The following is a 72089-nucleotide window of genomic DNA, read 5'->3' on the forward strand; positions in this document are numbered from 1 at the left end:
TTTTTTAAATAAAGTGTGGAGGGGGTGGGGGGCATAAAATGTACCATTAGTACACGCTGACATGCAGCTTGGTTGTGGTCTACAAACATTTCCCACAACCAGCTGCCTTTCTAGCTTCAAGAACTTTTTGATGGCCCTTTAATACGCATTTTTTTTTTTCTACACACCCCTTTGGCCGAGGCGTTTTTTTTCCCCCGTTTCTTGCGGAAACCATTGCAGCTAAAAATGTATAGTCTCTAAGTGCAAGATAAATGGTAATTGGCGCAACCAGAAAACATTCGAGATCTGTGTCTGAAATGCCTGGTTAAACACAAAAAAAAAAAAAAAAACAGCAAAAAAATGTAAACATAAAAACAAAAAACAAACCCTGAATGTACAAGAGAGAAGGTGGCAAAGAGAAAGGGATACAGTCCGTTCTCCCATCTCGTTTTCCTATATCACATGGGGCGAGTCACTGACCCCATTTGTACGTTAAGCTCCTCACATTCCATTCTTTGGTCCCAATGTCCCACCCACACCAGCTTCCCAAAGCTCCGTCTGTACTACCAGTGTTTGGCTTCAGTTACCCTCCACCCCCCGACAGGCTGCGTTTTTTTTTTTTTGTTCCCCGGTCCCTCCCACCTTAAAGGCTGTGTCTGTTCCCCCCCTTTTTTTTTTTTTTCCTGCGCACACAGCCTGCGTTTGGCCCCAAGACCCCCCCCCCCCCATTTGCTTAGGCCACTGGTGGGCCCCCCCCCCCCATCCAACCCAAACGCTATTTGGCCCATATGGTGTTTGGCTCCTTAATTTCCCATCCAGGAGAAAAACTCTGGTGTGGCTCCAATCTCCCGTCCAGTACAGGCTTGTTTGGTGTACGTCCTTTGTTCCATCCCAAGCGTTGTTTGGTTCCCCCACCCCCGTCCAACCGTGCGAGTTTAGGAGGTTCCACTTCTGCTTGGCAGCCTTGGCGGAGGTCACTGCACTGGGTTAACCACCAGAACTTTGCACTGGCGCTTGGCTATTTTATCCAGCGATAGGGTGGCCCGCTCGGGTGGCAGGTAGAGGGGGCGGCCCAAGGGGGATCCTACGGGTGGAGTGATTGCGCGACGCTCCATAACGCTGCCGGTTCTATACAAAAGAGAGAGAGGTGTGTTACTGGCCAGATCACCAGGTGCAAACAGAGGGGGGAAAAAAAGGCAAAAGAAAAGAAAACGAATGCAGCCAGCACATCTAATGTAAGCTGCCGTATATGATTTTTTTTTTTTGGGGGTTTCATACTGCTTTAAGCATTTATACATACAACAAATGATTGTTTAAGGGAGTACCCATCCCTATAACTGTCCTGCACATGTTGAAGTCATAAAAAATAGCAGCCTAATGATTTTTGCTAAAGCTTTAATATCTATAGCCATCCTAATATAGATAGGATCACAAGATGAAGCTGCTGACAAATAGACATCTTGTGGAGCCTCAGTCAGGTACACACTTAAAATGACTGTGAAGGCAGAAGGTTTTTTATCTTAATGCATTCTATACATTAAAAAGCCTTCTGTGTGCAGCAGCCCCCCTAATACTTACCTGAGGGGTCCAGTGATGTCCACGAGTTTCTCAGCCGTCCGAGATTCTCCCTCCCTAATTGGCTGAGACACAGCAGCGGCAGCCAATGGCAGTCAAAGTCAACTAGCCAATCAGGAGAGAGAGGGGGCGGGGCCAGGGCTCCTGTAAATGGACACGGGGAGCTGTGACTCCCATTTGGGAGGGGCCAGGAGCAACGAAGAGGGACCCGAGGAGGAGGCGGCTCAGGGCTGCTCTGTGCAAATCCACTACACAGAGGAGGAAAGTATAACATTTTATTTTTATTTTTTCTATAAAAATAATAAAGGAGACTTTACAATCACTTGCTGACCGGCTCACGCCGATATACGTCGGCAGAATGGCACTGCTGCGGAAAGTGCCTTACCCCTACGGCGGCACCTTTAAGAGCCCTAGCAGGCATACACACCTGCTGCACAGTGGGGGATCCGATACGTGTGGCCGGCGGGAGCGATCACCATAACGGGGATTTGTGTGTGTAAACACACAAATCCCTGTTCTGACAGGGGAGTAGAGACAGCTTGTCTGTTCCTAAGTAGGAACAAAGATCTGGCTCCTTCTCCAGTCAGTCACACCCCCCCCAGTTAGAAAAGTCTCCCTAGGGAACACATTTAACCCCTTGATCGCCCCCTAGTGTTGACCCCTTCTCCGCCAGTGACATTTACACAGTAATCAGTGCATTTGGGTCCTTGCATTACAAACTTGGTAGATCTAAGCGAGGTGGCACAATCAGATTGCAACATTTGAGCTTGAGAGAGGTTCTGTCCTCACTTTGGAGAGATTGCATCTCACTTCCTGTGGTGTCTAGGAGCAGGGATGTGCTCCGGCGTGTTCGCACACTCCACCTGCAGAGCCTGGCAGGAAGTCAGCACTGCGCTGCACTAATCACAGGCAGAGACATTTTCCCGATGTGCGGCTGCAGAGATCGGGAAACGTCTCACTGCCTGTGATTAGCGCAGCGCCAACTTCCTGGCAGGCTCTGCACGTGGAGTGTGCGAACATGCCGGAGCTCATCCCTATCTAGGAGACAGAAAAGAAAATCTACCCAAAGGAAGGACAGCAATAACCCTGATAGAGATTTTAAAGGTAAGTTCACCTATTCAGAATTTTTTTTAAAATGGTGAACACTATACACCCTCCCCTGATCTCCCCTGTACTTACCTCAATGGGTGAAAAACGGTCAGTCCCATGCAACTGAAATCCCCTCTCCTCTTCTTTCTGTAGGACTTTTGGGACAGACCAGAGCAATTTCCGATTGGTCAGAGCTGCCACGTGACCCATTTGACCAACCGGAATCGCTCTCATTTATCTGGAAAACTTTACAGAGGAGGAAGTACAGTGGGGATTTCAAATCCCCTGACTGCTGCACCGGCTGTGTGGGCACTAACACCTCATCACCCACAGAGGTAAAGTACAGTGTGGACCAGAGGGGGTAGGGGAAGGTCTACTGTGTAACCCCTTTTCATTTTTCTGAAAAGGTGAAGTAAACCTTTAAGCATTCCGCACTCTATCCAAAGATGCACTTAAATTTGCAAACCAACATCGATGTATCCTAGGCCGTCTGATACACAGGTCTGTAATGCCTACCTATGGCGAACCCCAAGCCCAACCCTCCCCCCCAAACCATAAAGCAGTTGGATTCCTCACCGGATCAGCTGACCGCGAGGAGGCTGCTGGTGAGAGAAAGACTGGGATCTCCCAAGAGCACCCCCTGCCTGCTGTCTCTCCAGATCCCTAAGTGCCGGACTGCTGGGACTACTTCTTCTTGAAACAGGACGAGCGTCTGGAGGAGCCTGTGATACACTGGCTGTGAACTGTAGCTTCAGCTTCATATGTTGGCTCAACTAGAAGGGGAAAACAGAAGAGAAATCAAGTCTAGTTGAAGTGGTCATGGTAAATTGTATTAAAGCATATTTCCACCATTGCAGTCAAATTTGAGAAAACCCCACTATACAGGATGTGATATGTTCCCACTCACACAGTATACCTATTTTTTTTTTTTGTAATATTTGTTACCTTTTAGATTTTTCTTAGGAGAAAGTGTCATGGCTGACTTAAAGATTTTTTTTTAAACAATGTTGTGGCGAGCCTATCCCAAGTCTGTCCTCATTAAAGCAGAACTTCACCAAAAGGGCAAGTTCTTCTTGTTTTCCTCCCCCCTATTTAACAACTGCCACTGATCAGGTGACCAATGTGTCGGGTTATTGGTCATGTGATGGGCCCTGTGTTCAGCAGGGACCAAATTTCAATCCATGTATTGCAGTCACTGGACAGTGGAAGTTGGTGGTTAGATCATCTTCTGTCGAAAGGACAAGCTGGAAAACATTTGTCGTTCAGTGGCTGCAGCCATTGATCAGTGTACTTTGATAGTGGAGAGTCCCGCTGTCAGAATACACAACCATCTATGGCCAGCTTAACAGCGCTGCTGGTCTGTGCCACCGATGCATGTCAGTGAACAGAGCGGCTTCCTGTTCCTCTATAGTTCTGTGCAAGAGAGCACAGGTCCGTATAGCTATGCCCTCCTTCCTCCTAAAGCACTTTAGCCACCTAAAAATCCAATGCTAAAATCACTCAGCTTGAACTTTGACTGCACAGAAGAGACTGAAGAAAAGACAATGCACTTCCAGTGGAATGGATTCCAGCAAAAGTGGGATGATGGTGTCAAATGACGATGAGGCAGGGCGGTGTGGCTCTCGTTCTGGGGCGCCTCCATATGACGGCGTCCCAGAACGGCCATGCCGCGTTGCTAGGACACGGCGCAACCCCAATCTCTGTAAAGGGGCGCTTCCGTGGGTCTCTTTAACCATGTGATCGGCTGTGTCCAATCACAGCCGGTCACATGTAAAACAAGGAAGTGCCGGTAATCATCTCTCTTCGCCTCACACTGACAGAGCGGCATCTCCATGCGGGGGAACATCTAGGTCACAAATCTGTGCCCACCAATGCCAGCTATCAATGCCCACCAGTGGCAGCAGTGTCCACCACTGCCCACAAGTGCCACCAATCAGTGCCCATTAGCGATGCCAGTCAGTGCCAGGGTTCTGACGAGAAGTGTTCCCCCACCCCCCCAATCGGATAGTGTCCGCCCCGTACTGTGCAGGCGCAGCTCTTGCTCAGTATGGGAGGACAAAGGAGACACCAAAAGTCTCCGAAGATGAACGGCACCTGCCCCCTAATAGTACCTTCCTTTCACATGCTCCTGATGTTGAAAAACAGCACTTTGTAACAGGGCCCCTTGCGGGCTCGCTTCGTTCGCTACGCTTCCGGCACAGCCTCACTTCACTCGCCACGCTTCCGGCACGGCCTCGCTACACTCTGCATATTTTTATTCTAACTCTCCACTAAATGTTCACTTGGTTGGTGGGGCTTGAACCTGGACTGAGGGCAGCAGGTACTATTAAATGTGCAGGCACCGTTCATCTTCGGAGACTTTCGGCGTCTTTGTCCTTGGTACTGTGTAAGCGCAGTATAGGGTGGACACTATCCGATGGAGGACAGTATTCGACAAGACACCGGTAATGAGTGCCACCTATCAGTACTGGCCATCAATACCCATCACTGCTGTCAAACAATTCCCATCAGTGTCGCCTATTCGTGCCCACCAGAGCTGCCCATCAGTGCCACCTCATCAATGCCCACCAGTTCAGCCTATCAGTGCTACCTCATCAGTGCACATCATTGGAGGCGAAAAATTACCTTTTTTTTTTGTTTACAAAAAAAACAACAGTGATTAAATACCACCAAAAGAAAGATCTATGTGTGAAGAAAATGATAAAAAATGTGTTTGGGTACAATGTAGCACAACTGCACATAATGTGGATAATGCCAGAACTCTGAACGGCCACACTCCAATGCTAAAATGATGCTTTATTAAAATAATATTTAGGACACGGCAAATTACATTACATCGAAAGATGCTAACAGCTGACGCGTTTAGCACTATGGCTAGTGCTTACCCATAGCTGGTAGCACAACGGCACAATTGTCATTCAAAGTGTGACAGTGCTGAAAGCTGAAAAATGGCCTGGGTAGGAAAGGTAGTGCCCAGTAGGCAAATGGTTAAAATGCATGTTAAAGCAAACTTGTGCTTCACCTACTCATTGCACAGAATAAAAATTAACTTTCACGGAACTGAGCAAGCATGTTTATGCATAAAACTGGCCAGCCATCTATCATCCAGTTCCATGGCCACCTTCAACCATTACTATAAAAGAATTTGTGCTGCTGAAGTCATGATAGTCCGGGCTAGCGTTGGTTAATTCCCATCTGCCCACAGAAGTCAGATGCCCTTCCTCCGTAGACAAAGAGTGAGTCATGAGATAATTGCAGACAATCTCTGGAATAATGAATCGTCTGGGAATATTAACAGTATGTCTTATGTTTTCATCAAAGCGGAGGAGAGGGTCAGGTCATACACTGTACTATTCAAGCACTTATCTCTTCACCACACACACACACCGTCTCCGATAATGACAGGGTAGGCGCAGTGCTGGAGGACGGCAGGCTGAAGGTCAGACAAAGATTTTTTTTATTATTTTATTTTTCCCCCCCCCCATCAGCAACAGATAACCTGTCTTCAATCACAGGGGAATTGTGGGGTTTGGCACAGCTATGCAAGATAAAATAACAGCAGGGCAGGCGAAGAGCTCTGCGTTGGAGAAAAAATGCTCCTCACTGGATCAGCTTCAGTTCAAAGTGAATACCACAGCAAAGAAGAAGGCGCATCCAAGTGCAGTAATAAAACACTTTAATGACAAGGAACAGTGAAAAACACTTACAGGTATAAGATGGAAGTGAGCAAACAGGCATATCAATGAATCCATAACGTCCAACGGGATGCCTCCTGGGAGTAATGCCGCGTACACACAACCGGACTTTCCGGCAGACTAGGTCCGACGGTCTTCCCGACAGACTTTCGGCGGAGTTCCGAAAGAACACACACGAACGGACTAAGTCTGTTCGAAAGTCAGTTCAATTTGAACGTAATGGCGTAAAACGGACTAAACAAGGAAGTTCAATAGCCAGCAGCCAATAGCTTCCCTTGCGTCGTATTTGGTCCGTCAGACCAGCACACAGACGAACGGTTTTCCCGATTTTTAGTCCATCAGAATTAAGTCCGTCGGATAGATTTGAAGCATGTTCTATTTCTAGATCCGTCTGATTTTTTTTTTCCTGAAAAACGATCGGACTATCCCACACAAATGATCGGATTGTCCAACGGACTGATTCCGTTGGACCTAGTCTGCCTGGAAAGTTCGGTCTGTGCTGTTGGGACCAGCATGGAATCCAAGCAACTGGAAACTAAGAGTGACCGGTACATGTTTCGGAGCATGCCCAGTCGCTCCTCCTTCAAACTAGTCCAACCAACGATTGATTTGAAGAAGGAGTGACTGGGCATGGTCCGAAATATGTACCGGCCCACTCTGACATCACTTCCGGTTGCCTGGATTCCATGCTGGTCCTGACAGCCCAGCCCTCCATCTTGGATCAGAAAGACAGACTTTACCACCGCTGGTCGGCTGGAACTTCCACCTGCAGTTGTCTAATGCCGCGTACACACGACTGAACTTTCCAGGCAGACTAGGTCTGACGGGATCAGTCCATCGGACAATCCGATCATATGTGTGGGCTAGTCTAATTGTTTTTCAGGGAAAAAAAAAAAAAAAAAAAAAAAAAAGGACAGACCTAGAAATAGAACACGCTTCAAATCTATCCGACGGACTAAAAATCGGGAAAACCGTTCGTCTGTGTGCTGGTCCGATAGACCAAATACGACGCAAGGGCAGCTATTGGCTGCTGGCTATTGAACTTCCTTGTTTAGTCCCGTTTACGTCATCACGTTCAAAACGAACGGACTTTCGAAGGGACTTAGTCCGTTTGTGTGTGTTATTTCGGAAATTCCGTCGGAAAAACCCGCCCGAAAGTCAGTCGGGAAGACTGTCAGACCTAGTCTGCTGGAAAGTCCGGTCGTGTGTACGCGGTATTACTCCCAGGAGGCATCCTGTTGGACATTATGGATTCATTGATATGCCTGTTTGTTCACTTCCATCCTATAAGTGTTTTTCACTGTTCCTTGTCATTAAAGTGTTTTATTACTGCACTTGGATGCGCCTTCTTCTTCGCTTTGGTATTCACTTTGAACTGAAGCTGATCCAGTGAGGAGCAATTTTTCTCCAACACCCTGCAAATGTCTTACTCCCAGGAGGCATCCCATTGGCCATTATGGATTCATTGATATGCCCGTTTCTCACTTCCATCTTGTCTTTTTTTTTTTTTAACCCTTCCTTGTCATTAAAGTGTTTTATTACTGCACTTAAAAGCACCTTCTCTGCTTTACCTATAAAGTGTGCTTTCCTCTTCTGAAGTGCTGCTGTGGAGCATTAATCACATCTCAAGAGCCAGTCATGTACTGTTTGTTAAAGTCTTCTTGTTATCCAGAGCCCCCCTATTCTCCACACTCCAAGTTCAAAGCGAATGTAACCTCAAAAAATAAAAATTTTACATGCATGTTCTGTTTTTGTTTTTTTTATATATATTTTTTTGCAATCTGTTTGGTATTTAGCATCTCAATTATTCAGAAATACCTAGTGACCCTGTCAGTTTCCCTTTATCAGATGCCGATCTATGCTGGTGTGGTCAAGTTTGTGTCTCTGCGCTTCCTCTTTGGAAATACAGGATGTTGTAGTGATGCACGGTGTGCCTATATCTCCCTTAGTCATTTTATCCGCCTAGCCCTGCTGTGTTAACTGGCAGCAGCTCCCAACACTGCAGCATACACAGTAGAGCAGCCTTTCTCAAACTTTTAACCCTAGAGGAACCCCAAAAATTATTTTCAGGTCTCGAGGAACCCTTACTAAAACCAATTTATTAGGGGTAAATATGAACAATGCCCATTATACTGGTGGTCAATAGGAAGAATGCCCCCCCCCTTAAAGTGGGGCTTAGAATGTCACCCTTAAAAGACAGCTAAAGATATTTGGTGTCATGCTGCTAGCTTTTCTAAGTGATGCTGAACCTTCAACTCTGTAGGCATTATCAAAAAGGTGGTTCATCAGCCACAGCTCAAGGAACCCCTAGCAACCTGTGGAGGAACCCCAGGGTTCCACAGAACCCTGGTTGAGACTGGCTGCAGTAGAGGAACATACTTACTGCTGTATGTGACATCACTCAGAGTCCTACTTTAGCTCATCATTGTCACTGCAAATGGAAGTGGAGGGCCACACTTCTTGCAGCATCATCATCATGCAGGCCCTGTCCCTCCTTCCAATGACTGATCGCAATATCAGAAGTGGCCCTTATGCACTTTCTAGGGAGAGCTTGGAAAAAAAAAAAAAAAGTTCCTTCTTGCAACCACACCTGAAATGCCCCAGAGAAAGAAAACACACCGCTCCAGGTGAGGCTGCAATCCATGTCTCTGTAGTGGGTGCTCGCCCAGGATCGCCACCTCACATCATAGGATAAAAAGAGCTGGCCGCACACCACTTAAATAAAGATATTCCAACTTTATTCCATAGAACACATGGGGACAACACAAGTGACACCAAATCTGCAAGTGTTTCACACGTCTATTACTCATAACGAGAAATGCCCGCTACACCTGATACGTCGCTGCAAGCCCCCCCGATGTGGAGGAACTACCCGAAAGAAGGCCGGAACAGTAACATTTTTTGGCAGCAGAGGTCGGAATCGCATATCTTCTGATGACTCACATCTTTTACATTGCAGGCCCCCCACATTTATATCACAGTCCCCTTCTTACATCATTGTCCTCTGCCCCCCCTCCTCACATCACAGTTACTCCCCCTTTACGTCAGAGTTCCCCTACGCATCATAGTCCCCACTCTATGTTACAGTTCCTCCTTTATGTCAATGTGACCACCTCCCTTAGCCCCCCTTCAAAGCACTGTTCTTACCCCCTCTTTATGGCAGAGTCCTGAGCCCCCCTTTTTAGCTGTATCCTGAGCCCCCCTAGCAATGTCCTTGAACCCTTTCATAACAGTGATCTCACCCCTCCCCCCTTTTCCTTTCACAGCAGAATTTGAGCCCTACCATATAAAAATCATGTCTGAAAGGAAAGCGAGAACTATACAACTTTTCTGGTTAGTATGCTGATGATTAACCCGCTCGCAGCTCCTACTTTCCGTCCCGATACGCCACCTCGCCTGTCCTCTGCACTACTACAAGGAGGATAGCGCAGCAGCCCTGGGGAAAGCAGGAGAGCGATGTACACTGCAGCCATGACAGAAAGGAAGAGCAACCTTTCTATTGGAACAAGCATTGACCTTTTCAGCAATTTGAGCCACAGTAGCTCTTCTATTAGATCAGACTACATGGGCCAGCCTTTGCTCTCCATGTGCATCAATAAGCCTTGGCCACTCATGACCCCGTCACAAATTTTCCTTCCTTGGACCACTTTTGGTTGGTTCTGACCACTGCAGATCACGAACATCCCACAAGAGCTGCAGTGTTGGAGTTGCTCTGACCCAGCTCTCTAGCCATTAAAATTTGCCCCCTATCAAAGTCAGTCAAATCCTTAGGCTTGCCCATTTTTTCTGCTTTCAACACATCAACATCAGGGGTAACATGTTCATATATCCCACCCACTTTCAGATGCCATTGTAAAAAGTTAATCAATGTTATTCACTTCACCTGTCAGCGATCATAATGCTATGGCTGATCAGTGTATGCTTGTACTCCGGGGTCTAACAGTCTGAAGTTTTCAGAAACTTCCCCAAAAGTGGTACTAATATTCTATCACATCCAGGGGTAGGCAATACTAAAGAGGTGGAGATCTACCTGAACAACATGGGAGAAGTCAAAGATCACCGGTCACAGTGTCACCTCCTCACACTTGATCTAAACCTCTAATTGCCGTAATACCGTGTCGCAATGGCACAGCAATCATGGGTTCAAATCAGTCTGTCAAACACACTCAGATCCCTTTTCAGGGGAAGAGCAGTGCCGGCTGCACTTGTGAATGAGCCCTTAGTTGCATTCAGCAGCGGCACCCTTAATGCTTGATCACATGTAAAGTGGAGGGTAGGGGGTGTAAACCCTGCGGTTGAGTCACCGTTTTACCGCCCCCAATTCTTACCCTGTTTAGCTGCTGAGGCAGCAGCCAAAAGTGTACACAGCAGGAATTAAGCCCCGTGTTTCCTTTGATGGGGCTGTCACCTGCCAAATCACGACTCATTCAAGTAAACGGGGCCACTCTGTAAAAGCCCCGCAACTACATGCTTCTGTGGGGTCCAAGGGGCTAAAGAAGGTGGTGAAAAGGCAACACAATGCTGCCTGCTTTAACCCCTTGTTTTCTGTAGTGCACAAGATTGCAGAGTACTTGCAGAGCAGCCTCATTCACTCGAATGGGTCATGCTTGACACAGCACTGCTGTGTGGTTAAACCGCAGCACATCAGTGTGAAAGCAGCCTTATACTATTATGTCCAGTGTATTGCTTCACACTGACTCAAAGATCTCTTCTTTCCTGCTGCTGGCACCACTCTGGAGACCGCTAGCCGGGATAAGAGATGGAGTGTAGTTGGTATCACTCCGCATAGGACAGGAGCCGACACCACAGAGGAGGCATTGGCTTATGTGGCTCCTGCTCCCTACTACAGCTCCAACTTTACAAGTAGTCCCTCTGCATTGCACTCTGTTTGATGGTCTGGAATGGCAGGTCAGCAAACCCAGACCGAGAGCTACCAGTCACCTGTCTGCATTCTACTGGTTGCTGGCCTCCAGACATAAACCTTCCTTTAGAACCTCTATCATTATAACAACAATACCCATCAAACAACTGGAGCTTCACTGTCCCTCTCCACCTCTGTGGTAGCCTATAAAGCTGGTCTGCCATTCAAGTAATGGTCTGCACCACGAAGATGTTCAAGGGTTCAACACACTGCTCAACTATGGAGATGGAGGGGATCGGTTCCTCTATATGCTGCCTTTTCTATCCAGCTTCCTCTTCTTTCTGCTGCCCCCAGGCTCTTGCGTGGTCCTATGTCCCACCAAAGCTGTGCCGGTTTCCCCCTACCCTCTCCCGCCAGCTGCTGTGGGGGGGGAATCTGTCAGGATGGAGTGCAGGTAGAGGAGCAGTAAATATGTAATTTACCGGTCCGTTCCTCTTCTGAATGGACACAGTGAGTGATCAGAACCGATCGCTCATGTGCCCATTCATCACTGAAGCATAACAAACTGTTTACTATGCTTCCGTTTGTGAATGAACAGGAAGCTCTGTACAGAGCGCCTTCTGTCCATTCATTCAGTGCAGCTGAGGCTGCAGAGATGCAGATTGAGTACTCAATCTCTTTTCTCTGTCTCAAAAGTGAAAAATTAGGAGGTCTGCTTAGACCCCTGATATTTCACCAAAGGCCAAACAGGGCTCCTAAAAAAATAAATAAAAAAAAGTGTAAAAAAATAAATAAAAATTATATAAAATAAAATGGTAAAAAAAGAAATATAAAAATAAAAACTACCGACACCAGTGGCGGAACTACCAGGGTCACAAGGGTACTTGTGACCGGACCCTAGCATTCCGCCACCGCGCTTGGAGGGAAGGACCCCAGCTGGGGGTTAGGGGTGCCCTTCATGGTTTCTTGCACCAGGGCCCTGAAGGATCTAGTTATGCCTCTGGACCATCCTATATAGTCACTGTCTGCTGAGCTAGGACTGTGTATATGGTCAACTGCAGCAGAGAGACAGTAAGTATGCTCTTATGGTTACACCTCCAAGACAACCTATCCCCCCTTTCGCAGGGTGCTTGTAAGAGATCAAAGGATCATATTAACAGAGATGCAGAATCTATTTAATTACACAACATTAGGCTATAAGAAAAAGCTTGGAATATGCTTCATGTTACAGATCTACATACTTTGCACATCAGCCTGCTTCTACAAGCTTTGGGCTTGTGTCGATGGCATCCGTGTAACTTCAGTTTCAGACATTTCTGAGATCATTAAAAATTTACTGACAGGTGAAGCTGACCTGCAGATGAGCTCCTTCTAGTGGGTTTTGCAATCCAGGGACTCGTATGGGGATGCAAAACCTGCTTGAAGTGAACAAAAGCCCAATGACTCTTAGATAAACAAACTCACAAGATTACCACAGTTTCCTGCTGCTCACCTCAAACAAGCCGGCTTTTAAAGCCATGAAGGTGACACCGATCGTCACTGAGCTTCCTTTCCGACAGAATCCCAGACTATTAATTGGAGTGTAACACACCATGGCCTCCTGGGCGCCCTGGGTCATACGTCGCTCCTCTTCAGACAAGCACCGACCTGTGGAAGGCCAGACATTTAGCAAATCCTTATGTACTACACGACAGCGTGTCTCCTCTTACTGGCTCCTCTCTACTCACCACCTGCTGCTGTGTTGACGTCCGGCGACCACACTAGTCGAACAGCTAGGAAATCCTGCAGGTCGTTCAGCAGAGTGTAGGTGACACGAAACGTAGAGTGCGCCTGAACTGGAGAGTCACAGCGAGCGGTCATGACAAACCGCGGCCTCTCCAGCCGAATACTTGGGAGCCTGGAAGAAAAAGGTAACAATGATTGCATATTGTAGTTACCACCCAGAACAACCTACCTGGTGGTTTGATAACTTACTTGTAGTGGGTGTAAATCCCAGATGAATGTGGCAGTTTTGAGGTTGACCAGTGAACTATAGCAACTAATGGAACCTCCAAACCCTAACAAAACAATAGAAAAAAAAAAGAGAAAAATTACCAAACTGAGGTGACATAGGGGCAGAGACTGCAAGAGAGACTAAAAAACATACAGGCAGGGGCATACGTACAGGGGGTTGCTATTGTGACCCAGACCCCCTGTACATCTGGATAGGAGGGAAGCTGCATGTAGGAGATACCGATCCCTCCATGCAGCCACTGAAACATCTTCTCCCTCCTGCAGACATTTAGCGGCTACAGGAGGGAAATGGAGAGCATCGGCTCCGCCACATGCCGATCCCAATGCCTCCCTATACCTGTCCTTCTACCCTGGGACTCCTTTGCCATTACCCTGCCGCCCCCTGCCTTTACACCCCCCAAAGCGCTGACAGATTTCCTGCTCTCACGTCAGGCTGGCTGCTGCGGGGAAGGAGCTGGTAAATGTGCCATTTACCAGCTTCTTCCTTATTTTAATGAATAGAGTCAGTGATCCAGACTGATATACTATGTTTACTATGCCTCAGTTTATGAATGAACTGGAAGCTCTGTACAGAGCTATTCCTGTTCATTCATTCTGTGTAGCTGAGGCTGCAGGGAAAGGGACTTATAAATCAGAGCTGAAGGAATTATTTTTTCTGTTGGATTATTTTTATTTTATTTTTTAAAAAGAACCCATCATCCTAAAAAAAATCTCTCTCTCTATACACACGATCAATAGATCCAGATACTGCCATCATGTCAGAACTTAATAAAAATTGAGTTTCTGAAAAAAAAAAAAAGACAAATTTGAAAGGAGAGCTAATGCCGCATACACACGATCAGAATTATGGTCGGAAAAAGGTCTGATGGTTTTCCCGACGGAATTCCACTCAAGCTGTCTTGCCTACACACGATCACTCCAAATTCCAACAGCCAAGAAAGCGGTGACATACAATATGTACGACGGGACTAGAAAAAAGGAAGTTCAATAGCCAGCAGCCAATAGCTTCCGTCTTGTAATTGAATCTGAGCATGCGTGAGTTTTTGCGTGTCGGAATTGAATTTCCGTCGGGAAAATTGAGAACATGCTCAAAATTTTTGCTGGCGGGAATTCGCCCAGCTAAATCCCGATGGAGCATACACACAGTCACATTTTCTGATGAAAAGCTATTATCAGTCTTTTGCTGGCCGAAATTCCAAACGCGTGTACGCGGCATAACACTCTACAACCTCTGCACCCTGTTTCCCACTGTATTTTCTTCTGTAGGTGATGAGCCGTCAGTTCCCACACAGCCAGGGCAGTGGTCCAGGGATTTGAAATCCCAGCTCTTCTCCCTCATCTTTATGCAGGGCTTCAGGAACAGATCAGAGTGATTCTCTTTGCTCACATTGACCAATCAGAATCGCTGTGATCCATCCCGGATGCCCTGCAAAAAGAGAAGGGATTTCAAATGCCTTGACTGCTACACACGCAGTGTGGGCACTGACAGCTCATCACCCAGGGAGGTAAATACTGCAGGGATGAGTAGCGAGGGTGTAGGACGTTAGCTCCCCTTGTCATTTTTTTTTCTGAAAAGGTGAACTTGCACTTTAACTTCCTCCTACTCGTGTTTTATGTTATGTCAATGGGTCGGAATATGACTCCCTAATGGCTTTGAATGCTGTACAAAATACACAGAGATTATACTGTACTAAAAATCTGTAATAAAAATCATTGAAACATAACTTCCTCCTACTCCATCAAAATTAACAAATGAATAAATGCATTTAAATGCCTGTTGTATTTTCCATCTCACCTCTTTGGCATCCTCAGGGGGGCGCTCTCTTGCCTGCAGCTGGAACAGGAAGTTGTGCTCCTCCAGGGAGCAGAGCATACTGGGTAACTGGGAAGAGCAGCTGTGCAGTCGCAGGAATGAGGCCATACTGACGTCTCCTGACTGGTGACTGTGGACAGAGGACAGTCATGTAAAGTGTATGTTACCCACCCAAAAAATACCAATTCTGTATAGATTTGTGTGTATATTCATAAAGCTGTCAATCTTCTGTAGCTGATCCTGCCAGTTCTTGGTTTTGGTTTTAATATGACCACGCCAAGCACGGAAACAGACCTGTGAAGGCGTGGTCAGTTTGCTTCCCTGGGATTGCTAGTAGAAGTTACAGGAAGGTGTGCCGGATTCTCCCGTTGTCAGTTTGCCATCACGCTGCTGCGCCCTGTATTATCAGTCTACTGGACGCCATACCGGAGTCCTGTATACACTAAGGCTGCAATCACACCTGAGATCATCACCTGAGAGTTTTTTTTTTCAAGCATTTGCATGCAAGTTTTTGAGCATTTTTTTATTATTAGCCAATACAGAAAAATATAATCCGTTTCATCATTTGTTGCTATGTTTTTTAGCCTTCTCATTCAGTTCTATTTTTTTACATTTTATATAAGGTGTAAAGGTTATTATTAGGGGTTCCTTTAATATTATTTATGTATTCACTTATTTAGTTAGCTTGGTTAGGATTAGGTTTAGAGTGATTATTCGTGTTTAGGGTGTAACTTTTACCTGCAAACGAAGCCCACGCTGTCCCCGCTACAGGCCGCATCCATGTTTACCCACCTTCCTTCTGGGGCTGCGGACCCCAGCTCTGACTGGCCGGAGTCGCATGACGTCACTCCCACGCATGCACACAGGAGCCGCCAGTCACAACATTTACTTGTTAAAAAATGGCACGGGGGCGTTTCATCATCGGCACAGTATACAGTAAATTTCTCCTAAATGCGCACGTTTAGGAGATATTTATAGTACCTATAGGTAAGCCCTTTTCTAGGCTTACCTATAGGTACAACTTGCAATGGGAGTTTAAAAAACGTCTTTAAGAAAAAAAAATAAATAAAAATTATGCCTTTACAACCACTTTAACCAATGAGAACATGAAGCTTGAAAAAAAAAAAAAAAAAAAAAAAGGAACTTATACATATATGTTAGATGTTCAGATAAACAGCATGCTTAAAGCGGAACTACGCTGCATCTGAGCACCACAAACTATAAACACTATTTATTTACTTTTAGTATTCAAAGCAAACTCCACCGTCCATCCATGTCTCCGTGCTTTATTTTGCTGAGAAATCACTTTGAAAAACACCCCCCTAGCATTTCTGGCCATGGCCATCTCGAGTAAGGGCAAATGATTCATGTAGCAGAGGGGTCTCCAAACTATGGCCCTCCAGTTGTTCAGGAACTACAATTCCCATCATGCCTACTCATGTCAGTTTTACAATGCCTCATAGGATGTGAAGTTCCGCAACAGCCGCAGTTTGGAAATCCCCGATAGCATTTACTCCCTGGAATCCACTTGTCCTTAGTTTAGGCATGCAGGTGTGGGGGGGTGGGGCTGGGATAGGGGGTTGGGGAGCTTAGCTGAAAAAACACCTCCTCCTCTCCTCCTGAGGACTCCAGACATGTATGACATCATTTGCTTAGGCCTGGAAACCAGGAAGTAAATAAAAAAAAAAAGAAGGAAGAAGTTTAAAAAAAAGTATACGTTTAACTTTTTTTTTTTAACCACTTAACATCCGTGCTATAGCCAAATGACATCCACAGTGCGGATCTGAATTCCCGGGAGGCCGTCATAGGATGGCCTCCCCTGTGCATGCTCCCTGCGCGTGTGCTACAGAGCGTGCTGCATTCACCGAGTCACTGATCCGAGTAAAGGGCCGGTCCCGGCCCCTTACCATGTGATCAGCTGTCAGCCAATGACAGATGTTCACATGATCAAAACAAAAGCTTGTGATGGTTTTATTTTTCTCCTTATGCTGGCAGCAGAGGAGAAAAAAAAATCCGATCACCGGCTTATCTGAAAGGGACATCGGTCCCGAAGAGGAAGAGGCAATTATGCCTCATTTATGCCATCTGACAGTGCCCACAAGTGGCACCTATCAATGCCCACCAGTGGTGGCAATCAGTGCCGCCTAGAAGTACTGCCTATCAGTGTAACCGATCAGTGCCCATCACTGCCACCCATCAGTGCCCATCACTGCCACCCATCAGTGCCCATCACTGCCACCCATCAGTGCCCATCACTGCCACCCATTAGTACCCATCAATGACTGACTAAAATGACCAGTTTTAAAATTTTATAACAAAAAAAAATTCAGTCTTTAAAATTTTTTAACAAAAAAATAAAAAGATCGCACAGGTGATTAAATACCACCAAAAGAAAGCTCTATTTGTGGGAAAAAAATGATAAAAATTTCATATGGGTACAGCGTAGCATGACCGCGCAATTGTCATTCAAAGTGCATCAGCACTGAAAGCTGAAAATTGGTCTGGATAGGAGGGGGTTTAAGTGCCCAGTAAGCAAGTGGTTAAATAAATGCACATCTTTTTGCAGGTAAAAGATGCATTTTTTTTTTTTAATTGTTAGGAGCCTGAAAAGCTTAGCACCCAATGATCAGCAGATTGCAGGTGCCATGCAGGACTCCTGCGGACTTGTCAGTGTGTCTGTCTGTTTATACCTCATACAGACAGATGCACACTGACAGGAAGAGCCTATGAACTACCAGAGCGCTCTACAGCATCATGGTAGTTCTTTGTGAACTACAAGACGACAGCCGCAAACTCTGTGAATGAGTGGAACGGCTGGGCTGAGCCCCGCATGGCTGCGTTTTCTTAAAAATAGTGACAGCGAGTGACGTTCCTCTATAAGTGCCGGTTCACATTTGTGTGATGCGAGAACCCTGCGAATCCACTCTGGGTTCCCGCATCGCACGGCTGTTCACACTGCCATATGCAAACTGCTGGGGAGTGTCATATGTTAACGACACCCCCATTTCAGCTCGCGTATCGCACTGCGAACTGACAGTTCGGACATGAATCGGATCGCATATGTGTGAACAAACATTCGATCCGATTCTGGCCCGGAAAGAAAAAGGTGTCCTGTGCGTGTTTGGACCGAATGCGGTGCGATATCAGCCATACTATCTGTATGGCTGACATTGCATGTAATGTGAACAGCAGTGCGCTGCGAATTACATGCAACGTGTGGCATCGCACAAGTGTGAACCGGCACTAACCAGTGGCTGAGCATTGTTATGATGTGCATAGTATGTGTTTGGTTTACAGATACTTTGGATCTTCTGTTTACATTCTTTCTCAAGTAGTCATGTACAACCCACTGAATTCTTCATGCATTCCCATGCACCAAACTGGGGATGGCTTGTATTTCAAAGAGCCTTACCTAACAAAGTGCCTGAAAGAAAAACAACCAACAGCCCACATTGCACTGAATCACCCTGCACTGGAAGGAGGACAGGGAGTGAAAGAACAAAGAGAATTCCTTTTAGTTGTGGAGTAGCACAGACAGTTCTTAGCTCCGTCACTGTGGAAAATAAACTGCTCGCTGCTGGGTGACCGCACATTTCTGAAATAGAGATTTTTAACATTTTTCTTTATAATGCCGCGTACACACGAGCGGAATGTCCGACAGAAAAAGTCGGACGGAATCTTTTCAACGTATATTCCGGTCATGTGTGGGCCTTATCTGATCTTTTTTTTTTTTCAAAAATTCTGACGGACCTAGAAATACAACATGTTTTAAATCTTTCTGACAACCAATTCCTATCGGGAAAACCGCACGTCTGTATGCTGTTCTGACGGATCAAAAACGATGCATGCTCTGAAGCAAGTACAAGACGGAAGATATTGGCTAATGGACTTCCTTTTTCTAGTCCCGTCGTACGTGTTGTACGTCATCGCGTTATAAACAATCAGAATTTGGGGTGACCGTGTGTACGCAAGACAGTTTCAGCGGAATTCCGTCCAAACTCAATCGGAGTTTATTCCGACGGGAAAACCGGTCGTGTGTACAGGGCATAAGAGTTATTTCATCCAAAACCAACCAGAGATGCTGGGTGTAAGTAATGGTTCAGGACAGTTGGGAGGAAAACTTGTCACATATATATATACACACACACACATACACACACACACACAGGGATTTTTATTTTATTTTTTATCAAAAATATGCAGTAGGACTTTACTTTTTTCATGTTTTTTTTTATTTTATTTTATATATATATATATATATATATATATATATATATATATATATATATATATATATATATATATATATATATATATATATATATATATATATATATATATATATATATATATATATATATATATATATATATATATATATATATTTGTAATAAAAAAAAAAAAAAAAAAAAAAAAAAACATGAAAAAAGTAAAGTCCCGCTGCATATTTTTGATAAAAAAAATCCCAATAGGCATATATTGATTGGTTTATGCAGAAGTTGTAGCATCTACAAAATAGTGGATATATTTATGCCATTTTTTATTGATTATAATTATATTATAATTTTTTTTCCCCAGACACCCTAGAGACTAAAAAATGGTGGTCATTGTTTTTTAATTAAAAATAAAAAAACAACATTAAAATTAGCTCAATTTCTTTTAAATATTGTGAAAGATAATGTTACACCGAGCAAATTGATACCCAATATTGTCTTGCCTCAAAATAGCACCCGGTCATGGAATGGTGACAAACTGACACTTATAAATCTCCATAGGTGAAGTTTAAACATTTCTACAGGTTACCAATTTTGAGTTATTTTTTTTATTTTTTACAAAAAAATAAAAAATTTGGATAACTTTTATTGCCATTACAAGGGATGTAAACATCCCTTGTAATAGAAAAAAAAAAAAAAAAAAAAAGCATGACAGGACCTCTTAAATATGAGATCTGGGGTCAAAAAGACCTTCCATACCAAAAAGATCTTGCATTTACACTGAAATGCAATAAAAGGCCATCATCCAATGGTATGGAGTCGAGTGGGGGCCATCATTCCCTCACCCGACTCCATGCCTCACAGGGGAAAGGACCCAATCGTCTCCCAGAATGCAGCGGGCAGGGGGTTGGGCACCTCTTCCACCACCGATAAAAGTGATCTCACGGCGAATCCACTGCAGAGACCACTTTTATCTGAAAGCGTACCTCCTGCCGCTTTTAAAAATATCAGGGTTATGGCACCTATCTGCTGCCATAACGGTATTCAACGTCTATGTACCAACACATAAGAACGGTGGGCCATCCGGAAGTGGTTAATCTGCATCTGCCATATATTAGCCACCCAGGACCCAGCCTTTTTCTGACGCTTGTTGTTTACAAGTAAAAATCACTTAGAACCACTAAACATATACAGCAAAACCTTGGTTTGAGAGCGTTTTGCAAGGCAAGCAAAATTTTTTAATAAATGCTGACTTGATATACAAGCGATGTCTTGATGTACAAGTAACGCCACTTCACAACAGAGTATAAAAGAGAAGAGAGGCACCTCGAAGTGTAGCAATATGGTTATATATAATGAAGGTAAAACATTTAGCAACTCTCATGGTTGAGGATTAAAACAGGCACATCTAAGTATGCGGGCATCCGGGGTAAAGCAGTCCACATAGACCATCCCCCGCACCGCCATCAACATCATCCCTTCCACGCTGTGCTCCACGAGCGGTTCAAGCCTCGCTTTCAGATCGCTCTACTGCAGGGTAGTCTTCCCAGTCATGATTACAGACTGACAGCGCTGAGAGACGGTGGTGGGGAGGACGTTCTATGTGGAAAGCTTTACCCCGGATGCCTGCATACTTAAATGTGCCTCTTTTAATCATCAACCATGTGAGTTGCTAAATGTTTTACCTTCATTAAATGTAAGTATATTGCTACACTTGGAGGCGCCTCTCTTCTCTTTTATACTCTGGAGCTCCTGACGGATTTTGCTTCTAATCCCCTTGTAGAGGCTTCCATTTGTGGATGGACATTTTATGGTTACACAACCTCACGTTTCTATAATCTTTTTATATGGACTATAAACCAAAGGACCTGTGAATAACTGGTTGTGGAACAAATCATTTGAGTTCCCATTATTTCTTATATATATATATCTCAGTAGAGACCCTAGAGAAAAAAATGGCGGTCATTGCAATTTTTTATATCTCACTTTAGTTGCGCAACGGGACTTAACTTTTTTCATGTTTTTTTTAAATTGTTATTTGATTGATTTTTTTTATTTTTTTTTCCACTATTGCTCTAAAAGATTTTTATTTTTTTTAGCACTTTTATTGCTGTCACACGGAATGTAAATATAGGGATGTACCCTTTATGGGGGGATCTGGGGTCAATAAGACCCCAAATCCCTCCGTTGCACTTGAAAAGCATTCCAAAACACCAAGATCTGCGTTTTTGAATACTCTCAATTTTAAAAATAAAAATGCCGCCGATGACAGCCAGGTAAACCAAGCGCTGTCATATCATGGCTTCTGGGTTACCGTAGCAGAGACCCGATCAAAGCAGGTTCCTGGCTTTTTATGGGTCTTCAGCCTAGTTGGCAGATGTGTTGGCTGGTAGCTCGGGATTGGAGAGTGCGGGAGGGCCGCGTATAGAGAGGGGGGTGGGGCACGCTATGATTACAAGAGAACCAACCGTCATCTCTTGTCATTGCCTTGAAGTCAAGGTATGGAGTTTGGTGGCAAGTGGTTAAGGCAGTGGTGGACAAAATTAATATGAAATCAAGCAGCTGGGGGGAGCATGCACATCACAGCTCAAACATCTGGTTTACCCCCCCCCCCCCCCAACCATTAGCGTGAATGAACCCAATAAGATCAGTTCTTGGCAGTCTGTCAGCCCTATAATGTAAAACACAAATCAAGTTTTTCTAGCTGAAAATTACAGAAAGCCAATTTTGCTTTGTTCTTTGTGGCTCATGCACACACAAACCACCTGGCAACAGAAGGATGATAAACAACTTCCTTGAAAAGCCGCCTGCATCCTAGCAACGAAGGGCTCTAGGTAACAGTAGTTACCTTCTTCCTAATAAGAGGTCGATAATAGTGGGTTCTAGCAATGGAGGATGGTAGGTAGCTTCCGTAAGAAGCTGTCAGCATCCTAGCAATGGAGGTCTCTAAGTAACAGTAGCTACCTGTTTCCTAACAACAGAGGGCGATAGTGGGTCTTAGCAACGGAGCATGGAATGTAGCTTCCGTGACAAGCCACCTGCATCCTAGCAACAGGGCCACTTACGTTGCTCAAATGTTACATGTGTGCGGAGCCCTTTTATGCAGGATCTTACCGCCATTCTATATTTTCATATGGCTAGAAAGGTCAGCAATTGTTTATTTGTTTATTTATTTATTTTTTTAAAGTGGTAGTAAACATACATTTTTAAAAAACTGTTGACAGGCCGGGTACTTATGATAGACGAGACCCTATCAGTCTCTTCTAGCATAAATGCTTCCTCCTGCCTGTCAGCCATAATGTACATGGTTCCGTGCATGCGCAGCTCAGTGAACATTTACATCCCCAGATCTGTGCTGCGGCCCAGCCATTCAAACGGCTGAAGGAACGGAACCTGGAAGGAAGAACGGGCGAAGATAGAGGCCCTATAGAGTCACACATGTGGCTGTAAACACAGTGGTCAAGAACAGCCCACTCCCTCCCCCCTCCTCCATGCCCACTAACCAGCTAAACACAATGGGGGTGGAATATTACATGTAGATTGACTGAGGCCTCACCTCCCTCTTTATTCTAAGACACAGCAGGCTGGAGGGGTGTGACACAGCCTGTGACTGGCAGAAATCCACCCGCACCATGTTATTTGTATAAAATCATAAACATTTTATATTTATACACACATATATCATAACATTTTTATGATTTTATACAAATAACATGAGAATATGTGTGTATATATATATATATATATATATATATATATATATATATATATATATATATATATATATATATATATATATATATATATACATATACATATACACACACACACATACACACACACACAAATATGTATTTGTATAACAATTGATATTTATTTTTAATCTGTATCCCAAAGGCTATTTTTTTTTATTTTTTCTGAACATGTGACAAGCATCGGGGGACTAGAAGCTCCTCCTGCTTATGTTTCCCTGCAGACAAGCTGGGAGAGAGCTGGGTCATGTGACTGCTGTATATAAAATTAGGAAAGAGGTACTTAGATTTTTTTTGTTATTAAAATAATTACAGTTCCATCTTCCATATACAGAAATAGAAGAGACAATTTCAATTAACCACTTCCCACCCGGCCAATGTACATATATGGCCGGGTGGGAGCTCTCTACTTCTCATAGGACGTGAACATCCTTCAGAAGGAGTGGGATCGCGCACGCGTGCCCGCGCAGCGGCGCGATCCCGCGCAGCGGCGCGATCCCGATGTGCTCGTGTCACCCGGACACGGCGCATCTCGGATCGGCAGGAGGGCTCTGTGATTGGCCCTCCTGATCACATTACGGCCGTGTCCAATCACGGCCGTCATGTGATGTAAACAAACAGCCGGTTGCGAGGCAATCGGCTCTCCTCTCCTCACACGGAAGTCATCGCTGAGGAGAGGAGAGCAGATCGCTGCAGCCGGCTGGTGATCAGCGAGTATGAGCTGTTTTTACAGCTTTTTACTCACTGATCACCAGTCTAGTATAATACACACATGTCCCCACACGTGTCCCCAAAACACACATATCCCCAAATAAAAAAACACATGTCCCCCACATATGTCCCACTAAAAATCACATGTTCCAATGATTATCTGCACACATATGTACGTGATCACCTGCACACATATGTACATGATCATTTGCGTACATATGTCCGTGATCACACAAACCAATTATTATACACGTAACGGATTTTTTTTTTACCAAAAACATGTAGCAGAATACATTTTGGCTTAAATTTATGACAAAATTTGATTTTATTGGATTTCTTTTCAAATAGAACAAAGAAAATATTGTTTTTTTTTTTTTCCAATTTCCGCTTTTTTTGCGCTTATATCGCAAAAAAAAAAAAACTGAGTCGTAAATAAATACCACCAAAATAAAGCTCTATTTGTGCGAACAAAATGATAACAATTTCATTTGGGTACAGTGTAGCATGACCGCGCAATTGTCACTGAAAGCACTAGAGCGCTGAAAGCTGAAAATTGGGCTGGGAAGGAAGGTGTTTAAGTGCCCAGTATTGTAGTGGTTAAACAAACAGTGTGTGTTTATTATTACTTTGAGGGTTCTATAAATGCTTAAAAAATAAAATGCTCAAAGATTTGCAGATTATTCCTGTACATTCTAATTGTACAATGTCCTCTAAGAAAAGGGAATCCTGTTTTTTTTTTTTTTTTCCTGGCATAAAACTATTTGTTTTATTTTTTCACAATGTGGATTGTCAACTAATTTCACTAAAATAAGTGAACATTCAATTTAAAGCTGGCCATAGCTGGATCGAACTTCATCCAGTTCAGCAGGGGCAGGCTGAATTTCGAGCCATATGTGGTTACTCCTGATCAGCAGAAACTGATTTAATGAATGACTTATGTTGAATGGGCTTGTTGGAAATTATTGTCTTGATCAGCGTCTTAGGCTGCTGATCAGTGTACTTTCACAACGGAGAGTCCCAGCTGCCAGAATACAATGTCTTAGTGGGGAGGATTCCTCTATCCACCTCGATTGTGTGGATGGGGGGGAATCTTTTATTTTTATTTTTGTCACTTGATCCATCTATGCCCAGCTTAAAAGCCAACACACTCTTCCCCTCCTCTAGTAAATCAGGGTCAGGATTCAGATTCTTGTGCAAGTCCATTCTTTACCGATTCCCCTTTAACATACTGCAGTGTGGATTGTACGGTGTGCAAACATGAACTTCTCACTTACCAGACATTGTCCACCAGCAGTACGGAACCGTCCGGCATGACAGGAAGGTAACTGGCGTTGAAATTGGGGAGTATCCGTACATCCCGAATACAGAGGTCGTCCTGAGAGGAAGTGTTGAGCACTGAGAGGGGGAAGAAAGATGGAGGGAGGGTGAGGGCAGCTGTATCCCCCCTACTTCTTTGTTCACTGTGCCCTCTTCTTCCCAGATCTCACCTTTCAGAGCTGTAAGATGTTTCCCGGACACGTTGAACTGTCGGCACCTGAGGGTGGGAGGTGGGAGCACGGTGAGGAGGGTACTCACTGCCAGAGAGAAGAGAAGTCACTCAGAGAGGGGACAGAGCAACTACTGGTTATCAAAGGGAAAGATTAGTGGCAGAGTGAAAAGGAAAACACCTTAGGTATACCGATAAACGTTATCCATATGAAGTAGTGGGGAAAATAATGATATGATCCTCCGCAGATTTTGTAAGTTTGCCCACTTACAAAGAAATGAAGGGGCTATAATTTTTATCATAGGTGTATTTTAAATGATAGAGACAGAATATCAACCAAAAGTCTAGAAAAAAAAAAAACAAAAAAAAAAAAAAACACACGATACAAATGGAGTTGCAGTTCAGTAATAAGTATTTGATCCCCAAACAAAACATGACTTAATATTCGGTGGAGAAAGCCTTGTTGGCAAGCACCGAGGTCAGACGCTCCTTGTAGTTGGTGACCAGGTTTGCTCACATCTCAGGAGGGATTTTGATCCACTCTTCTTTGCAGATCTCTAAACCCTTAAGGTTTCTTGGCAACTCGAAGTTTCAGCTCCCTCCATAAATGTTCTATAGGATTAAGGTCTGGAGACTGGCTAGGCTACTCCATGACCTTAATGTGCTTCTTAAGCCACTGCTTTGTTGCCTTGATGGTACGTTTTGGATCATTGTCATGCTGGAATACCCATCCATGACCCATCTTCAGTGTTCTGGGTGGAGGAATAAGGTTCTCATCCAAGATTTTACAACACATTGCCCCGTCAGTTGGCCCTTCACAGTAGGGGTGCAACGGATCGTCACCGATCCGTGATCTGCACGGGTCAACCTGTTCGGATCAGCATACCCCGCGATCCGCTCCCTTGGCCTTAGGAAAGGCCGCGGCTTCAGCCTAGCTCCGGAGCGGCAGCCATCTTGGTACACCCAGCGGCCGTTTACAATGTGATCGCTCCATCAAATGATGGAGCGATCACTTGTATAGTTCCTCTCTCCGCTCTGTATACTGATCTGTATAGTGGAGGGGAGAGAAATCGGATGGAAGCAGCGCTGCAGTCTGGATCTGTAGTGCCCACAGCGCTGCTCTGTGACAACTGCAGTCACATCCATCCATCCCCTGTCAATACCCAGCCATGCTCTGCCGTACCCAGCCATGCCAATATTACAGTGGAAGAGATGTCCATTACAGTGGGGGAGATTGTAGATATTACAGTGGGAACTATATGGTGGTGGAATTTTCATAGGTTTTTGCAAACTCTATTATTTGCTGATCTGAAAAATGATTTGATCCGTGACTGATCCGAGAAACGATCCGATGGTTTTTTGATCCATTGCACCCCTACCCCTCAGTGTGGCAAAGCCGCCCAGTACCTTTAGCAAAGAAACAGTCCCAAAGCATCATGTTTCTACCTCCGTTCTTGACTGTAGGGATTGTGTTCTTAGGGTCATAGTTAGCATTTTTCTTCCTCCAAACACAGTGAGTCCAGTTAATGTCAAAGAGTTTAATTTTGGACTCTAACCACAGCACTTTCTCCCAATCCTTTAGATGTTCATTGGCAAACTTCAGACGGACCTGTACATTTGCCTTTTTGAGGGGGACCTTGCGGGGGCTGCAGGATTTCAATCCATGACGGCGCATTGTGTTACCAATTGCTTGCTTGGCGACTGTGGTCCCAACTGCCTTGAGATCATTCACAAGCACCTCCCATGCAGTTCTGCGCTGATCCCTCACTTTTCTCATGATCATCCTCACCCCATGATGCAAATTCTTGCATGGAGCTCCAGACCGAGGACGATTGATGGTTATTTTGTATTTCTTCAATTTGTGAATAATCGCTCCAACAGTTGTCTCCTTCTCACCAAGCTTCTTGCTGATGGTCTTGTAGTCCATTCCAGCCTTGTGCAGGTCTACAATTTTGTCTCCGATGTCCTTTGACAGCTCTTTGGTCTTGCCCATGATGGTGAGGTTTGAATGGAAGAAAGATTCTGTGGACAGGTATCTTTTATACACATAACGAGTTGTCGCTAGGAACACCAACTCAAACTGACAGGACATGAGCATATACTGTAGCCAGTCTGTGGAGCTAGAATTATTGTTGGTTGCTAGGGGATCAAATACTTATTTTACTCACTGAACTGCAACTCAAAGTATAACATTTGTATTGTGCGTTTTTTTCAGAATATTTGGCTGATATTCTGTCTCCATCATTTAAAATACACCCATGATAAAAATGATAGAACCTTCATTTCTTTGTAAGTGGGCACACTTACAAAATCTGCAGGGGTTTAAATAATGAATTTTCCCCATTGTATAAAGATGATGGATCAACTTCAGTACAACCAGCTTGTTGACATACAGATTAAAATGATTCCAGTTCCCGCTGAACCAGCTGAACTTCAATACATTTATGGCCGGCCTAAAGAAAACCACTTTGGGAGATGTAGTTCTGGGGGCATGCCTACATCAACAGGAACAAAGCTTCCAGTCATTGCCTCTGCCAGGATTTTACAAGCCTTGCAACAGGAATAATATAAAAAGGAAAAAATAAAATTTGTGGAGTGGAGAGGGAGTTTTGGGAGTGCATTTGAGTAATGCCTGGATTTACACTTCAAGCATTCTGTTTAAAGCCACTTGACCCCCCAGGATTTTTCTGGCACTTTGGGGCTTCTAAGTAAATTTTTCTAGCAAAAAAATGCAGATGGTTACATGTAAACAAACATTATATATTTTTTTCAAGCTGAGGCCCTAGTGGCCTCCAGTTGTTGCAAAACTACAAGTCCCATCATGCCTCTGCCTCCCAGAGTCTTGCTATGCCTCATGAGACTTGTATTTCTGCAACGGCTGGAGGTCCACTAATTGCATATTCCTGCCCTAGAGAATAAACTGGGGAGTTTTGCAATTTTTTATGTCGCATGGTATTTGCACAGCAGTTTTTCAAATGCAATTTGTTTGGAAACCATACACGCTTTCATTTTAATGCAAAAAAAATAAAAAATGCATAAAGCAATTTTTTGTAAATTGTATAAAAAAAAAAAAAAAAAAAAAAAAAAAAGGATGTTACACCGAGTAAATAGATACCAAACATGTTACACTTTAAAACTGCGTACGCCCCATGCAACGGTGGTAAATTACATACATTTTACTATCCATAGGTGGCGCTTTAAAAGCCACTTTAGATTTACTCAGGTGGTCTGGTGCTAGAATTACTGCCCTCAATCTGGCGTTTGCAGCGATACTTCACATGTGTGGGACGATGTGTGTGGGACGATGTGTGTGTGTGCGGATCGATGTGTAGATTCAGCTTTGCACACGGGACAGGGGGCACTTAAAACTTTTTTTTTTTTTTTTTTTAATTATTCATTTATTTTATTTTTATACTGTTGCTTTAATTTTTTTGTATCACTTTTACAAGGAATGTAAAACATCCTTGGGACAGCAATTGGCATTTGACAGGTACTCTTTATGCAGAGATCTGGGGGTCTATAAGACCCCAAATTCCTCCTCTGCCCTCAAAAGCATTCCATCACATCAAGATGTTATTTCAAAGGCTTTTGATTTTTGAAAATACGCCGTTGACATCCAGGTAAACCAGAAGTGATGTCAGGTCATCGCTTCCAAGTCACCATAGCCGAGTGATGATTCGGACTTTGTTCACCTCTCTGTAGTGACCCAAGTAACCAACTGGGCATTCTGGCTGGGATGGGAGAGCTTGATAAATCTGCAGAATGGACAGTCCCCCTCCCACTGCTTGTGAAAGCAATCCAGCAGTTGGTTAGCCGCTAGGATTGCTTTTTTACTTTTACAAGAAAGCAGACCACCGGTTCTAAAAAAAAAAAAAAAAAAAAGGAAACAGCTGACGGCATCATCCCGGTATAACCGCTTGAAGTCCAGTGACATACAGGTACATCGCTGGTTGGCAAGTGTTAATATAAAGAAAGCCCCATCTATAAGTCCAGGTATTTTCCAAATTTACCCCTAATCTTCCTTCTCCCCTCCATGATCTTCACCCAACGTTACTGCTAGAAATCGCAAATTTTGCATTTAAATACTAATAAATGCAATAAAATAAAAAAATCTCTCATGTAAATATATGAAAAAGTTATATTAAAACTACGGTCATGAAAATCCTATGACTTGAAATGCATATTTATTGTATATATCCCATAGTTTTCCTTTAACACAGAACATACAGTGATCTCTCCCGCATAGAATGACAGGAAATGAAGATGTTAGTAGGTTAGTTTGAAGTAATCGTATCCAGCTGGGTTCTCCTTATTGCAGTTTCACCTTCTTTAGGGCCTTAAACTGGACACAAGCTCTTAAAGCTTCAAATAGTGTGAAAAGAAACCAGAACAAAATCACAGGAACCCCATATAAACATGAGAAAAGCAAATATCATGCAGACAGTGCCACTGATAGTATTATTGTAGTAACTGTTCATCCCCTATCCCTAAACATGTATCATTCTGCTCCATCTCACAATGGGGTTGATTTTCTAAAGCTGGAGTGTGCAATATCTGGAGCAGCTGTGAATGGTAGCCAATCAGCTTCTAACTTCAGGATTGTTCAATTAACTACTTAGGCCCCTTTCAGACTGGGGCGTTTTTTTTAGGCGCTACAGTGCTAAACATAGCGCCTGGAAAAATCTGGCCCCTTTCACTCCAGTGTGAAAGCCGGAGGGCTTCCACACTGGAGCGTTGCGCTAGCAGGACGGTAAAAAAAGTCCTGCTAGTCGCATCTTTGGAGCGGTGTATTCACCGCTCCTACCCATTGAAATCAATGGGGCAGCGCGGCTATACCGCCGGCAAAGCAGCGGCGCTTTGCGGTCGGTTTTAACCCTTTTTCGGCCGCTAGCGGGGGTTAAAACTGCCCCGCATACAGCCGCTAAAACGACGGTAAAGCGTTGCTAAAAATAGCGCCGCTTTATCGCCGACGCTGCTCCCACTCCAGTGTGTAAGGGGCCTTAAGGACCGAGCCTCTTTTTGAGATTTGGGGTTTACAAGTTAAAAAAAAAAAAAAAAATGGTATAAACATCCCTTGTAAAAGAAAAAAAATCATGACAGGACCTCTTAAAGCGGGTGTCCGCCATTTTTTTTTTATTTTTTAAACCAGCAGCTACAAATACTGCAGCTGCTGACTTTTAAAATAATGACACTTACCCGCCCAGCGCGCCCGCGATGTCGGCACCCAAAGCCGATCTCTCGATCATCTCTCAGGTGCTGCCGCCGCCATCTTGGGTGTGGGAATCAGGAAGTGGAGCCTTTCGACTTCATTTCCCGGTTCCCTACTGCGCATGCGCGAGTCGCGCTGCGCAATAAGGATGGTCCCCGCTGTCTCTGGGATCCGTGTGTTTCCCAGCAGGCAGCGGGGGACCTTCGGAAAGGGGCGTAGATTCTGCGGAAAGGGGCGTACCTTCTGCAGAATCTACGCCGGAAGTGGGTGCAGATACCTGTACTGTACAGGTACCTGCACCCCCCTCCCCCCTGAAAGGTGCCAATTGTGGTGCCGAAAGGGGGGGGGGGGAAGGGTTCCAATGAGCGGAAGGTCCACTTTAGGGTGGACCTCCGCTTTAAAGCGGTAGTAAACCCGCATTTTTTTTTTTTTTTTTTTTTTTTAAAACCTGCAAAGCAAAAGGCATAATGAGCTAGTATGCACCGCATACTAGCTCATTATGAAATACTTACCTTAGAACGAGGCCCCGACATCTCGCCCGATCCACGCCGAGGAAGCCGACATGCTCCCTCGGCGTCTCTTCCGGGTATCGCGGCTCCGGCGCTGTGAGTGGCCGGAGCCGCGATATCGTCACTCCCGCGCATGCGCGCGGGAGATTTAAATCCGGCCGGACGAGCGCTGCCGGATTTTCGCGGAGAGAACCCCCTTGTGCGCATGCGCCGCTGCAGTCAGCGGCGCATACCGAGGGGAATATCTCCTAAACCGTACAGGTTTAGGAGATATTTTTTTTACCTACAGGTAAGCCTTATTATAGGCTTTCCTGTAGGTAAAAGTTAAAAAAGTGGGTTTACTTCCACTTTAAATATGAGATCTGGGGTCAAAAAGATCTCAGATCTCATATCTACACTAAAATGCATTAAAAAAAATAAACGTTGCTTTAAGAGCTATGGGCGGAAGTGACGTTTTTACGTCGCTACCGCCCTGCAATGGTATGGAGACGCATCCTGGCTCCCGCGTCATTGGATTTGATTGACAGCAGCTGGAGCCAATGGCTGCACTGCTATCAATCTATCCAATCACGACCGAGACCCTGGCTGGAGCAGGTGCGCTCGTCCCCGGAAAGATCGCGCTCTGGTAAGTAAAAGCGGGGCTCTGGGGGGCTGGTGCACTACAAGAGGTTTTTCACCTCAACGCATAGAATGTATTAAGGTGAAAAACCACAAGGGTTTACAACCGCTTTTAGCTTTGACAAAAAAAAAAAAAAAAAACCTGGAAGTCGATTGGTTTCTCTGCAGAGCTGCACCAGATTTTGCACTCTACAGTTTTAATAAATCAACCCCCCATGCTGAGCACACGATGGAAAAAAAATGGGGTCACTTACAGTGAAAATTGCACACGAGTGCGATCAGTAGATCCAGAGATATAGGCAGCTGAATTATGTGCAAATCACAACTTTTCCTATAAAATTCAAGCGTGGCCACGTGCCCTCCTTATCCTCAACCTTGTTATTGGCCCTTAAGGTGGTTCTAAAGGCTGAAAGTTATTTACCTTCATGCATTATATATCCAGGGCTTTCCTTCAGTGGCAATGCAGTTCTGGCACCTCGAGCACTAAATTTATGTAATGGAAAGGGGTGTGGAGTGTTCTAGAGGGTCTATTGATGCTGGCTGCTGGAGGGATCTATTGTCACTGATGGGGACCTATTTTTGGGTGAAGGTTTAGTGTTGCTGGTGGGGGGGGGATCTATTGTTCCTGGAGTCTTATGTTGCTGGTAGGGATCAACTGTTGAGGGAGAGGACTATTGTTGCTGGCTGCTGGGAGATCCGTTACTGCTGCTGGAGGGTCTAATGTTGCTGGGGTTGATCTTTTGTTGCTGGGGGTGGTATTTTGTTGTGGGTGGTCCATTGTTGCTGCGGGGGTGGGGTCTATTGTTGCCACGGGCACCTTTTTTTGCTGGGGTGGGGTCCATTATTGTGTGTGGGGGGGGGGGTCTATTGTTGTGTGGGGGATGTTTCGCTGCTGGGGTGGGGTCTATTGTTCCTGAACGAAGATGATCTATTTTACTTTGCTTTTCTTGTTATCATTAACAAATTCCATACAATTTACATACTTGGTTCTGTAGTCTCCAAAAAGGGGCAGTGGAGGTGGCTAGGAGTGGAAGCAGGGGAGGGTGTTCAGAGACAAGGGGTGACAAAAAAAAAGGGGGGGGGGGGGGTTCCTGCACCTATTCTCTGAGAAAGAAAAGCCGTGATTATATGCATGAAGGTAAAAAACCTTAAGTATGCAGCACCCCCAATAATTACCCGAGACCAATCTTGTTCTAGCAACGTGCACAAGAGCAGCTGCTCTCCCAGTTCTCTGCCTCCTCATTGGCTCCCATTGCTGTCAATCACAGCCAATAAGGAGGTAGGAGGCAGAGCCAAGCCCCGTTCTGCATGTCTTGTACACACAAAGCAGGGCCCGAGAGCGAGCATGCACGGGTGCCCCCATAGCACTCGGGGGGAGCCTGGAATGCCAGCAGGGGACCCTAGAAGAGCAGGACTGGGGCTGTTCTATGCGAAACCATTGTACAGAGAAGGCAAGTATAACATGTTTATTTAATTTTTATTTTACATTTAATATGACCTTAAAGCTGAACTTTAGTCTCATACCTCTGTACTGCCTACACTCTCAGGACCCAAAGCCCTGTGATGCATCTGAACACAGGCGGGGGCAGGTGGGAAAAAAAAAAAAAACAAAAAAAAAAAAAAACAGAACTCCTGGCTAGGCAAGAAATAAGGAAGTGCTGCCAAATAAATGTCACCAGTTAAAAAAAAAAAAAAATAAAAAAAAAAAATATATATTATATATATATATATATATATATATATATATATATATATATATATATATATATATATATATATATATATATATATATATATATATATTATATATATTTATATATATATATATATATAAATAATAATAATAATTAATTATGCCCCATCACTGGAAGAGAGGCTTTAATATGATCAGCAGACTCATCAACCAATAAGGACGCTTTGAAGTAACAAAAAAAAAAAAAAGGGGGAAGGGGAAATGATCACCGACAGCAATTCGGGATTTGCTATAAATCCAGCTGCCTAATTCTCTGGATTTGCCGATTGTTTTGATATGCCATTTTCATGCACAATATGTGTTTTTCATAATATGCCCATATGGATTTGTCCATATACGTGCCGTGTTTATTTTGACAGGTCAATTTGTGACAGGTTTAATTCTCCTATATAAAGATTCTGTAGACGGGTTTTTAAGGTCACCTTGAGCCTTGAACGTGGCCTGTTCTTCTCGGAAAATTTGACCTGGGTTAGAATTGAGCAGCAGGGAGCGATACCCGAATGCTTTCACCCGTGGCTGTTCTGTGTCCCGCTTCCAGACCGTCACTACAATCTGAAAAATAGAGAGAGAGAAAAAAAGTGATAAACGACCTCCAATGTTCTCACCCACTTCAGCTAGTGACATTACCATTTCCAACTCAAACAATCAGAGGAAGCTTTGTATACATTCACAGAATACAAAGCTGCCTAGGAATGGCTGTGCCTTGCTGAGACTAATTCTGTTTTGTTCTGGGCGTGAGTCAGGAAATCTCGGTCTAACAACTGAAAACCCAGCACTGTGTGCTATAGGCTGCTGAAGCTAACCCAGAACAAAGCAGAATTGGTCTCAGCAGCATAACAAATACAAGACTTTACAATCACTTTAAATCCCACTAAAAATGATTTTTTTTTATTTCAATCAATTTTTTGGATTTTTTATCAAATTTATTTTAATAAAATGCTTTTAGAGTAAAAGAAATCTAAAAAAGATAGTTTTCTATTTAAGATACATAAATAATGTAGCTTATTCAGCATGAAATGGAGCTTAGTTATGTAGCATGAGGCTGTATATTCTGCAAGATTTATATTTTTGGTAAACTCATTCAATGAATCCAAGCTCTATAAGCTGAGATAACATGCATAGCACTGATGCATTCACACAATTTCACAGTAACCATGAGATAAAACAAAGTTCAGGAATACCCTTTTATCTCATATCTATGTACACTACAAACTGTATGATTGAATCAGTTTTGATATCGATGTTTTACTAACCTGACAGCTTATTATTCTAAATAGGAAACTTTCATTTTGTTTGCAAATATTAAAGATTGTAAGTACCAGCAAGAATAAGTCCTTACATTTAAAGAGCACCTGTAATTTCAGAGCCATCATGGCAGCGCCCGTTAGCGGGCGTCCACTCCCCTGCTGCCGCCACGTTCCTCACCTTGTTGTGTCCCTGCTGCATCACCAGCCATCTCATTAAAGTGAATGGGACTGTCGGTGAGTCAACAGCGGGTCAGAGGAGGAGCCGTTGCTCTTTAAAAATGATGATTTAAAGCAAGCATTTTTACTAGAGGTTTAAATCAAATCCAACCTGCTGCAGACAGTTTGTGACCTAGCAGAAAGTTTTACACCCCTTTCACACTGCCGTGACTTAAAAAAAAAAAAAAAAAAAAATCACATGATTTTGCCGTGATTTCAGGGAATGCCTATTTAAACTTGAGGTCCACGGACCTCAACTCGCATGAAAGTCGGACCAAAGTAGTACAGGGACTACTTTGAAGTTGGCACAACTTGAAGTTGCACTTATATGAATGGTTTCCATTGGAAATCATGGGGGGACGACTTGCCAATGCGACTTTGCAGTTCCAAGTTGCAGGACAAGTCGCACGGGTGTGAAAGGGGCCTTAGGATGGTCGGAGAAAACCTGAGCCATAAGACGGAACAGGGCAAGAGAACAGACTTCGTGAAGATGCTGGAAATTCAACCAAATACCTTAGAGCTGCAATATCACAGTGCTATCTATTATTACACCAAGAAAAAAAAAAAAAAAAAAAAAAAAAAAAAAAAAAGATTCCCCCTTCGTTGGGACTTTATAGGCAGCAACCACACAAATGAATTTGAAAAATGTAATTAAAATATTCATAAAATCATTTGATCATACAATGATCCATGGCAAGATATAGAAAAAATGCTACACGAATATACAAAAAAAACACAAGTTACATGGTATGTATGACAAAAAAGTAATTGTTACTCTCCCGTACCCGACGCGTTTCTGGTTCAAGGACCTTCATCAGGGATATTAGATAAGAGTATATGAAGTCATTTTTTTTTTATATATATTTTTTGTAGTAAGAGTATATGCAGTCATAATTTTTGTCATACTACAAAAAATAAAAATTATGACTTCATATACTCTTATCTAATACCCCTGACGAAGGTGCTTGAATCAAAAACGTGTCAGGTACCGGAGATCATTATATACCGGAGAGTAACAATTACTATTTTGTCATACATACCATGTAACTTGTTGTGTTTTTTGTATATTCCTGTAGCATTTTTTTCTATGTCTTTTTAACCATCCGTCACTGTATGATCAAATGATTTTATGAATATTTAAAGCGGTATTCCAGACGTTTTAAAATTTTTTTTTTTTTTACAAGTCAGCAACTGCAAACACTGTAGCTGCTGACTTTTAATAAGGGCACTTACCTGTCCAGTGAGCCTGCAAAGTTGCCCTCCCTCCCCCTCCGAGGCCGATCTGTCCATCGGATCGGGTGCCGGCGCTGCCATCCTAAGGGAAACAGGCAGTGGAGCCTTGCGGTTTCACTGCCCATTTCCTACTGCGAATGCGCAACGCTTTGCGAATGGCCCTGTCATTTTCTGGGAGACACACACATGTCCCAGAAGACAACGGGGAAGCTCACCAAGAGGAGGAAGTGACGAACAGCACCGCAGAATAGGAAGAGGCAGATTAGGAAGAATGCCTAGCAACAGGGGTTTCTGGTAAGTAAAAAAATAAAAATAAATTTATATATATATATATATTGTTTGGAGAATGTTAATGTAATTTTTGATTTTAGGGTGGACCTCCGCTTTAATAAATGACATTTTTCAAATTCATTTGTGTGGTTGCTGCCTATAAAGTCCCAATGAAAGGGGGATTTTTTTTTTCTTTCAATTGGTTTTTTATTAAGAAATTTTCAAAGTACAAAGAATACACAATAAACAATGGGCAACCAGAATATACATTATGTATTATGATAGGCTGGTCTATGAGAAGGAATCTTTTTTTTTGGATAGACTATTAGGGATGTGGAAACAACACACTAATCTGACATGGTGAAACCCTATTTTTTTTTTTGCTCTATTACACCAAGTTTATGGCTTCTATTTCTACAAGGTTTTCTATTGGTAATATACAGGTCAGGACACCAAACCTCAAGTTTTACCTTGGCTTTAACGGTTGTTGGCGGCAGACGATCCAAAGACACGGAGAGGGGGAAGATGACCTCATCGCTGGACACCACGGGATCTGTAACTGGGGTCTGTGAAAAGGGAAGACATTTGGATCATTAGAGGAAAGCAACAATATAAATAAAAAAAAAAAAAAAAATCTCCAGTGACTGGATATGAGAGGACGGGGTGAATACTATAACTGGAGGTGCTTGGTATGGTTAGCAGATGACCCGCACACTGCCCATTACCTAGATCTAGATTCCTCCAGAGCAGTGATACCCAAACAGGGTTCCTCCAAAGGTTGCTAGGGGTTTCTTTAGCATTGGGCCATTTCTGCCTCTCAGATAAGTTCCCACTCACACCATTGATCTTTTTAGATATCTGTAAGGAGGTAATTCTTCCCAATGACCGCAAGTGTAAAGACCATTCTTCCCACTGGCCATCACACTAATGTATCACGAGTTGTAGATTTCTAATATTTAGCAGGGGTTCCCCCGAGACTGGAGAACTATTTCAAGGGTTCCTCTGTGTTGAAAAGGTTGAGAAAGGCCGCTCCAGAGGTTTCTAGGGGTTCCTTGAGCTGTGGCTGATGAACCACCTTTTTTTGATGATGCCTACAAAATTGAAGGTTCAACATCACTTAGCAAAGCTAGCAGCATGATACCAAATATCATTTTAGCTGTCTTTAACCACTTCCTGACCGGCGCAAGATGATGTACGTCGGCAGAATGGCATGGGCAGGCATACTGGCGTACAGGTACGTCCATTTCTATATGCCACCCTGCCATCGTGTGCGTGCCGGTCGGGACCCCCGTGAGTCCGGTCACGGGTCCTGCGGACTCTATCGCCGCTGGGATACCCACGATCGTCTCACAGGGAGGCTGAAAGGGGAGATGCCGTTGTAAACAGCATCTCCCTGTTCTGCCTAGCAACAAGTGACACTGATCTCTGCTCCCTGTGATTGGAGCAGAGATCAGTGTTCACTAACACAAAGCCCAGCCCCCCACAGTTAGTAACACACCCCTAGGAACACTTAACCCCTACACTGCCACCCCCTGGTTAACCCCTTCACTGCCGGTGTCATTTACACAGGAATCAGTGCATTTGTATAGCAGTGATTGCTGTATAAATGACAATGGTCCCAAAAATGTGTCAAAAATGTCTGACGTGTCCGCCATAATGTCGCAGTCACAATAAAAAAACAAAAAAAACAAAAAATAATAATAAAAAAAAAAAAACGCTGATCGCCGCCATTACTAGTAAAAAAAGAAAATTAATAAAAATGCCAAAAAACAATCTCCTATTTTGTAAATGCTATAACTTTTGCGCAATCCAATCAATAATCGCTTATTGCGATTTTTTTTTTAACCAACAATATGTAGAAGAATACCTATCGGCCTAAACTGAGGGAAAAAAAATGTTTTTTTTTTTTATATATATATTTGGGGGATATTTATTATAGCAAAAAGTAAAAAATGCGTTCTTTTCAAAATTGTTGCTCTATTTTTGTTTATAGCGCAAAAATGAAAAACCACAGGGGTAATCAAATACCACCAAAAGAAAGCTCTATTTGTGGGGAAAAAAATGACTCCAATTTTGTTTGGGAGCCACGTCGCACGACTGCGCAATTGTCAGTTAAAGCGACGCAGTGCCGAATCGCAAAAAGTGGTCTGGTCTTTGACCAGCAAAATGGTCCGGTCTGAAAGTGGTTAAGGGTAGGCACCACTTTAAGGGGAACATTCTTTCTATGGACCACCAGTATAAGGAGCATTGTTCCTATCGACTCCTAATGAATTGGTTTTAGTAAGGGTTCCTCAAGACCTGAAAATTATTTCTGGGGTTCCTCTAGGGTTAAAAAGGTTGAGAAAGCCTGATCTACATATAAATTGTTGGCATTTCTGGCCAATATCAGGTCTTAGAGGGTCTTAAAGTAGGTGTTGGTAAGACATGCTAGTCAGTAGACTCCGGATAAGAAGCACCACCCTCAGCAGATAGCAGAAGGAGCTGCAGGGAAAATGCGCATCGGACTGGTGACAGATTACTAAGCAAGACTATAGAAGACAGGCCAGCGAAAATGAAAGCTTACACAGCAAAACAGAAGCCGGCAGTAAATGTTAATTATTCATTAATGGATGGAAAAGGAAAACTATGATGGGGAAAACAGAAGAGGGGGACACATATTAAAGTGAATCAATGATAATTTTATTTGCCAAATAATGGTGCCAGGAATGAGTTTGGGTTATTGCCATTACTTTATCAGTCCCGCTCCTGACTGCATCCAGCCGACAATACTCCGCTGTGCACTGCAGAATAAACTGGGGATAGGCAGAAGAGTGACAGTTTCTCTAACCACTTAAGCCCCGGACCATTTTACAGCAATTGCAATTCGGCACTGTGCTGCTTTAACTGACAATTGCGCGGACATGGCTCCCGTCCTTTTTTTCCCCACAAATAGAGCTTTCTTTTGGTGGTATTTGATCACCTCTGCGGTTTTTATTTTTTGTGTTATAAAACAAAAAACAAGAACAACAATTTTGAAAAAAAAATGCATTATTTTTTACTTTTTGCTATAATAAATATCCCCCAAAAATATCTAAAAAAAAAATTTCCCTCAGTTTAGGCCGATACGTATTCTTCTACATATTTTTGTTAAAAAATAAAAATATATAAAAAAAAAAAAAAAAAACGCAATAAGCGATTATTGATTGGTTTGCACAAAAGTTATAGTGTCTACAAAATAGGGGATAGTTTTATGGCATTTTTATTAATTTCTTTTTTTACTAGTAATGGCGGCGATCAGTGTTTTTTTTTTTAATTTATTTTTATTGTTTTTTTATTGCGACTGCGACATTATGGCGGACACATCAGACATTTTTGACACATTTTTGGGACCATTGTCATTTATACAGCAATCACTGAGATTGGTTTGTGCAAAATTTATAGCGTTTACAAAATAGGGGGATAGTGTTATGGCATTTTTATTAAAAAAAATGTTTTAACTAGTAATGGCGGTGATCAGCGATTTTTATTGTGACTGCGACATTATGGCAGACACATCTGACATTTTTGACACATTTTTGGGACCATTGTCATTTATACAACAATCAGTGTTACACAAATGCACCGATTCTTGTGTAAAAAACACTGGCGGTGAAGGGGTTAACCAGTGGGTGGCAGTGTAGGGGTTAAGTGTTCCTAGGGGTGTGTTACTAACTGTGGGGGGTGTGGCTGTGTGTTAGTGAACACTGATCTCTGCTCCAATCACAGGGAGCAGAGATCAGTGTCACTTGTTGCTAGGCAGAACGGGGAGATGCTGTTTACATTAGCATCTCCCCGTTCAGTCTCTCCATGAGACGATCGCAGGTATCCCCGTTGCGATCAAGTCCGCGGGACCCGTAACCGGACTCATGGGGGTCCCGATTGGCACATGTGCGCACCGCCGGCGGTGCGCACACAATGGCAGGGGGAAAATTTCAACTGGACGTACCTGTACGCCAGTTTGCCTGCCCGTGCCATTCTGCCAACGTACATCATCGTGCGCCGGTCGGGAACTGGTTAAAGCAGTATTAAACCCAAAACATAAAATATTGCAGCTTAGCAATCCTTAGAGGTGGTGGCTGCATTAGTGTCCTTTGCTTAAGCCCCCCCCCCCCCTTCTGTTTTCACCTGGAGATATGGCCAATAACACCCCTTCTGTATTAAAGTGCCTTCACTCTGGATGAAGGAGCACAGGGGGCACCTATGGACAGCAGAACTGTCATGCCCTGTACACACAGTCGGACTTTCCAACGGAAAAGGTCAGAACAGATTATATTGTTGGAAAATTTGATCGTGTGTGGGCTCGATCTGACTTTTTCCATCGGAAAAAGTTTGAGAGCTGGATCTAAAATTTTCCGACAACAAAATCCGATCAGACTTTTTCCGATCGTTTGTAGAGAATTCCGACGGACAATGTGCCACGCATGCTCAGATTAAATTACGAGACCAAAGCTATTGGCTACTAGCCTTTACATAGTCCCGTCATACGCAACGAACGTCACCTCGTTCCGAATGATCGGATTTTCCGACAACTTTGTCCGACCGTGTGTATGCAACACAAGTGTCGGACAAAATCCGTCAGAAAAAAATCCAATGGATTTTGTGGTCGGAATGTCAGACTGTGTGTACGGGGCATCAGACCCCTTTCACACTGAGTCGCTTCTAAACTGCCAGTATAACGCTGAGCTCTTTTGAAGAGCTTTTCAGGTGCTTTCCATTCATTTCAATGGGGCTGGGCACTTTTCAGGTGCTTTCCATTCATTTCAATGGGACTGGGCACTTTTCAGGTGCTTTTTTTTAGCTCTCCAAAGATGCTGCTTGCAGGAGTTTTTTCACCTCCCCGCCAGCGCACTGCCCTAATGCCCCATTGATTTTAATGGGAAGCAGTTTTCGGGAACTTTTTATTTATTTTTATTTTTTAACCACTTGCCGACCGCCTCACGCCGATCTACGTCATCAGAATGGCACGGGCAGGCATAAGCACATATATGTACGTCCTTTGCCTCCCGCGGGTCGGGGGCCCGATCGGGCCCCCGCCCGGTGCCTGCGGCGGTCGGTTTTCGTTCGGGAGCGATCCCGGACGAGGGGACGGCCATTCATTCATGGCCACCCCCTCGCGATCGCTCCCGACGAATGGAAATCCCCGGTGACATCACTTCCTCTCCTGTAATGTAAACACAGGAGAGGAAGTGATGTATTCTCTCCTCCGTGTCGGTATTTTTCGTTCCGACACGGAGGAGAGCGGATCAGTGAGTTGCACCAACACATCCCACACACAGTAGAACATGCCAGGCACACTCACACCCCCCCTTTACCCCCCGATCACCCCCCCAATTACCCCTGCCCCCCAGTCACAGTGACACCAATGTCATTTTTTTTTTTTTTTTTTGCATTGGTGTCATTTGTGACTGTAATAACTGTTAGGGCAGTTAGGGTTAGCCCCCTTTAGTTCTAATGTACCCCCCTAACCCCCCCAATAAAGGTTTAACCCCGTGATCACCCCCCGTCGCCAGTGTCACTAAGGCTGGGTTCACATTGCAGCGGTTTATGAGAACGAATGTGATTCGCACCGCACTGCAGTGCAAATCACATCCGATCTCTGTGCGATTCGAGTTCAGCCATTCGCCGCACCCGCCGCACCCGCCACACCCGCCGCACCCGCCGCAAATTCGCACGGGACCCTTTTTTTGGCCCGCAGCAGAATCGGATCGCATGGGTGTTCACACCATGCGATCCGAGTTTGCAGATCGCACTGCGATATGCGAACTGATCTGGGGGTGTCAGTAACATTTCACTGACACTCCCAGCAGTTCGCATAGGGCAGTGTGAACTGCCGCCGGGAGGCATGCGATGCGGGAACCCGCCGCGGATTCGCGGCGTTTCCGCATCGCTCCAGTGTGAACCCAGCCTAATAAGCGATCATTTTTCTGATCGCCGTATTAGTGTCACAGGTGACGCTAGTTAGGCAGGTAGGTATTTAGGTTCGCCGCAGCTTTTTATAGCGCTAGGGACCCCCATATACTACCGCATAAAGCCCCCTGATTGCCCCCTAGTTAACCCTTTCACCAGTGATCACCATATAACTGTTACAGGTGACGCTGGTTGGTTAGTTATTTTTTTATAGTTTCAGGGCACCCGCCATTTATTACCTAATAAAGGTTTAACCCCCTGATCACCCGGCAGGTGTCATTTGTGACTAATAACTGTTAGGGCAGTTAGGGTTAGCCCCCTTTAGTTCTAAGGTACCCCCCTAACCCCCCCAATAAAGGTTTAACCCCGTGATCACCCCCCGTCGCCAGTGTCACTAAGGCTGGGTTCACATTGCAGCGGTTTATGAGAACGGATGTGATTCGCACCGCACTGCAGTGCAAATCACATCCGATCTCTGTGCGATTCGAGTTCAGCTATACAGATAGTATGGCTGAATTCGTGTCGCACCCGCCGCAAACTCGCACGGGACCCTTTTTTTGGTCCGCAGCAGAATCGGATCGCATGGGTGTTCACACCATGCGATCCAAGTTTGCAGATCGCACTGCGATATGCGAACTGATCTGGGGGTGTCATTAACATTTCACTGACACTCCCAGCAGTTCGCATAGGGCAGTGTGAACTGCCGCCGGGAGGCATGCGATGCGGGAACCCGCCGCGCATTCGTGGCGTTCCCGCATCGCTCCAGTGTGAACCCAGCCTAATAAGCGATCGTTTTTCTGATCGCTGTATTAGTGTCACAGGTGACGCTAGTTAGGCAGGTAGGTATTTAGGTTCGCCGCAGCTTTTTATAGCGCCAGGGACCCCCATATACTACCGCATAAAGCCCCCTGATTGCCCCCTAGTTAACCCTTTCACCAGTGATCACCATATAACTGTTACAGGTGACGCTGGTTGGTTAGTTATTTTTTTATAGTTTCAGGGCACCCGCCATTTATTACCTAGTCTCACTAGTGTACCCCTAAATTTAGGGGTGTCTACTTTCTAAAATGGGGTCATTTGGGGGGGGGGGTTTGTGCCATCTTGGCATTTTATGGCCTTCAAAACTGTAACGCCCTTAGAAAGCCTGAAGGCGGTGCTTGGTTTTTGGGGCCCCGTACGCGGCTAGGCTCCCAAAAAGTCCCACATATGTGGTATCCCCGTACTCAGGAGAAGCAGCAGAATTTATTTTGGGGTGTCATTTCACATATGCCCATGGCATGCGTGAGCAATATATCATTTAGTGACAACTTTGTGAAAAAAAAAAAAAGTTTGTAATTTTCCCGCAACTTGTGGCAAAATATAAAATATTCCATGGACTCAACATGCCTCTCAGCAAATAGCTTGGGGTGTCTACTTTCTAAAATAGGGTCATTTGTGGGGGTTTTGTGCCATCTTGGCATTTTATGGCCTTCAAAACTGTAATAGGTAGTGAGAAGTGAACTCAAAAAATTACGCCCTTAGAAAGCCTGAAGGCGGTGCTTGGTTTTCGGGGCCCCGTACGCGGCTAGGCTCCCAAAAAGTCCCACATATGTGGTATCCCCGTACTCAGGAGAAGCAGCAGAATTTATTTTGGGGTGTCATTTCACATATGCCCATGGCATGCATGAGCAATATATCATTTAGTGACAACTTTGTGAAAAAAAAAAAAAAAAAAAAAAAGTTTGTAATTTTCCCGCAACTTGTGGCAAAATATAAAATATTCCATGGACTCAACATGCCTCTCAGCAAATAGCTTGGGGTGTCTACTTTCTAAAATGGGGTCATTTGTGGGGGTTTTGTGCCATCTTGGCATTTTATGGCCTTCAAAACTGTAATAGGTAGTGAGGCGTGAAATCAAAAATTGACGCCCTTAGAAAGCCTGAAGGCGGTGCTTGGTTTTCGGGGCCCTGTACGCGGCTAGGCTCCCAAAAAGTCCCACATATGTGGTATCCCCGTACTCAGGAGAAGCAGCAGAATTTATTTTGGGGTGTCATTTCACATACGCCCATAGCATGTGTGAGCAATATATCATTTAGTGACAACTTTGTGTAAAAAAAAAAAAAAAATTTTTTTTTTGTCATTATTCAATCGCTTGAGGCAAAAAAATAAAATATTCAATGGGCTCAACATGCCTCTTATCAATTTCCTTAGGGGGTCTACTTTCCAAAATGGGGTCATTTGGGGGGGTTTTGTACTGCCCTGTCATTTTAGCACCTCAAGAAATGAGATAGGCAGTCGTAAACTAAAAGCTGCGTAAATTCCAGAAAACGTACCTTAGTTTGTAGATGTGACAACTTTTGCGCAAACCAATAAATATACAATTATTGACTTTTTTTTTACCAAAGACATGTGGCTGAATACATTTTGTCCTAAATGTATGACTAAAATTGAGTTTATTGGATTTTTCTAATAACAAAAAGTAGAAAATATCATTTTTTTTCAAAATTTGCGGTCTTTTTACGTTTATATCGCAAAAAATAAAAATCGCAGAGGCAATCAAATACCATCAAAAGAAAGCTCTATTTGTGGGAAGAAAAGGACGCAAATTTTGTTTGGGTACAACATTGCATGACCGCGCAATTACCAGTTAAAGCAGCGCAGTGCCAAAGTGTAAAAAGACCTCTGGTCATTTACCAGCAAAATGGTCCGGTCTGAAAGTGGTTAAACACAAAAGCGCTTGAAAAACTCCTCAGTGTGAAAGGGGTCTTAATATGGGGGTAGGGGATTTATCAGATTTAAATACACTAACAAATTTAAGACGAACTCCAGCTCACACTGCAGTTACAGCAACAGTTTTTTTTTTCCCCTTTTGGGATAAAAGTTTTACCCAAATAAATAAAAGCTGATCATTGTAAGTATAGAGATGCACCAAAATTTTGGCGGCCGAAAATGGTGTAATAAGAGGGAAAGGTTTACAGTGCTTATAGTACATTTTTCATAGGTCACGTGACTCAAAAAACACATTAAAAAAACATAATACGGGTGCATTTTTGCTGCGTTTTCAATGCTTTTCTATGGGAGGTGCATTTTTTTTATTAAACTGCTTGCCAACCAGCTGCCGTTAAAACTGTCCCTTTGAAAGGAGATTTATATATATATATAAAATCAGGCATGCATGCCCCCGGAGCCGATGTGCATGCAAGGCGGCCACCCGCGATCGCTCCACAGAAGAACCAGAACGGGGATCTGTCAATGTGAACAAACAGATCCCCATTCTGATAGGGGAGGAGAGAGAGTGTCTGTTCCTAGTGATCAGGAATATCAGGAACAGCGATCTCTCTCTTCTCCCTGTCAGTCCCCTCCCCCCACAGTAGGAAACACCTCCCTAGGGAACACAGTAAACCCCTTGATTGCCCACTAGTGCTAACCCCTTCCCTGCCAGCAACATTTATACAGTAATCAGTGGATATTTTTAGCTCTGATCGCTGTATAATTGTCAGCGGTCCCAAAAATGTGTCAAAGTGTCTGCCTGCTGCAATGTCGCAGTCCCGCTAAAAATTGCTGACCACCATCATTACTAGTATTAAAATAAAATATAAAAATAAAGACGTATAATATAAAATGCCATAAATGTATCCCCTATTTTGTAGACGCTATAACTTTTGCACAAACCAATCAATACATGCTTATTGCAATTTTTAACCAAAAACATGTAGAAGAATACATATTGGCCTAAACTGAGGAAGAAATTATTTTTTTGGGGATATTTATTAAAGCAAAAAATATATATATTTTTTTTTTTTTGTCAAAATTGTAGGTCTTTTTTTGTTTATAGCGCAAACAATAAAAACCGGAGAGGTGATCAAATACCACCAAAAGAAAGCTCTATTTATAGGAAAAAAAGATCTCAAATTTGTTTGGGTAAAGCATCTCAGTCAGTTAAGACGACGCAGTGCCGTATCGCAAAAAATGGCCTGGTCATTAAGGGGGTAAAACCTTCTGAAACTAAAGTGGTTAACTGACCAAAAATGCAGCAAGCAAGATTTGTAACGCCACAACGGAAGCGCAACAGACCAGTGTAAACACATTCTTGCGCTTAAAGCGGCATTCCACCCAAAAATGGAACTTCCGCTTCAAGTGCGGGTGACACCCCCTGACATGCCACATTTGCCATGTCTTTTTGGGGGGAGGGGATACCCTCTTTTTAGAGGAATCCAGCTCCCACTTCCTCCCTCGGCACCATCGCGTCGGAAGCCAGTTCACCGCTCCCCCCTCCCTCTCTGCAATCATCTGGGACACATTACAGGTCCCAGATGATTGCCTGGCCAGTTACAGTGACAATGCCGGCGCAGCAGAGAGGAGGGGAGGGGGGAGAGGAGCAGGGCTTCGTAAGCCCACATCGCTGGACCGTGGGACAGGCGAGTGTCCGATTAATAAAAGTCAGCAGCTACACTTTTTGTAGCTGCTGACTTTTATATGGGTGGAACTCCACTTTAAGTTGCCGATAATGTCGAACAATAAATTCCTATTTATTTAAAATTCATGATATTAATTAAAAAGTCGAATATAATACAAATTATATATAAAAATCTCTATATTTTTTAAACGGTCATGTGCATCCTCAATTTTTGTGGCTTCGAATCCGGGCACACACCATGCATGCGCGAGCCACGCTGCACGCTGTGAGAGGGGGAGGGGAGAGAGGTGACCTCCCTTCTGGCACCAGGGGAGGAAGTGGGAGCCTGTAAATACAGGGTACCCGCTAGGGCTGGGGAAAAAAAAAAATAAAAAAAAAAAATTTAAATCTTAAATGGAGTTGAGAGGTCAAATCGATTAAAAATTTCAGAAAATCGATTTTTTTTTGATTTTTTGTTTTTTTTCACCAGGACTGGCACGGTCCTAGGCCTAAGCTGCAGCCTCGCCTAAAAACTCCTGCCCGCAGCTCCTCAGGTGCCATCAAAAAAATAAAATAAAAACTCGATTCGAATCGTGAATTGAGTTTTGTTTTTTTATTAAAAAAAAAAAAAATATATAAAAAAATCGCAGATTTATTTATCTTTTTTTTAGAAAATCGCCCAGCTCTAGTACCCGCTTCCCCCTCCAAAAAAATGACATTAAATGCTGTAAAAAGCTGTAGCTGTAGAATGAGCTTTGTAGCGTTTTTTTAGCAAAACCATACAACCACAAAATCTTATGGCTCAAAAACACTTATAAACGCAGAATAGCTGCGTTTTTAAGCTTTTATCAGATTTGGAGCGTTTTTACAGCTGAAAACTCCTTTTAAAACCCACCAGCTCTGAGCTTTTTTTCCCCCCCAGCCAGAAAAAGCCTCTGCCAAAAAACTGCTGATAACAGCCTGTGTGTGCATTGATACATAGGAGAACATGCTGGATGTAGGGGAAAAACAAAATGTCTGAAGCCAAAAAAAGCAGCTGTAAAAACGTTCAGTGTGCATGAGGTCTTAAAGAGGAAGTAAACCCTGATGGGTATCAATTTATTCGGCTTAACATTATCTTTCACATTATTAAAAAAAAAAAAAAAAAAAAAAAAAACTGGGCTAACTTATTTTTTAATTAAAAAAAGTGGATTTTTCCCCACAAAAAAAAAAAAAAAAATGCGCAAAAAATAAAAAAGTGATTTTAACTTGTAAACACCAAGTCTGAAAAATAAACTTGGTCCTTAACTAGTTAAATTAACATTTTTACCACTATACTATACAAATTAGTCCACAGAAGTGACGTGGTGGAAAAAAAAAAAAAAAATCTACACAATTTTTAAAAGTATTTACAAAATCATAAACTGAAATGTGTTCCTTTCATATACATCCACATCCCTTTGCTGTGAAAGCCGTGAGCACGCTCTGTTGCCAGTAGATGATGTCAGAAACCACATCATTGCTAAAACCCACATAATTAGTTGAATGGAGTCCAACAGTGTGCAGTAATGCATGATCTCAAAACAAACACGCCGCATGATCTCAGTATACAGAGTCATGTGGAATATGGTGTATGGAAGGTCCCAGTGTGTTAGAGAAGATGTATCATGAAGGTCGAGGAGCAGGATTCAGTGCTTGTAACATTACAGGCCGTGGCATGAGGTCCGACTTCCAGGGATTTTACCAATTCGGATGCACTGCTTCTATTGTTGCATTAGAAGACAATGAAGGAAATGACTGAATAAACAATTACAGAATCAATAACTAGTTAAAGAATATTTAAACCCAACATTTTCTATTCCCTATATGTGGCTGCTGTACCATATACTTGTATTAAAAAATAAAAAGGCCTCCTGTTCTCTTTGTGTTGCTTCCTTTGTGTGAAATCCCTGGTGCTCCTGCCACTCCCTCTGCTTCCTGATAAAAACTGACCACATTAAGGAGGAGGGCACACTGTGGTCAGTTCTCCTGCTGTGCTGGGAACTCAGTCTGCTCTCCTCCAATGATCAAACTTGTCCTGACAGCCCCCAACCCACACACACACAATCACTGGGAAGATCAGTGTGCTGCCGTTTCTCCTCTCCCAGCTCTTTTGTAGCTGAAAACAGAAGGAATGTGGTCACAAAAAAGGAGAAGAAAGGAAATTTAAAATGTAATTTCTACTTTGGACAATTTCATGCTCCCAACTTTGTGGGAACAGTTTGGGGATGGCCCCTTCCTGTTCCAACATGACTGCACATCAGAGCACAAAGCAAGGTCCATAAAGACATTGATGAGCAAGTTTGGGGTGGAGGAACTTGACTGGCCTGCACAGAGTCCTGACCTCAATCCTCTAGAACAGGGGTAAGGCAACCTCGTCCCTCCAGCTGTGGTGAAACTACAAATCCCATCATGCCTCCGCCTCTAGGAGTCATGTCTGTGATTTTTTGGGTCTTGAAATGTCTCATGGGACTTGTAGTTTCACCACAGCTGGGAGGGCCGAGGGTTGCCTACCCCTGCCATAGAATACCTTTGGGATGAATTAGAGCGGAGACTGTGAGCCAGGCCTGCCCATCCAACATCAGTGCCTTACCTCACAAATGCACTTCTGGAAGAATGGTCAAACATTCCCATAGACACACTCCTAATCCTTGTGGACGGCCTTCCCAGAAGAGCTGAAGATGTTATAGCTGCAAAGGGTGGACCAACTCAATACTGAACCCTATGGACCAAGACTGGGATGGCATAAAGTTCAGTGTAAAGGCAGGTGTCCCAATACATTTTTTTTTTATAATAATATTATATAAAGCATTGCCCCCCCCCCCCCCCCCCCACGTCTCCTGCAGACTCTTCCTCCAGCTTCCTGTATGTGCAGAGGTGGGAAAAGCCTCCCTAGACTACAAATGGTGTTCCACTGAGAACTACAAGCCTGTCTGCCTCTGTGGCAGTTGGAACTTGTGGATCACTCATTCACAGAACTCTGTCAATGAATAACGCTGCCGTGCCCCACACAGTCTTGCGGATTTCAAAAGGGACAGTGGCTGCGGGTGGAAAACCACCCCTATGCGCTGTCATTTATGCTTCGCACCATGTTACACCTTAAATCTAATATTTTGCAGTTTACCAATAAATAGATGTGGTGGCTGCATTCGTTTTCTTTTCTTTTTTGTCTTTTTTCATCTGACCTGTATTAGAGTGTCTCTGCTCTGGATCAAGGAGCACAGGGGGCACCTTTGGACAGGAGCATTGTCAGTCTGGGAGTGTGTGTGGGGGGTGTGTGTGTGTGTGTGGGGGGGGGGGGGGGGGGTTAGGTGTACTAGCAGATTGTACTAGCAACAGGATGTACTATAGTTCTCCTTTAAATTCTGCGTGGAGATTCTCAGAACACGTGTAGGAAAGAGCACTTGCATAGATAGAGATTTTCTAGGTGAGGCACCTTAGACAAAGGGCCATTGCAAAGTGAACACAGGAATTTTGCCTTGGGATACATATTTCTGAATACAGCCGACACCCCGTGATAGAACTAGATCAGCAGAACAATAACCAGAGGCCAGGAAAACCCATCCCAGCCCCTTAATGTGCAGAAATCACAAGATGTCCGATGTAACAGGGAGCGAGCCGACCACAGTCGTCTGATCCTGAAGAATCCGCAGTTCTGGAATGCAATCAGTTCCAAAAAAAAACCTCAAGCAACATACTTAAGACAAAAAGGCATGATGAGCTTGTATGCATTGCAAACTATATTATGAAAAATACTTGCTTTAACCACTTCAGCCCCAGGAGATTTTACCCCCTTCCTGACCAAAGGACTTTTTGCGATTTGGCACCTCGTCGATTTAACTGATAATTGCGCGGTCTTGCAACATGGCTCCCAAACAAAATTTACTTCCCTTTTTCCCCACAAATAGAGCTTTCTTTTGGTGGTAGTTTTATGGCATTTTTATTAAATTTCTTTTTTTTTTTTTAAATGGCGCCAATCAGCGATTTTTTTCGTGACTGCGACATTATGGCGGACACATCAGCCATTTTTGGGACCGTTGTCATTAATACAGCTATACAAATGCACTGATTCCTGTGCAAATGACACTGGCAGTGAATGGGTTAACTACTAGGTGGCAGTGTATGGGTTAAGTGTGTCCTGGGGAGTGATTCTAACTGTGGGGGGGGGCATGGCTGTGTATGACACGTCACTGATCTCTGCACCCGATTACACAGAGCAGAGATCAGTGACAGTGTCACTAGGCAGAACTGTGAGATGCTTGTTTACATTAGCATCTCCCCGTTCTTCCTCCCCGTGAGGCGATCGCGGGTATCCCTGCGGCGATCGAGTCCGCGGGACCCGCGACCCGACTCACGCAGCTTGCTGCGGACGCGCCGCTGGCCGCCTTTTAAAGGGCAATGTACAGGTACATGATTCTGCCTGTACGAGCCCTTCTGCCGACATATATCGTCCTGAGGTGGTCGGCAAGTGATTAAACTGAAGCCCCCACAGTGTCACCCGGCCACTGCTGAGGGGCCGACATGTTGCCACAGCGTTACTCCCAGCTCCAGCCACTCGCAGCGGGCTCCAGCGCTGTGAGTGGCTGAAGCTGCGATGTTGTCACTCCCATGACTGCGGGCTGGAGCCTACGGTTCCGGCAAAAGGAACTCTGAATTTCCGGCACGATACTTTGGACCTTCAGAGCACATACGGCGCTGATGTCAGCAGCTGCATGCAAGGTGAATATCGCCTAAACAGTGATCCTTTTGGAGATATTTTATCTACAGGTAAGCCTTATTATAAGGTTACCTGTAGGAAAAAGAAAAAAGAAAAATCACAAAGTGGGCAATACAACCGCTTTAACCTTTGACAAAAAAATAAATAAAAACGGGAAGCTGATTACCGGTTTTATGCAGCGCTGCACCAGGTTTTGCATTCTCCAGCTTTAGGCTCCATACACACCTAGGCGTTCCTGAATTGCTCCAAAAACAAGGGATGCGCTTGCAATCCCGTTACTTTCAATGGCACCCCAATCGCGGCGTGACAACAAAATTGTGGGATGCCTGTTGTCCAAAAAGAAGTTTCGGAACGCCTAGGTGTGAATGGAGCCTTAGTAATTCAACCCCAATGACTTGTAAGGGAAGGGCAACAGGTAGGACATGGAGGTGCTGACATGTACAGGTATGATTAGAACAAGCTGATGTACAGTATATGGGGAGGGTGACAGGTATGACAAAGATAAGCCAACATGTGTGATATGGGTGACAGGTATGACAAAGATACACCAACATGTGTGGTATGGGTGACAGGTATGACAAAGATACACCAACATGTGTGGTATGGGTGACGGTTATGACAAGGATACACCAACATGTGTGGTGAGGGTGACAGTTATGACAAGGATACGCCAACATGTGTGGTAAGGGTGACAGGTATGACAAGGATACGCCAACATGTGTGGTGAGGGTGACAGTTATGACAAGGATACGCCAACATGTGTGGTGAGGGTGACAGTTATGACAAGGATACGCCAACATGTGTGGTGAGGGTGACAGTTATGACAAGGATACGCCAACATGTGTGGTAAGGGTGACAGGTATGACAAGGATACACCAACGTGTGTTTTGAGGGTGACAGTTATGACAATGATATGCCAACATGTGTTTTGAGGGGGACAGTTATGACAAGGATATGCCAACGTGTGTGGCATAGGTGACAGGTAAGACAAAGATACGCCAACATGTGTAGTAAGGGTGACAGGTATGACAAAAGATACGCCAACATGTGTGGTAAGGGTGACAGGTATAACAAGATACGCCAACATGTGTGGCAAGGGTGACAGGTACGACAAGGATATGCCAACATGTGTGGTATGGGTGACAGGTATGACAAGGACACAAAGACATGTATAGGGGGGGGTGACAGTGGCATAACAGAGGAGATGGGAATAACAGGGCATTGCGTGTCTCTGTCCCTCCTGCTGTCAGGCCTAGATAACAGACAGTGACGGGGGTGGGGTGCGGGGGTGAAGAGTGATAGAGATGACAGCTTCTCTTTCTCAGTTTCCTGCCAAGCTTAAAAGGGAAGTGTAACAGACACTGATGACAGGTTCTCTTGAGGCTCGGATAGCAGAGCAACACCAAGGTTCTACAACATACTGGGGTTGATTTACTAAGGGCAAATATACCGTGTACTGCAAGTGCACTTCCTCCAGAGCTTAGTAAACAGGCTAAAGCTACACTTTGCAAAGTATACCCAATCACATGCAAGGGAAATAAAAAACTGCATTTTAGTTTGTATGGTTGAAATGCACTTAAAATGATGACAGGCTCTAGTAGTATCAGGCTCTAAGGAGGGGGGGGGGGTATGAGGTGCAGTGACCGACAATGACAGTCAGAGTGAGGATGTGAGTAAAGATAAGCAGTAGTGACAGACAATGACAGGTCCTCTTACCATCAGGCTCTATGGAGAAGGTACAAGAAATTACATGCAGTGGAGGATATATACGATACGTAGGGATCGGCAGTGACAGATGACGTCAGGTTCTCTTAGTATTAGTCTCTATAGGGAAGGTATGAGGAATGACATGCAGGGACAGGTTCTGGTAGTGTCAGTCTCTATAGGGAAGGTAATGACATGCAGGCTCTCTCACTCACCCCCCTATGAGGAAAATGATGTGGAGTGACATGCACCCACAATCCTGCTCAGTGTCAGTCTCTATGGGGGAAGGTATGAAGAATGACATGCAGGGACAGCCAATGACAAGACTTCTTAGTGTCAGGAATGACATGCAATGTCAGTAATGAGAGTTCCCCTCTCAGTCTCTATGTAGAGCAGGGATCTCCTATTAGCGGACCTCCAGCTGTTGCAAAACTACAAGTCCCATCATGCCTCTACCTCTGAGTGTAATGCTTGTGGCTGTCAGAGTCTTGCAATGCCTCATGGGACTTGTAGTTCTGCAACAGCTGGAGGTCTGCTAATTGCATATCCCTGATGTAGAGTATAATGCAGTGACAGTTAGGACAGGTCCTTGGGCTTTACAGGGGAAAGTATGAGCAGTGACAATAAGTGACAGGTCCTCTTAGTGTCAGTCTATATTTGGAGGGTACAAGTAGTATCATACGTATGGTATGGGGGGTATAGCATCATCTCTGTAGTATGGGGGGGTGGGTTTATAGCATCCTCTCTATGGTGTGAAGGGGTTATAGCATCCTCTCTATGGTATTGGGGGGTACAGTCTCCTCTCTATGGTATGGAGGGGGTACAGTCTCCTCTCTATGGTATGGAGGGGGTAGTCTCCTCTCTATGGTATGGAGGGGGTACAGTCTCCTCTCTATGGTATGGAGGGGGTACAGTCTCCTCTCTATGGTATGGAGGGGGTACAGTCTCCTCTCTATGGTATTGGGGGGTACAGTCTCCTCTCTATGGTATGGAGGGGGTACAGTCTCCTCTCTATGGTATGGAGGGGGTACAGTCTCCTCTCTATGGTATGGAGGGGGTACAGTCTCCTCTCTATGGTATGGAGGGGGTACAGTCTCCTCTCTATGGTATGGAGGGGGTACAGTCTCCTCTCTATGGTATGGAGGGGGTACAGTCTCCTCTCTATGGTATGGGGGGGATACAGTCTCCTCTCTATGGTATGGGGGGATACAGTCTCCTCTCTATGGTATGGGGGGTATAGTCTCCTCTCTATGGTATGGAGGGGGTACAGTCTCCTCTCTATGGTATAGTCTCTTCTCTATGGTATTGGGGGGTATAGTCTCCTCTCTATGGTATTGGGGGTTATAGTCTCCTCTCTATGGTATGGGGGGCGGGTGTATATTATCATAGGAGGTCTCTGTCGGTCTCTCACCCCTCCGTGCTCCCCGGCGGGTTGCTGTGCCGGTTGCTGTTGGCTGAGGATAGCCCGGCAGTGTCGGTAGGTCCTCCCCGGTGCGGTGTCCCCGCTGTCCTCGTCCTCCTCGTCCGCCTCTTCCTCCCCCGGACACACACTGGCCAGGGCGGAGAGTGAGGCGGCCAGCGGCGCCCAGGAAGAGGAGGCCTCACTCCCCGGACTGTCCTGGGCCGCCTCTCCCCTCAGGCGCAGCACCAGCAGGAAGCGGAGGGTCTCGCCCAGGTAGAGGTGGTTCCGGCGGGGCAGGGAGCGGTACCGGCCCGGCAGGTCTGAGGGGAGAAGCGGACAGGCCGGGAAGATCATGGAGTAATCGCACTGCGACTCCATGATGAGAGATCCCCCGGCCCAGGCCAGAGCGAACGAGCGCCGACACGCCGAGCGTCACCCCCGGCAACAGGCCGGAGCAGAGGAGCGCCGAGACGGCGAGCGGGAGCCTAGAGCTCGGAGCGAGGGAGCGTCGCCTGGCAACAGCTGCGGAAGCTGGGTATCCTAGCAACTAGCTCTGACTGATGCTCTGCGAAGGTAACCTAGCAACAGAGCCGAGCACCAGCAACTAACCCTGACTGATCCAGGGTATCCTAGAGACAGAGTAACCTAGCAACAGGACATCCCTGAAGTAGAAGGCCGGAAGCCAGAGAAAAGATGACCCATGTTATCTATATAAGATCATGACTAAGCGGTTCAGAGTTACTTAACAACAGGAATTACGTTATCTGCGACATCCTAGCAGAAAGATTGATTCATCCATGGTGAGCCAGCAACTAGGACTGAGTGATCCAAGGTAACCCGGCAACCAGGACTGAGTGATCCAAGGTAACCCAGCAACCGGGACTGAGTGATGCAGGGTAACCTCTGCAACCAGGACTGAGTGATCCAAGGTAACCCGGCAACCGGGACTGAGTGATGCAGGGTAACCTCTGCAACCAGGACTGAGTGATTCAGGGTAACCTCTGCAACCAGGACTGAGTGATTCAGGGTAACCCGGCAACCAGGACAGAATGATCCAGGGTAGCCCGGGAACCAGGACTGAGTGATCCAAGGTAACCCAGCAACCGGGCCTGGGTGATCCAGGGTAACCCGGCAACCAGGACAGAGTGATCCAGGGTAGCCCGGGAACCAGGACTGAGTAATCCAAGGTAACCCAGTAACCAGGACTGAGTGATCCAAGGTAGCCCGGGAACCAGGACTGAGTGATCCACGGTAACCTAGCAACCAGGACTGAGTGATCCACGGTAACCCGGCAACCAGGACTGAGTGATCCAGGGTAACCTAGCAACCAGGACTGAGTGATCCAGGGTAACCCGGCAACCAGGACTGAGTGATCCAGGGTAACCTAGCAACCAGGACTGAGTGATCCAGGGTAACCCAGCAACCAGGAGTGGTCCAGGGTAGCCTAGCAACAAGGAATGAGTAATCCTAGGTAACATAGCAACAAGGGCTGAGTGATCCTAGATATTATAGTAACATGGATACTGATGCTCTCCAGCAACAACAAATGACATGCCATTGGTTAAATTTTTATGCTAACTCCCTCTAGGGTTCTCTAAAATGATTTCAATGTATCTTTTTTTACAAAGACATATGTATTTCCTATGCTCCTCAGCTCAATCTAGTGCCCATAAACTGATGCTGTGTTACTGTCCATAATTAGAGAACATTTGTACAGAAGAGAAATTAGCCCAAAGAACATTGGGTGAAGTGGTCCACACAGAATACATACTGTATAACACAGCGTTGTAGGGACTGGACCACTTTGCACAGAGTGAAATGGTTCAGGATAAGGGACTGAGTTGCCAAGAATAGGAAATCTAAGAACAGACAACACCATCAAAGTAAAATGGAAACAAAAAAAAAAGGATCCAGTGTTGGTAAAGTAACAGGAGTAAAGCAGTTCAGGATATTTCAAAAACAGTGAAAAGAAGTGACCAACAGTAAGCAAATGACAGGGGATACTTTGTCCATGGATAACTTTCTTCAAGATATCATAGCAACAGGGATAACATGCTACAGAATATCCTAGCAACAGGTATGATGTGGTTAAGGATCATCTAAAACACAGGAACTGAGTGGTTCATGGCATCATAGCAACAGGGATTACATTTCCAGGATATCCTAGCAACAGGGATTGGGTAATCCATGGTAAACAAATATCAGGGATTAAGTGCTACAGGATACCCTAGCAACCGGCATGATGTGATTTAGGATATTCTAGAACACAGGAACTAAGTGGCCCATGGTAACATAGCAACAGGCATTCGGTTTTCCAGGATATCCTAGCAACAGGGGTTAAGTAATGAAGTAACAGGGATGAAGTGCTACAGGATATCCTAGCAACAAGGATTGAATGATACAGGGTAACCTAGTAACAGGGATGACGTGCTACAGGATAACACAGCAACAAGTATGGTAAGGTTTATGATCTTCTAGAACAGTGGTTCTCAACCTCAGTCTTCAAATACTCCCAACGGGCCATGTTTTGGGAACTTCCCTTTAGATAAAATAGATCTTATCATCCATTATGTGATTGATATTGATTCAAAGCAGCTGTGCAAAGTAAAGGAAAACCTGAAAACATGGCCCATTGGGGGTACTTGAGGACTGAGATCCGCTGTTCTAGAATATAGAAGCTAAGTGGTCCATGGTAACATAGCAACAGGGATTACATTTTCCAGGATATCCTAGCAACAGAGATTGAATGATCCAGAGTAACTTAGCAACAGGGATAAAGTGCTACAGGATGACCTAGCAACAAGGATTAAATGATCCAGGGTAACCTAGTAACAGGGATGACATGCTACAGGACAACCCAGCAACAAGTATGGTAAGGTTTAGGATCTTCCAGAATACAGAAACTAAGTGCTTCATGGTAACATAGCATCAGATATTAGGCAAAACTAAACCCTCTTATCCTGTTCAGTCAAGGAAGCTGCCATTTTAACCTCCTATTTGATTTGCAACTGCCATGATGCTGCACATGTGATCAGTTATAACATCGATTTGATGGTTTGTTGGTTTGGTTGAGAGCACAAGCAACTAAGGAATTAACAATATTTGAGCAACTGGAACGGATCCAGAGTAACTCAACATTTACAGAAGAACCAAATATTCCAAAGTAAGCTAGCAACACAGACCCATCCACCCAAGCTTTCCTATCTACAAGGACTAATTCACCAAGTGTGACATTGTGATCATGTATAACATAACAAGCAGAGGCTGACTGACCAAGGCAGGGTATCCTATTAGCATGAGAGGCTCAGGATCCAGGGATATGATGCCAAGAGCTTCCTTGTAACTGAATGGGACTGATCAATGATATCCCTATGCCCTGTACACACGAACGGACATTCCGGCAGAAAAGGTCAGAGGGAATCATTCTGTCGGACATTCCGATCGTGTGTGGGCTTCATCAGACTTTTTCTTTCTAAAATTCTGATGGACCTAGAAATAGAACATGTTTCAAATCTTTCTGCCGGAATCAGTTCCTATTGAGAAAACCGTTCGTCTGTATGCTGTTCTGACGGATCAAAAATGACGCAAGGGCAGCTATTGGCTCCTGGCTATTGAACTTCATTTTTCTAGTCCTGTCATACGTCATCACATTCTAAACGATCGGACTTTGGTGTGATGGTGTGTAGGCAAGTCCATTTGGTGGAACTCTGTCAAAGTCCTTTGGAGTTCAGTCCGACGAGAATACCGCTCGTGTGTACGCGGCATAATAAGTGCTGACTGGGTGCTTTAGAGCAGTGGTTCTCAACCCTGTCCTCAAGTACAACAGGTCATGTTTGCAGGTTTTCCTTTATCTTGCACAGATGCTTTAAATCAGAGTCAATGGCTTGGTATTTTGGACAGGTATTTTAAGAGAAATTCCCAAAACATGGCCTGTTGGAGGTACTGGAGGACAGGGTTGAGAACCACTGCTCTAGAGCATTGTAGCAACAGAAACTGGGAAGCTTAACAGGATAGACATATTGACATAGCCAGTGTCCATGCAACTGGATCTAGGATATCTGGAATATCCTAGCGGAGTAACCTAGCAAAAAATAATAAAAAATAAAAAAAACACACAGACTTGCAAAAACCCACAATGGGCTAAGTCATCTAGACATGAAGGGATCTAGAGTCACAATGTCACAAGCATTCATCCAGGCTGCACACATTTCCCTTGTATTTTTTCTAATGCTATGTTTTCCTATGATGGCCAGCAAGATCTAATGCAGTACATTTTGTAATGCGAAATATTTCAGAAAATGATACCACATTTTGGACACTAGATGGAGCTGATGATCATTGGAAGTTTTAGCATTAGTAAAAATGGGGGGGGGGTCATGCAGGCCGGACAGATGCTTCTGACATTCATCTAACAAAATAGACAAACCCAACTCCTTTCACCACTCACAGAACCAGCCTGTATCCTCCTCAACTAATTGCAATCACCCAGCTGCCAAAGCCCTGGAGTCCTCTCTTGCTCCATTGTAATCCACCATCCAAATAACGGGCCGCACACCAAAGACGTTCAGCTCCAGCCAAGGTCTATTACAGTAACAGCTCAGCACTCGCTCCCACCCAAAGCCACTCCCCCAGCATGTTTCATCCACAACAGTACTTAATCATGGCGATTAAGCCCTGATGGGGGCGAAACTTGTGTGAAGTTCACAGTGTGTAGTGAAATCGGAGTGTACAATTTCAGAACAGAAGAGGACCAAAGGGGAAGAGAGCAGTAATTCAAATTGAAAGTGGAGCTAAAGTTTACATATAAAAAAAACAGCAGCCCGCTAAGTATAGAAAAGTAGGAAGCACATGCAAAATACTTGCCTATCCAGCACAGTCCAGCAATTCTTCTCCCCACCGGTGTCAGTCACATGACCAAATTCTGGCATTTGCTTATATGATCTTAGCCAAAAATGAACTGGGGGAATGACGTTCAGACACAGCTGGTCAATCAGCGGCTCTCCCTAAACACAGATTTTCTTCTTCATATCTAGTTCTACTTTGCTATGTTATCTGTTGCTATTCACTAGCTATTTCTTTTTTATTATGAGCTGTAGGAATACCTATGGTGAGCATTACAGGTTCGTTCCAAGTAGGTGTACAACTTTCCATTGTAACTCTGGATTAAAAAGAGAAAGAACACTATAGGGCTAAGCAGCACTGTGAGCACAGCACAGCTAGTTGGTGGTCTACACTAGCATTTTTCAACCAGGGATTTCCTCAGGAGCACCTTGGCAAAATACCTAGAAAATGCCCCAAAATTGTATACAAGCCGGTGGGTGGATGAAACCTACCTTTTAGTTTTACACAAAGCCACAGGTTTCCATTGTACACCATTAGATCCTTCTACCTGCCATCCTCCTAGCGACCAATGGCATCATCAGTTGATAAGGAGGATGTCAGCTGCCTGTATATTATCCTTGTTTGTCCCTCCCTTGCCTCACTCCATCAGCTTTGGGGTCTCATTAACGTGGTGGAGAAAAACTGAGTACTTACTAACCCCCCTCTTTACATCACAGCCCCTACTTTACATCACAGTCTCCCCTTTACATCACAGCCCCTCCTTTACATCACAGTCTCCCCTTTACATCACAGCCCCTCCTTTACATCACAGCCCCTTCTTTACATCACAGCCCCTCCTTTACATCACAGTCTCCCCTTTACATCACAGCCCCTCCTTTACATCACAGCCCCTTCTTTACATCACAGCCCCTCCTTTACATCACAACCCCACCTTTACATCACAGCCCCTCCTTTACATCACAGCCCCTTCTTTACATCACAGCCCCTCCTTTACATCACAGTCTCCCCTTTACATCACAGCCCCTCCTTTACATCACAGCCCCTCCTTTACATCACAGTCTCTCCTTTACATCACAGCCCCTCCTTTACATCACAGTCTCCCCTTTACATCACAACCCCACCTTTACATCACAGTCTCCCCTTTACATCACAGTCCCCCCTTTACATAACAGCCCCTCCTTTACATCACAGCCCCTCCCCCTTTACATCAGTGTTCTTAGAAGCCCTAACATCATAGTCCACCCTTCATTAAATTAGTGTCCTTAGTCCCCTCCTTCACATCCCAACACCTTTCTTCACATCACAGACCCCTTCACACTATATTGTCCTCAGTTCCCCCTTCACATCATAGTCCCCCCTTTTACATCACAGTCCTCCCTTTTACCTCAAAGCCCTCCTTTCATATCAGTGTCCTACATCGAACCCCCCCCCCCCCCTTTATTACAGTCCTACCTTATACAACAGGGCAGAGGATGGGAGGCAATGCAGGTCTAGACAGAGGGTGAGAGCTGCCCTACTTTTCATGTTAACAAATGGGTGACTGGTTACCAGCAACCTCACATCCTTTAAATCACATTCCCCCTTCACACCAAATCCCCCCCCCTTACATCACGGCCCCCCTTTTACATCAGTGTCCTCACTTCCCCTTCACATCACAGTCCCCCCCTTTACATCACAATCCACTTCACATAGGAGCATCCCTTTTTAATTATAGTCTCTTTCACAATCCAAGCCCTCCTTTCATATCAGTGCCGCCTCATCAGTGTCCATCAGTGCAGCCTCATCAGTGCCAGTCAGTGAAGGAGAAAACAACATTTTATAACAGAAACAAAGAAAAACTTTTTTTTTTCTCCAAAATTTTGGTCTTTTTTAGTTTGTTTAGCAAAAAATAAAAACCCCAGTGGTGATCAAATACCACTAAAAGAAAGCTTTATTTGTGGGAAGAAAATGATAAAAACTTAGTTTGGGTACAGTGTTGCATGACCGTGCAATTGTCATTCAAAGTGCGACAGCGCTGAAAGATGAAAATTGTCCTGGGCAGGAAGGGAGGAAAGTTCCCTGTATTGAAATGGTTAAAAGATAAAATAACAAAACCAGCTTTCACTGCAATATATATGTTCCATCCAGAGTGTTCCCCCACAGTACTTGGAATGTAGCCACTAGATGTTCTCACTCTGATAACCAGCACCATTGAACCCACTTCCTCTGGCCCCAGGTAATACTGGACCTGGCTCCAGGATTTGACTGGACAGTGAAAGGAGAAGCAGCACAGTGATGATGTCAGGAATCCGCCCGTTCCGTGCGATCGGCTCTCCGTACGCGCACGCGCGTTCGTGCCGCGGGTCGTCGCGGGCACGAGCGTCTTCCAACGCGCGCGGGTGCACGTCGTTCATATGTGCGCGCTGTACACGCACGCATGGGCGAGCGTTAGCACGGTTGGCGCCAGTGGCCCTTTTTAAAGGCACAGCTGCAGGGGCTCTGTGCTGTCTCGTCTGCAGCTTGTACCCGAAGTTACCTGCTATTCTGCCTGAACCCTATCTGATACCTGACTCGGCTCCGTCTGACCTTGCTGATCTCTCCTGCTCCGACCCCGGCTTGTTTGACCCTTCTTGGACTGATTCTTGTTGCCGAACCTCTGCTTGTTACCTGATTCCTCTGCTGGCTCCTGCTTGCTTCTGTGTCTGCTACCTCTTCATCCAGAGATCCATCCATCCTCATTCCACGGTCCGTGGCCTTCTCCCAGCTGCCTTCTTGCTACAGAGAGCTCCTGCTCCAAAGGATCCTCATCTACCTAGCATCTGCTGCTGCACCTGGCTGGACTCTCCTACCCCGCTGCACTCCGGTCTCCCTGTCCCCATGCCAGAGAGACTAGAACCAGAGCCGTAAGAGAGGTCCCCTTCCACTAAGTCAGACTCACTATCTGAAGACCCTAACAGTACGAGACAGCCATGTCTGAGTCTGCAGAAGGGGCCTCCGCCATGAAGGAGATCTGCTCCCACCTTGCGGCTCTCACCCAGGCCGTGAAGTCTCTTCAGGATGGCTACACCAGGTTGGAGGAGCGTGTTCAGCATCTCTCTACCCCGGGTTCACCAGACACCACACCTCAGCCTCCTCCTGTTCAGCCAGCCGCCCATTCGGCAAACATGATGCTTCCACCTGAGCCTAGGGTTCCCATTCCGGAGAGGTTTTCGGGGGACCGCTCCAAGTTCCGGGCTTTTCGCAACGCCTCTCAGCTATACTTTGCCCTCCAGCCCAGGACCTTCTCCCTGGAGGCAACTAAGGTGGGGTTTGTTATCTCTCTCCTGCAAGAAGAACCTCAGTCCTGGGCCCACCACCTTCTGGAGAATGACAGTCCCCTTACTCAGACTCTCTCCACCTTCTTCGAAGGGATGGCGCAACTTTACGACGATCCCCAGCGGGCTGCCACCGCAGAATCCGCATTAACTGCGCTCCAGCAGGGCCGTAGGACGGCTGAGGACTATGTCTCGGACTTTAGACGCTGGAGCACAGATACCCAGTGGAACGAGTCGGCCCTAAGACACCAATTTCGCATGGGCCTGTCTGAGGGCCTTAAGGACGAATTAGCCCGTGTTGGTACCCCTGATGCCTTAGAGGACTTAATTGCTCTGGCCATTCAGATTGATCGAAGACTTCGCGAGCGTAGGGCCGAACGCTCTTCCCAACCTCTGAGACCTGCCTGGATGACTGCCAGAACCCCGTCTTCCACACCTTTCTTCTCTCCTCCCCCTCAAAAGGGGCCTGCCAGTGTTTCTCCTGCTCCTGAGGAACCTATGCAGCTTGGATTACTCCGACCTACCCTGTCTCCTGAAGAGCGAGCCCGCCGCCGACAGATGAACTTGTGCCTATACTGTGGCGGCTCCGGACATTATGTGGCCAACTGTCCTGTTAAGTCACGTAAGTGCCTCTCTTCAGTGTCTCGCAGTTCCTTAAACCTGCCTTCCAACTCTCTCCATGTTGCCCTTCTGCTCTCGTTTCAGCTTCCGGGAAGAACGATCCACGTCAACGCCATCCTTGACTCCGGAGCTTGCGGTTGCTTCATTGACGCTGCCTTCACCAACCTACATTCCATTCCACTCCAGAAAAAACCTCATGGACTCTCTATCTTCTTGGCCGATGGTTCCCAGATTAAGTCTGGCCGAGTCACCCAGGAGACCCTTCCACTACCCACCTCCACCTCCTGCCGACATACGGAACTGTTAACTCTTGATGTCATTTCATCCCCACTCTTCCCTGTGATTCTGGGCATACCATGGCTGCAGGCCCACAATCCCTCCATTGACTGGTCTTCTGGGGAGGTGAGGTTCCTCTCCCCCTACTGCCAGGACCACTGTCTTCCTGGGGCTTCTGTACAATCCGGAACGCTTGTCTGCCTAGACCCAGACCTGGACTTATGTCAATCAGTCCCCGAGCCTTACCACGAGTTTCTGGATGTCTTCAGTAAACGTGGGGCTGACTCCTTACCCCCGCATCGCCCCTACGACTGTCCCATTGAGCTCCTTCCTGGGGCAGAGATCCCGTTTGGACGTGTCTACCCTTTATCCGAGAAGGAACAAGAGGCCCTGAAGGCGTACATCTCCGAGAACCTCAAGAAGGGGTTCATCCGTCACTCCACGTCTCCTTCCGGGGCTGGAATATTTTTCGTTACTAAAAAAGACCAGACCCTCCGACCCTGTGTGGACTATCGAGAGCTGAACAGAGTCACGATTAAAAACCTCTATCCCCTACCCCTGATTCCAGAACTCTTTCAAAAACTGAGGTCGGCTACTATCTTCACCAAGCTAGATTTGAGAGGAGCCTATAACTTGGTCCGTATACGAGCAGGTGACGAGTGGAAAACTGCGTTCCGAACTCGCTTTGGGCACTACGAGTACCTGGTGATGCCTTTCGGGTTGTGTAACGCCCCAGCCACCTTCCAGCACTTGATCAACGATGTCTTCCGGGACTTTTTGGATATTTTTGTTATTGTATATCTTGATGACATCCTGATCTTCTCCAGGTCCCTGGAACAGCACCGGGGACACGTCGGCAGAGTACTGCTTCAGCTTCGGCAACATGGACTCTACGCTAAAGCCGAGAAATGTAAATTCGAACAACAGGAGATCCAATTCCTCGGCCTTGAAATCTCCCCAGCAGGCATTAGGATGGACCCGCAAAAAGTCGCTGCTGTCCTCGAATGGCCAGCCCCCACCGACAAGAAAGGCATCCAACGCTTTGTGGGCTTCGCCAACTTTTATAGAAAATTTATTAAGGGGTTCTCGGCCATTATCTCTCCCATCACCCAGCTCACTAAGCAAAATATGCGTTTTCTCTGGGGTCCTGAAGCCCAGGCCGCCTTCAAGAAACTCAAGGACTTGTTTACCTCTGCTCCCATCCTCAGTCACCCGGATCCATCTAGACCCTATATTCTGGAGGTAGATGCCTCTGAGATAGCAGTAGGGGCGGTGGTCTCCCAGCGCTTAGGTAAAGACGACCTGATGCACCCCGTGGGGTTCTTTTCCCGAAAACTCTCTCCGGCGGAGAGGAATTATGATGTGGGTGACCGGGAACTACTTGCCATTAAGTCCGCTTTGGAGTGGAGATACTTACTTGAGGGGGCGGTACACCCCGTGCTCATCTACACGGATCACAAAAATCTCGAGTACCTCCGTACCGCTAAACGCCTAAAACCTCGGCAGGCCCGCTGGGCCCTCTTTTTCTCCCGGTTCTGTTTTCACATAACCTATCGCCCTGGATCAAGAAACGTAAAGCCAGATGCACTCTCTCGCATGTTTGACAGCCCCAAGGACACCGCACCCCCGGATACCATCCTCCCTGCTGACACCTTTCTGCTCATCCAACCAGACCTAGTGTCTCTGCTAAAGAGTGCTTCCTCCACATCTTCCTGTCCCCCAGGAATTTCATTAGCATCCAGGGAAGGCCTGCTTTGGAAGGACAACCTGATCTTTGTCCCTGAAGATGTGAGAGTAAAGGTCTTGGGTCTCCTCCATGACCATCCGCTCGCTGGGCACTTTGGTGTCCGCAAGACTTTGGAGCTGGTACAACGCTCCTTCTGGTGGCCAGGCATGAGGGAGTTCTGCAAGCAGTATGTGAATTCTTGCCCCGTCTGTAGCCGGAATAAGGTCCCCAGAAATTGGGCCTGGGGGCTGCTTAAACCTCTTCCCGCACCCGACCGCCCCTGGCGGATGATTACTATGGATTTTATCGTGGAACTTCCCCCTTCTGAGAACTGTACTGCCATCTTTGTAGTTTGTGACCGTTTGTCCAAGATGGCCCACTTCCTACCCTTAAAGGGAACTCCCTCCGCGACCGAGACTGCCCACATTTTAATCAAGGAAATAATCAGGCTTCACGGGGTACCCACCAACATTGTATCTGATAGAGGGGTTCAGTTCACCTCCCGTTTCTGGAGAGCTCTATGTGAAGCTTTGAAAATAGAATTGGCCCTGTCCTCCGCCTACCACCCACAGACCAATGGGCAAACAGAACGCACCAACCAAACCCTCGAGCAATATATCAGATGTTTCTCTTCCTTTGTCCAAGACGATTGGGTTTCCCTGTTACCTCTGGCGGAATTCGCCTACAACAATGCCAGCCATGCTACCACTGGGCAGTCCCCGTTCTTTGCCAATTACGGTTTTAACCTGTCTTTTCTTCCCGATATCCTTACAGAATCTCATGTTCCAGCAGTACAGGACACAGTATCCTTTCTTCAGCAGAACAACCGGACCCTGCAGGAGGCCATAACCAAGGCTCAGGCTGACAGCAAGAGGAGCTTCGATCGAGGGAGAAGGGGAGAATTGATCCTTCAAGTCGGGGACCAGGTATGGCTGTCTTCTTCTAATTTAAAATTAGCATGCCCCTCCAGGAAGTTGGCACCCAAGTTTCTGGGCCCGTTTCCTGTTAAGAGGAGGATTAACGAGGTGTCATATGAATTGTCCTTACCTGATTCCATGAGAATACACCCAGTCTTTCATGTAGCTCTACTTAAGCCTGCTGTACCTGATCCCTTCCCTGGTAGAGGAACAAGGCCACCTGACCCTGTGCTGATTGATGGCAGTGAGGAATTTGAAGTGGAGGCCATCCTGGATTTCAGAAGACGACGGGGACAAGGTCAGTTTCTGATTAAATGGAAGGGCTATGGCCCGGAAAATAATTCATGGGAACCTGCTACTAACTTACATGCTGATAGACTAATCCAGGCCTTCTTTGCTGCACACCCGGAGAAAAGAGCCTCTAGGGGCACCCGGAGGTTGCCCCTTGTGGGGGGGCAATGTCAGGAATCCGCCCGTTCCGTGCGATCGGCTCTCCATACGCGCACGCGCGTTCGTGCCGCGGGTCGTCGCGGGCACGAGCGTCTTCCGACGCGCGCGGGTGCACGTCGTTCATATGTGCGCGCGGTACACGCATGCACGGGCGAGCGTTAGCACGGTTGGCGCCAGTGGCCCTTTTTAAAGGCACAGCTGCAGGGGCTCTGTGCTGTCTCGTCTGCAGCTTGTACCCGAAGTTACCTGCTATTCTGCCTGAACCCTATCTGATACCTGACCCGGCTCCGTCTGACCTTGCTGATCTCTCCTGCTCCGACCCCGGCTTGTTTGACCCTTCTTGGACTGATTCTTGTTGCCGAACCTCTGCTTGTTACCTGATTCCTCTGCTGGCTCCTGCTTGCTTCTGTGTCTGCTACCTCTTCATCCAGAGATCCATCCATCCTGATTCCACGGTCCGTGGCCTTCTCCCAGCTGCCTTCTTGCTACAGAGAGCTCCTGCTCCAGAGGATCCTCATCTACCTAGCATCTGCTGCTGCACCTGGCTGGACTCTCCTACCCCGCTGCGCTCCGGTCTCCCTGTCCCCATTCCAGAGAGACTAGAACCAGAGCCGTAAGAGAGGTCCCCTTCCACTAAGTCAGACTCACTATCTGAAGACCCTAACAGATGATCTCATTTCTCACTCTGCTCTCCGTTCCTATGAACATGCTTCTTATTAGCATGTGAACTGATTGGCTCTTTGTACCGCTTCTTTCTTTCACACTCCAGCCCTGCTGTTCTCACTCTGATAACCAGCACCATTGAACCCACTTCCTCTGGGCCCATGTAATGCTGGACCTTGTTCCAGGATTTGACTGGACAGTGAAAGGAGAAGCAGCACAGTGATGATCTCATTTCTCACTGTGCTCTCCCTTCCTATAAGCATGCTTCTTATTAGCATGTGAACAGATTGGCTCTTTGTACCGCTTCTTTCTTTCACACTCCAGCCCTGCTGTTCTCACTCAGATAACCAGCACCATTTAACTCACTTCTTCTGGGCCCATGTAATGCTGGACCTTGCTCCAGGATTTGACTGGACAGTGAAAGGAGAAGCAGCACAGTGATGATCTCATTTCTCACTCTGCTCTCCCTTCCTATGAGCATGCTTCTTATTAGCATGTGAACAGATTGGCTCTTTGTACTGCTTCTTTCTTTCACACTCCAGCCCTGCTGTACAGAGATACTAGAGGCTGGTACCAGGTAGAATTCCGATACTTACATTGCTTGTACATTGTCAATGTCAGGTCTCGTTTTTCTGTAGTAGAAGTAGCATACTCCTCTTTCTGGTGGCCCGTGTCTCCTACCCTCCCTTTGTTGCAGCGCTGTAACTTCCACAATTCTCCTTGGCATTCAACACTTTCAGAAGTGCCAGATACCCATGTCCCCCTCTGCTCACTTTGGTTCCATCCTCCAACCCCAGGTACTGTAGTGACGTAGGGCTAGGAGAATGAAATCACAGCGACAGGGGACAATGTCATCCAATATTCCCAAAAGTATCAAAGAGATTCATGGAGACAGTAGGACTGGATGGGAGCGAAGATAGGAGACGTGCCACCAGAGAGCTGAGTATAATACTTCTTCTATGCCAGGTAGCTGCTGCTTTCATTTAGAGACCGATCGAGGTCTCTTTAAATGAAATGAAAGGTTTGATTGACTAACCAACTTGATTAAAACTATCTTTCCAGGACAGCCGAGGTCTATTCTATTCGTCAGGCGTGACCTCTCTTCCTGAAGGCCTCATTGTGTGTAGGAACTGGCAGCAAATTGACATTTGTCAGCACCCTTTACTTAAGGAGTCAAAGGCATGCAGCAGTGGATTACTTATTAACCAGCTTTAGAATAGAAGAGAAATTACCTGTCTAACAATCCATTATCTGAAATAGCAGATTTTTTTAGAAGCCTTCCCTTTTTTTCTCTGTGTATTACACAAGGATTCAGAAAACATTGACACATTTATTTTATTTCACAATCTGTTTTTAGACCCCCCTTTCACACTGGGGCGCTTTGCAGGCGCTACATCGCTAAAAAAGCGCCCTGAAGGAGGCGCTGCTTTGTCTCCAGTGTGAAAGCCCTCGGGGCTTTCACACTGGAGCGGTGCGCTGGCAGGACGGTAAAAAAAGTCCTGCTAGCTGCATCTTTGGAGTGGTGTATATACCGCTCCTCCATCGCTCCTGCCCATTGAAATGAACACAAAACAAGTGTAAAAATAATAAATTAATTATAGAAATTAATAATAGATTCATTTCTCATTTGCACAAAATCACTTTATTATTTTTACTGATGGGCACTGATAGGTGACAGTGGGCACTGAAAGGCTGCACTGATGGGTACTTATGGGCGGCACTGATAGACGGCACTGTTTGGCAGCACTGAAAGGCGGCACTGATGGGCATTGATTGGGCACTGATGGCTGGCACTGATAGATTTCACTGATAGGCATCACTGGTGGCACTGGATGGCATTTTTAATTGGCACTGATTGACAGGTGCCTGGGCACTGGCAGCTGCCTGGTTGTCTAGAGTGGCATACCTGGTGGTCCAGTCTGGTGGCCATCCCTGGTGGTCTTGGCAGCATCCTGGTGGTCCTGGGTGGGCATCCGAGGGGGGGCTGCGCTGATAAACAATCAGCACAGACTCCCCCTATCAGGAGAGCAGATTTTCCCCTACTCACATCAGACAGAGACTTTTTACCTAGATCGGAGTTGCGGTGATTGTAAAGCTTTTTTGTAGTAAAATAACAAATATATATATAACAATAACAAACATGTTATACTTACCTGCTCTGTGCAATGCTTTTGCACAGAGCAGCCCCGATCCTCTTCTTCTGGGGTCCCCCGCCGGCGCTCCACGCCCCTCCTCTTCATCGGGGGGCCCCCACGGAAAGCCGATTTCCCTGCTACTGCATCCATTGACACAGACAGTAGGACTCAGCCAGCCCCCCCCCCCCCCCACTCCTGTGTCACAGGATTTGACAGTGGATCAATCGAAGAATGTGGTGTCACCCAGCCCCCCCCCCCAGCTTTGCTTTGTAGCAGAGCTGTGTAAGTCTCAAAACTGGACGGAAGTAGAAATCCTTTGGCAGGTAACGCTGTTCTCATATACTGTATGTATTCGCTATTTCCCTGGAGTTCAACTATTAATTTCTACTTTACATAACAGCAATGTACAGTATATATGTAGATATAAATAATTATTGATCAGGGAACTGCCCATCATCATTTTTTAATTAAAGTAAAAGCTAAAACGCTAAGAGATTTAATTGCTGCAGATCAAAATTTCTCTGCAATTCTCTACTGACGGAGTCAGCCTGATGTACAGTAAGGCATTAAATCAACACAGGACAGCCCCACTCCCAATACATTCCTGAGATTGCAGTTTAGGGAGAAGGAGCGGAAAGGACAGAGCTTATGTGGCTATCAGATTACAGAGCGGTGTAATTCACCCCTGCAGGGCTCATAGCTGTGGAAACACATGCTGAGGGTCTTCTGTGGGGTCAGAGGGGAAAAACAGGGTAATCAGCAGAATAGATTCCTGGGCTCTTATGCATTCTGACAGTTGAAACAATCGTGTTTCCAGAAAAAGAATATTGTGGGGGGACTCTGCTCCTTTCACGGTCTGATTCTCCTTTCCTGAGATACTCTGCTTCTGGAGGACTCTGCTCCTTCCACTTCCGATTCTCCTCTTCTGAGATACTCCATGCTTCTGGAGGACTCTGCTCCTTCCACTTCCGATTCTCCTCTTCTGAGATACTCCATGCTGCTGGAGGACTCTGCTCCTTCCACTTCTGATTCTCCTCTTTTGATATATTCCGTGCTCCTGGAGGACTCTGCTCGTTCCACTTCTGATTCTCCTCTTCTGAGATACTCCGTGCTGCTGGAGGACTCTGCTCGTTCCACTTCTGATTATCCTCTTCTGAGATACTCCGTGCTGCTGGATGACTCTGCTCCTTCCACTTTTGATTCTCCTCTTCTGAGATACTCCATGCTGCTGGAGGACTCTGCTCCTTCCACTTCTGATTCTCCTCTTTTGATATATTCCGTGCTCCTGGAGGACTCTGCTCGTTCCACTTCTGATTCTCCTCTTCTGAGATACTCCGTGCTGCTGGAGGACTCTGCTCCTTCCACTTTTGATTCTCCTCTTCTGAGATACTCCGTGCTGCTGGAGGACTCTGCTTGTTCCACTTCTGATTATCCTCTTCTGAGATACTCCGTGCTGCTGGATGACTCTGCTCCTTCCACTTTTGATTCTCCTCTTCTGAGATACTCCATGCTGCTGGAGGACTCTGCTCCTTCCACTTCTGATTCTCCTCTTCTGAGATACTCCATGCTGCTGGAGGACTCTGCTCCTTCCACTTCTGATTCTCCTCTTCTGATATATTCCGTGCTCCTGGAGGACTCTGCTGGTTCCACTTCTGATTCTCCTCTTCTGAGATACTCCGTGCTGCTGGAGGACTCTGCTCCTTCCACTTCTGATTCTCCTCTTCCGAGATACTCCATGCTGCTGGAGGACTCTGCTCCTTCCACTTCTGATTCTCCTCTTCTGAGATACTCCCTGATGCTTGAGGACTCTACTTCTTCCACTTCTGATTCTCCTCTTCTGAAATACTCCCTTCTGCTGGAGGACTCTGCTCCTTCCACTTCTGATTCTCCTCGTCTAACAAAGTCTGTGCTGCTGGAGGACTCTGCTCGTTCCACTTCTGATTCTCCTCTTCTGAGATACTCCGTGCTGCTGGAGGACTCTGCTCCTTCCACTTCTGATTCTCCTCTTCTGAGATACTCCATGCTGCTGGAGGACTCTGCTCCTTCCACTTCTGATTCTCCTCTTCTGAGATACTCCGTGCTGCTGGAGGACTCTGCTCGTTCCACTTCTGATTCTCCTCTTCTGAGATACTCCGTGCTGCTGGATGACTCTGCTCCTTCCACTTTTGATTCTCCTCTTCTGAGATACTCCATGCTGCTGGAGGACTCTGCTCCTTCCACTTCTGATTCTCCTCTTCTGATATATTCCGTGCTCCTGGAGGACTCTGCTGGTTCCACTTCTGATTCTCCTCTTCTGAGATACTCCGTGCTGCTGGAGGACTCTGCTCCTTCCACTTCTGATTCTCCTCTTCCGAGATACTCCATGCTGCTGGAGGACTCTGCTCCTTCCACTTCTGATTCTCCTCTTCTGATATATTCCGTGCTCCTGGAGGACTCTGCTGGTTCCACTTCTGATTCTCCTCTTCTGAGATACTCCGTGCTGCTGGAGGACTCTGCTCCTTCCACTTCTGATTCTCCTCTTCCGAGATACTCCATGCTGCTGGAGGACTCTGCTCCTTCCACTTCTGATTCTCCTCTTCTGATATATTCCGTGCTCCTGGAGGACTCTGCTGGTTCCACTTTTGATTCTCCTCTTCTGAGATACTCCATGCTGCTGGAGGACTCTGCTCCTTCCACTTCTGATTCTCCTCTTCTGAGATACTCCCTGATGCTTGAGGACTCTACTTCTTCCACTTCTGATTCTCCTCTTCTGAAATACTCCCTTCTGCTGGAGGACTCTGCT

At 45.4% G+C, this 72089-nt stretch overlaps 1 protein-coding gene across 1 annotated transcript; it reads right to left on the reverse strand.

The window, feature by feature from the left end:
* Positions 1–734: 734 nt before the first annotated feature.
* TRAPPC14 (trafficking protein particle complex subunit 14) lies at positions 735–54861 on the reverse strand. The gene is made up of 11 exons (XM_077470571.1): positions 54394–54861; positions 36714–36809; positions 33700–33829; positions 25190–25276; positions 24977–25097; positions 15008–15155; positions 13174–13256; positions 12927–13096; positions 12692–12846; positions 3220–3416; positions 735–1107 (listed from the first exon to the last, which is right to left on the reverse strand). Exons 1-11 carry the CDS (start codon positions 54760–54762, stop codon positions 954–956), a joined length of 1710 nt encoding a protein of 569 aa, XP_077326697.1. The 5' UTR covers positions 54763–54861; the 3' UTR covers positions 735–953.
* Between the last annotated feature and the right edge of the window lie 17228 nt (positions 54862–72089).

The sequence above is a fragment of the Lithobates pipiens genome, unplaced genomic scaffold, assembly GCF_037356315.1.
Source record: "Lithobates pipiens isolate NorthernLeopardFrog02 unplaced genomic scaffold, aLitPip1_a1.2 Scaffold_8, whole genome shotgun sequence".
NCBI lineage: Eukaryota > Metazoa > Chordata > Amphibia > Anura > Ranidae > Lithobates > Lithobates pipiens.

Bases quoted from the DNA above. Each gene is read 5' to 3' on its own strand.
- TRAPPC14 (XM_077470571.1), bottom strand. From the start codon at position 54,762: ATGGAGTCGCAGTGCGATTACTCCATGATCTTCCCGGCCTGTCCGCTT. The intron at 25,277-33,699 runs GTGACCTTAAAA...TCTCTCTGGCAG, and splicing joins GGCCACGTTCAAGGCTCAAG to TGAGTACCCTCCTCACCGTG. The intron at 25,098-25,189 runs GTGAGATCTGGG...TCCCCCTCTCAG, and splicing joins ACATCTTACAGCTCTGAAAG to TGCTCAACACTTCCTCTCAG.